This window comes from Daucus carota, chromosome 7, assembly GCF_001625215.2.
Source record: "Daucus carota subsp. sativus chromosome 7, DH1 v3.0, whole genome shotgun sequence".
In the NCBI taxonomy this organism is placed as follows: Eukaryota; Viridiplantae; Streptophyta; class Magnoliopsida; order Apiales; family Apiaceae; genus Daucus; species Daucus carota.
The window spans coordinates 24,748,271-24,812,222 of NC_030387.2; the positions used below are offsets into that span (position 1 = coordinate 24,748,271).

Here is a 63,952-nt window from a genome sequence, read left to right on the forward strand (position 1 = left end):
TATAGTATTATATACAAGTGTAGCGAGAATATTCGCATTATATACTCGACGACTCAACTGACCGTTTAAAATGAGGCAAGGCAAGGGAAATTATTGCATTTTTTTTTTTTTTTAATTTGGGAGACTATTTAAGGATTCTAAATGCATGGTTGGATGGGTTTTCTCAATCTCAGAGTTATTAAACCTTGAGATAAGTCGTAAGTGAGAACCAGTCTCGTACTCCCTCGCTTCCTTCTCATCATTGGAAATGAGAAATTGTCGCAACTAAACGGGTAACCCGTGCCTTATTGGTCCTGGAGGGGACAGTCTCGCCCGCTAATATGAGAGAAATGTGATAGTGATGGAGCTACTTATTTTTCCTCTTAAAATAGTGGGTGAGTATGGTATTAATCTATGATGATGTGGTTAATTTTCTTAAGAAAATGGTAAATGATATCATTGTAAATTTTTATTTTATGTTCTTTATATATTTACTTACAAAAAGTTTAATATTTAAATTTTAAATAAATTTTCCTGCAAAATTATTTAGCGTTTTAAAAAAACAAAAATGCATTTTTTGATATATATTCAAAGAGAAGGGAAAGAGAAGTTCGATATATATCATAATTTAAAATTTTGAAATGCCCAATAAAAACATCTTTTTCAGGTTATATGTAATCTACCATTAATGTTTTAACCGTTTTTTTGGAGTATTTAATTTAGAAATTTCTTTAAATATTCAAGTTAAGAAATCTATGCGAGGATTACAAACATATTTTCCATACTTTTTATACGGGCAAGTGAAAAATATATTTCATATTCATGCATATATCAAAAAAAAATACACTTGTAAAATTAAATTATAATTTTATAACTTATTTCTGAAATTTTATTTGTGCGTATAAAAATTCAAACAACAAATTTTATTTCAAAAAATGATCAAAAAATATTTTAATAAAATTATATTTTCCTAAGAGCACTGGAATGTTTGCCGCACTTTCCATGATAAATCAGAGGGATCATGTGGTTTTTGATTTGTAATTTAAAGGACCGGATATTGAGGTGAGGGATATTACCGTCAACAAAAATGTTGTACATTGGGATACTAAACATTAGTCGAATGATAGCGAGATAACGCACGATGTTGTTATTACAAGATGTACTAGTCATCCATAGTCAAATATTTAACGCTACAGCCAAATCATGAGATACATACATACTTTACGTTTCTCTCTCTAAAACCATCTTTCTCCTACTTCTCCGCTCACCAATAAATTTAATTTATTAGCCGGAGACTTTAGGTGCTATGTCGGACGCTCTAATCAACGGTCTCGCCGGAGCTGGTGGTGGAATCATCGCTCAGCTCCTCACCTATCCTCTCCAGACTGTATTCAGCTCAACTTGTTATGGATCACACTGTAATTTTGTTTATATCTATGTGTATCTTACCTTATATTTCTCGTACTTTTAAATAGGTGAATACTCGTCAACAAACGGACAGAGATCAAAAGAGAAAGGATCAACACTCTAGTACTCTTGACCAAATGTATCAGGTCTCTTTTTTTCTCTTTCTCAGTTGCATCTTGTTTATATTTATTTTAATTATTTAAGCTTTCACAAAATATAAATAAATTATTATTTTATGTGTAGACTTGTTAATTCTGAAGTGGGTTTATTGATTGAGTGAGTGTGAGATCATAAAGGAATGGTTCTCAGAGTTACTTTCTGATCAAGAAGATTTTAATTCTTTTAAATTTGATCTGTATATGTTTGTATTATGACAATCTTGTAGAAAATGCCTATCTATGGTGTTGAGATCGGTCACATTGCTTTTTTAGCTCTTTATTGAAAAATTGTGTTTACATATAAGTTTATACAGTATATAGGCTGTTTACTTTGGAGTTGTATATGTAGGTTGTGAAACAAGAGGGATGGACTCGTCTATATGGCGGCTTAACACCATCACTTGTTGGAACAGCTGCCTCTCAGGTGATCCCACCTGTCACTTTCCTGTTACGTTTTTTTCCTTTAAGTGCTCCAATTCTTCCTTTCCCCCCTATGTCACTTAAGAGCGCGTGGAAGGGTATTTCAACTTAAAATTCTGATGTATGGACTATGGAGTATGTGTTTGTGAGTGCTTCTTTAGCCTATATACCGCATAAAATTAGCCCAACTTCCAAAATTAATTTTTTGTAATAAACTTATAAATTAAATTCTAACTTATAAGTTAAATTATGAGAAATTGAAAATTCTCGCGTCTTTGTTGACTTATTTTAAATTTTGAAATTCGACTTTAAAAAATATATAATCACTCTAGAATTTAATTTGTGACTTTTTATTTTATATTACAAGTTCTATTTAATAAGTTGTAAATACTAATAAATTTATTCAAATAAATTGAAAGTTAATTTTTGCTAATATAAGTAACTTGTTACTCCCTCCTTCCTCTTTTACATGTCCATTTTAACTTTTGACCAGTCAATTTGATTATACTTTGATTGAATTTTTCATGTACCGTATAATTGGAAAAATAATAAAAAAGTGTATCATTAGAAAGTATATTTAGTCTACTTTAATATGCAGTTTTCAGATTTTAATATATTGAATAGATAATTTGTAATGTTTATTGAAAAATTGGTCAATTTGACTCCTAAAAAATCAAAATGAATATGTAAAAGTTGACGGAGGGGGTATTTATAAGCAATAATTAACGTCTTTTTTGCTAGCCAAACAGCCCCTATATTTGAAAGGCTTGTGTAATTTAGTGAAATTAATATATGTGTGTTGCACAAAAAAAGCTACAAGATTTTAACTGAAAAATATGAATTCTCTTTAATGATGCATTGTGCTTCCCCTCTTCATTATTGAGACACACGGAAGTTAATTCTTGAGGCTAGTTCCAGACATGGTTCAGTGTTACATGTAGTAAATTAATCTTACTATTACTGTCACTTTGTTATTATTAAGTGGTCACACAAGTTTGTATCTGTACTCAGGAAAACTACAAACTGATACATTCGTAACAGTAAGATAAACGTACACCTTTAAAATATGAGGTCATGAACAATACACACCTTAAACGTACTTTGGTTGGACTAGCTGCAGTGCTGGGCCTGGCTATGCTCAGCCCTTTTAGTCTCTTAACATCTATTGCATGATATTGTCTCATTTACTCCCTTTGGTATAAATGTGGAGTCTAGATGGATATTGCTTAAGATCCTGGATGGCTTTCTCGACAAGAATTGTTGTTTTTGGCACTTTTGCATCAGGATTAGTTCTTATGATTAATCTCTTATTTTCGTCTTGTTAAGCAAAATCAATTTTTATCTCAAAGTAGTCTTTTACCTAGATCTATAGATATGCTGGTTAGGATCAAGTCCAATGGTTGTGCTAAAATAGATGGAGCTATTGCTATATTTTAGCACTAAAAGTAGTTTTTGGTGCTAAAACAACATCATGTCTCCAAAGGATTGTTATAAACCTTGTGTCGAGTTTTACCAACTTCTAAATACTCCACACTTCTGTTTTGAATACAAATTTAACCAACTTCCAAGTACTTTATCTATTTTAGCACAATGTTTAGCATACCATTGAATGATGAATTTTATTTTTGGTGCTGTAATATAGATATAGCACCAAGTATAGCACACCATTGGACTTGCCCTAAGGCAGGTATTGTGATTGCCATACATACTTTGACCCAAATTTTGTTTGTTGAAGTGATTTTATGATTTTTTAATTTTATACACGAGATAAGAAATTACAGTACTACCTGATTTTCTTGTGAAATCACTTTGTCAGAATGAAATCTGCAGTTATTGTTTGTTTCTGTTTTTGCAACACCTAGCCAAAAAGCAAAATTAAAATAATTGTGTATTACATTATAAAGTTGCAGAAAGAAAGAAGGGAGGTTTTTATCATACACACCAGTATTCTATGTAGCATACTAAGTTCTATTCACATTTACTTGTGTCACAGGGTGTATACTATTATTTCTATCAAATATTTAGGAGCAAGGCTGAAATTACTGCACTTGAACGTCGAAAAAGAGGGCTTGGGGATGGTACAGTTGGGATGTTTTCATCTCTTATGGTGGCTGCTTTGTCTGGGTAACTTATCTATTCATAATTCAATTCTGTTAGTATATCTTATCTATTCTAGATGCAGGGTTGTAGCCATTTGTAGACGTGTTTTCAGATTCCAAATTAGTTGGTTACTTGTTACCATGACCATATCTGATATATATATATATATATTTATATATATATATATATATATATATATATATTTATCAATACATGTAAATGAATTTTAAATTTACCTTCATTACCTTACTTAAGAAGAATTAAGACACATGCTTATTTGCTCTTGTCCATTTTAGATTATATATTAGTTTTTTACTACTGACTGATGCTTAAGGTTGTATCTGCTGCTAAATTTTTATTCTGAAATCAGTTAAATTATGATAAGATTATAATGATCTGTACCTTTCTCCACCATTGCCTCTCTTTTCTACAACTGAACAAAATTGACTGTAATAAGACTGCATAATTGTTCTGCTATGTCTTAGTGAGTTGTTACCATCGTCATTCTATAGTCACACATTCACACTCACACATTAACTTTTCACTTCTTAATAAGCATGCATTTGTACATTTCTTCGGCAACAGGACACAAAACTTAACTGAGCTCCTGTTTCAGAGAGTTCATGTCTGACTTTTATTCTTTTCACAGGTGTGTGAATGTGCTGCTGACTAATCCTATTTGGGTTGTTGTTACACGCATGCAGGTATAGAATTTAGTCCTCTTGGTCTTTGTAGAGTTAGCCTTTTTCAGCTATATAATTGGGGTGATCTTAGCTTTAGACAAAATATTTTTGCATTAGTAATATGGTCAAGTTTTGTATTTCAGGTCAATCATTACTGGTATTCTATAATATGTTTCCCCTCTTTCTAATCTAGCTGCTACATTGTGTGTGTGTGTGTGTGTGTGTGTGTGTGTGTGTGTTTGTGTGTGTTTGAATCATAAGAATTACAGAATCAAGTAGGCATAACCCAAATCCTCTTTTATGAATATTTGGTGACATTTATTGAAATTTTAAGTTCTGCACATCTAATTCTGGTTAGTATTTCTCATCTTTTCTTTTCATATCCATCTGCTAGTTTTGTGAAGGCAAAAACGAACATGAATCTTTTTGACATTTTTTTGTGTTTACTTCTGTTCTAGGAAGCGACTCCTTCGACATTCGTTCTTTCTACTGCATAATTCTTTCTTTATTCTATATTGCATTATGTTGTAGAGTTACTCGAACAAGACTTGTCTAAACTATTCCACTGTTAATGAGCATATGCATGACACATATTTATCTTTTCCCTAAACAATATATATACAATTAAGAACAAAAGAATAGACATATAAAGGGACTTCTGTAAGTTTAATATTTGTTCTTAGGGATAATAGTAATTATCATCATGGTTTTGGGGATCTAACATAATTGCACATTCAATTGTGTGTGACCTTTCATAATTATAACTGCAGACTCACAGAAAGAAATCCCAACAAACTCATTCCATATCTTCAGATGATCAAGTTATTGTTGAGGTAGAAGCACCTCCATTTGGAACCAACCTTGCGGTATGTGCTTTTATGCTTTGAATTGATACTTGTGCTTGCATTTAATCTTTAGTACGTAGACTAACGAATCATTCAATTCATGACATATGGATTCTTTTAGAATCGATTTCAAACCATCTGCTATCATAACCTGCAGTCTCCAGAAGAATTTCTAGCAACATTTCTCTATACACAATTAATCCATTGCTACCTTATGTGCCACTTATCTAACCTAGATTCTGTTGCAAAGAAGGTAATACTTGTTAGACCATTGTTAAGGCCTTGATTGCATCTAGCCTATATTACTGTAGTGTCACTAATAATCATCCAATAATTATTTTCATATACTTTTGTATCAAACACGACCACTCTACAGTTGCCCAAATTTAATTGAAGGCATAATAGCTGCAATGTCAAGATATAGAGGGATGAGTACTGGGGTGAAGGTTTATGCTTCATTACTTATACCACATATCTGTACTCTCATTTTCGGAAGTGTCATTTCAGGAGAAGAGAAGCAGAATTGCCAGAATAGTTTGCTTAATCTCGTCTGATGCTTTCTACTACTTTTGTATGACATTAGTAGTACTCATTCACATTGGAAACCAAGTGTGGGCCCTATATAATTATCCCTGGGTGTGGTTGTTTTGTGGTGCAGAGGTTTTACATACCGGATAACTTATAGAGATATATAGGAGATTCCTAGGTTGAGAAAAAGTGTTCAGACAGAGCAGTAGCACTTTAGCAGTCATGTATTGAGTATTGACAAGAAAGAAACTTAAGGAGAGTCTTTAGGCACCCAAGTAAGGCTTAGAGTTAGAACAAGACAACTGCTGGGGTGTACAACATGACATGTATACTGGGGATATATGGTTTTAGAGATTATCACAGAAAAGACAAGGGCTCACTTTTTTAGGTGCCTAAAATCATTGAATATTTTAGTTTCGGTTTGGAGAAGTGCAAATGTAAGATATAGAGATCTGATATAGATTGTACAATATGCCTCAGTAGTGAGTACCTATGCATGATTTCTTTTTAGAGATATATTTCCATGTGCTGAAAGCACAAAAGAAAAGCCCATGTCATGTCCTAGTGATGTTTATGTCCAAGTGGAGTCTGACTGGATTGAGTGGTATCACTAAGACATAAAAGTTCATATCTTTAGGGCAACTTATGAGTGGTATCACTTAGGCAAGGCATATTGATTTATGCTTTAGGTTTTAAACTCATAGCACAGTGATCCTGATTCCCAATGTACTCAGCGTACTAAACAAAGTTTAAGCTCAGAAGTAGCTACTGGGGCCTGGGGAGTTTTGCATGTATCATTTGCATTGTAACGTTGTTAAGTCTTCATGCCTTGTACGTCCATCAAGGTTCGAATAGTATGTAAAAGCATCAGTCATTACTGCTTAAATCGAGTATGTCGATATGTTATATAAAGTCGAGCCATTAACTTAGGTCAGTGTTCAATACTATACAGTTTCATGCACATCTATAGGACTAAATAAAAGATGAAAAAATCACTTAGGCAAGGCATATTGATTTATGCTTTGGGTTTTAAACTCATAGCACAGTGATCCTGATTCCCAATGTACTCAGCGTACTAAACAAAGTTTAAGCTCAGAAGTAGCTACTGGGGCCTGGGGAGTTTTGCATGTATCATTTGCATTGTAACGTTGTTAAGTCTTCATGCCTTGTACGTCCATCAAGGTTAGAATAGTATGTAAAAGCATCAGTCATTACTGCTTAAATCGAGTATGTCGATATGTTATATAAAGTCGAGCCATTAACTTAGGTCAGTGTTCAATACTATACAGTTTCATGCACATCTATAGGACTAAATAAAAGATGAAAAAATGATGTGGCCGCTGATTTAGCTCCTCATTTATTTTGGTAAGTATGTCATCAGTAATAATAGTAGCCAGGGTTCTAAAGTGACAACCCCCCCCCCCCCCCCCCCCCCTACCAGAACAATTCGAATAGTAGTTACTGTGTTATACACAGATTGTCCTCTGGTAATCTGACTTATCTAGACGTTTTGTGATCTGTAGACCATAATTTTAACTAATTTTTTTTTATTTTCTACAGATTCAGGAACTTTATGAGGAATCTGGACTATGGGGATTCTGGAAAGGTGTTTTACCGACATTGATCATGGTAGGTAAAAAGTATAACTAATACATGATGCAGGGTGGTTGCTGATTGCTCTCACTGTTAATGCAGGTGAGCAATCCTTCCTTGCAGTTTATGCTTTACGAAACATTATTGAAGAAGCTAAAGCAAAAGCGTGCTTTGAGCAAAAATGCTAATAAAGGAGTAACTGCTTTGGAGGCAAGTATTGTCTCTGGTTGTTGAAGTTTTAGTACTAGCTTCTAGCTGATGAAATTCTTTGGGGACAATTTTATTATGTATTATGACCGTTTTATCATTCAAATGTACCCTAGTTAAACCAGTTTGTCCACTACATTGATTGACTGCAACTATAAACATACTACTTGCTATTGTGCTAGATTTTTTTGCTTGGAGCTCTGGCTAAACTTGGAGCTACAGTTGTCACATATCCTCTTCTGGTTGTGAAGGTTAGTGACACTAAGTTATTAGTATGGATGGTTATAATCTCCATAAAGCGAAAGCTGGCCAATTTGTTTTTTTCCCTTCTACATATAATAGGATTTACTTCCCTTTGAAATTGATCCAAGTTCTAAAAGATAATTACTGATATTGGCAGTATTTGTCAAAACTTATAATGGAAAATTATAGGTCATTTCTATGTACAAGTACTATTGCTGATAGTATATAAAAGTGACACACTTTTTGTAGAAAACATCTTTGTTGCCAATTCAAGTCAAATTCACATGGCAGAGCAAAGTTAATATTTTGTGTCCGTCAATTTTCTGCAAGTTTGATGCAAATTATGCACATATTTACTGTCCACACGACAGTCCTGTCATATTCAACATGTTTCAAATGTTTATGTACCATGTATTGGTGCGCATTGTCCTACATAGTGATTATTATTGCTAAATATCGTTTTAGTACATGCATCATGCATGTTCTACTGTATTTTTATTTAGTTTTATTGATTTGACCTACTTTAGGTGATTATATGTTAATTTTTCTTAAAACCAATAGTGATCATCACTTTTAGGGTCCCCCATTTATTGTTTCTTCCCTAGGCCTTCAAAGATCAGGACCAGCCCAAAATGAGCTCCTGAATGTTTGCTGGTTTCCTTCTATTTCTGTTGTTTGCCCAAGTTCCTCATTATTTGTTTCTTTGCAGGCAAGGCTACAAGCAAAGCAGGTTATCGACGGAGACAAGAAACGTCAGTATAAAGGTTTGTGAATTTGTTATACTAGCTTATAACCCGTGCAATGCACGGGCGGTTAATATATTTGTTATTTTATCGTATATATTATAAATTTAATTAATTTTATAATATGTTTTAGTTAAAAAATTAAATACTATATTACTCGATGTTATTGAGAATATTGAGTTTTTTTAGTTAGAAAATATAAAAAGATAATATTTTAGTTAAAAGGAACAATTGGTTATATAAATAGACCCGTATCTCGGCCCACATATCGACCGACTGACCAAACTTTTAATGTTTCGGTATTATTGTGAGGTCAATAGAGTATTTAAAAATATTTTAATTTTAGTTGAAAAATATTATCCATAATTTATTTATAATTATATATAATAATGTTATCTTTTTATATTATGTTGCCCGTATTATTTTAGAAGATTAGCGTTTTAGTTTGAAAACCTAAAAAGATGATGTGTTTTAGTTAAAAAATGTAATTGATATGTTGCTCGGTGTTAATTTAGAAGATTGAGTTGTTTTGGTTAGAACATATTGAAAAGATAATATGTTTCAGTTAAAAAGGATAATTGATTGTATAGATAATAAATACCAAATACCGACCCATCCTACTAACCTAAATTTAATGTTTCGGTTTAATAGATAATAAAAATATACTATAACATGTTATAAATTCAAGAGCTCCGTGAGTCGAATACCAACCGATTCACCAAACTCAACTAACTGACCTACCAAGTGAACTTTTTATTCTTGACTTTAATAGTGTAATAATATATAGTATATGATAGATTTGTAATATTTCTTTTAATGTAAGATCATTAGAGTATTTAAAAATAATCTTATTAATGTAGTTCGGTTGAATAATATCACATGTTATTTATTAATAATTATATTTAATGATATTATATTTTTATATATATGGCGCCCATGTTAATTGTAAAAACTCGGTTTTTTTAGTTAGAAAATCTAAAAAAAATAATGCGTTTTGGTTAAAAAGGCAATTACTATGTTGCCCGATATTATTTTAGAAGATCGAGTTTTTTTAGCTAAAAAATATATAAAAGATAATTTATTTTAGTTAAAAAGAATAATTGGTTATATATATAGAATTATAGATAGACCCGTAATTCGGCCCAAGTACCAACCGCCCGACCAATATAATAATACTCCTTCTATTTTTTATTATTTGACGTTTAGACTTTTGGCACACATCTTTACGTATAAATATGTCGCCCATGTACGTATTAATTGTAAAAGATTAATTTTTTAGTTGGAAAATTTATAAAAAGATAATATATTTTAGTTAAAAAAAGTAATTACCATGTTTCTCGTGTTATTTTAGAAGATTGAGTTTTTTAGTCAGAAATATAAAAAAAGTAATATATTTCAATTAAAAGGATTAATTGGTTATATAGATAGGTCCGTACTTTGGCCCAAATTAAAAAAAATAATTGGCTATATAGATAGGCTCAGAATAATTGGTTATATAGATAGGCTCGTATATTGGCCCAAGTACTGACCTACCAAACTTTTATAATATGTTATGAATTATAGAGGTTCGGGGGTCGAATACCAACCGGCTCGTCAAATTCGACCGACCGACCAACTGAACTTTTCCTATTTCGACTTTAGTGATATAATAATATAAGTATAGTATAGATTTATAATATTACTTTTAGAGTGAGTATTGTTAATGTATTTTAATTGAAAAATATCACCGGTTATTTATTAATAATCATATATAATAATATTATAATTTTATGTATGTGTCGCCCTTGTTAATTGTAGAAGATCTGTCTTTTTAAGTTAAAAAATCTAAAAAAGATAATGTGTTTTAGTTAGAAAGGTAATTACTATGTTTCTCTATGTTATTTTAGAAGATTAAGTTATTTTATCTAGAAAATATAAAAAAGATAATTTATATTAGTTAAAAAGAATAATTTGTTATATATTATAATCATAATTATTTAAAAACAAAAAAATAAACAGAAAAAGGTTGCCTCAATCCGAAAGAAACCGGAGGAAGTAGTTGCGCAGTAAAAACCAAACACAGCCTAAAAAGTGTAATTTACAGAGAGCAAAAGCGAAGCTATTTGCAAGGTCATGTATTTGTTTTATGTTTGGACTTCTTTGTATATTTGGACTTGTCTATATTTTAAAGCCCACTAATTATAAAAATTCGTGTAAAAGCCCGCGTACCGACCGACCAAACTTTTAATGTTTCGGCTTTAATAGTATAGTATAGATGCCATGAACCGAGTAAAACAGGAAAGTATACTCAAATCTGACATTAAGAAATAAAAAGCTTTATGCCACTATGTTGAAAATGGTACCGGTCTGCAACTCTGTAACTTTCTCCCACACCCTGTATGCAAGTAAAGTTGTGTGTCATATATGATATTATGCTACAACCATCACAGAGATCGATATGAAAAAGTAGCATAAATACTGGGGTTAGGTCTTAAAAGTGGTGTATCAGCTTAAAAGAAGTCTTGGCTGAGCATTGGTAGGTATTTTCAGAAAATTTACCCAATGAACAAAATTAATGTGAAAAGATAGCTGGGGAGGTTTTCAGATGTTATAGCACTCCAAGTGCTCATCTTGTATGAGACCTACGACTGGGGACGAGCGCAATGGCGTTTTGTGCAGTGCTAGCCTGCTAGGCTTTGACTTCATTACTTTAAATTTTTTTCCTTATGTTGTGATTAAAGTTTCCAGTTCCTGCTCTTGATGTACAGACTAATAAGTTATAAGTTCTTTTTCCCAATATAGGTACTGCAGATGCAATAATGAAGATGATTAGGTATGAAGGGATTACTGGTTGTTATAGAGGGATGAGCACAAAAATAGTACAAAGTGTTCTTGCCGCTGCAGTTTTATTCATGATCAAGGAAGAACTTGTTAATGGAGCTAGGTGGTTGCTAACAAAAGATGCTATGAATAGGGCGAGATCCAAGGCTTCATGATATTTCCTTTCATCGTGATAAAGTTCTAGTAGGGTGTTAGTTAACAGTTTGTAGTTCTCCACTTCTACCGGATTTAAAAATTATTTAAAGATTAAAATTGAGTCAAGGGTTGCAGTAGCTTGCCGAAGATGGTCCATGGACCCTGCTGGATCCCTTGTATCGTGCCTGTGGCTGTGCCAGAGATGGCAGCGGAGAAACTCAGAATATACAATATACGTTGCAGGAAGAAATGATAGGACTCTACAACTGTAAGTTGTAAGATTATGTTCTATTGGGAATGATTCTGTGTAAACCAGATGTCATGAACCCCATTGAAGTTCCTCTATTTTATTTTCTGTCTCATAGAAAGCTGGTGTGTGTTATGTATTAATAATAACTATTTCAAATAGTTTATGGAACAAAAAATAGAGCTTATTTATCATTTTATTAGCTTCTTGTATTTGCTTCTTACGGCTGGTGCTAATCGCCGAACAGTAGAAATGATAAGTATGGACCTGTATGACTGATTGCCTCGAAAGATGGGCCAATTTCTTCGTGACCGATTTATTAAATATTGCTAGAAACTCAAGTCCGAAAAATTTGAATCTAGTTATGCCAAACATTTTGGACTTGCATTTCCGGTGGATATTTAATAAATATACCATTATATATTAGTTAATTTGTTATATTAAAATTTATAATCATATAAATTTAGAAATTAAAACATTTTACACCCAAAATAGATATTCATGATTACATTGCAAATTAATGTTTCAATAAAAGAATTAGTCTCAAAATCATTGTTTCAATAAAAAAATTAGTCTCAAAATAGATATTATATCTTAGGAATATAATTAATACTCCATCCGTCTTAAAATACATGTCCATTTTAGAAAAAATTCAAAATACTTGTCCGCTTCAACGTCAATGTAAATTTATATTTTCAAAATCAACTCTTTCATTCACATATTACTAATTTTTATTTTCAAGATCAACCGCATACCACATTTTATGTTCAATTAATTGCTTAATACAACTCTTTTTTCTCAAAATTCACTTTTCTTAAACTATGTGATTTTTCGAAAGTTGACATATAACTTGAAACGGATGGAGTATAATTAATTCTGTTGAAGATACTTTTAAATGATAGTTTAGGTGATCCGTAAGTAACTAATCTGCTAAAGATGCTCTTACACGATAGTTATCCTATAGGAAGGGTGAAGAAATCAAAATTTTTTTTTTACTTAATATATTATAACCGTGATGAAATAGGAAAGCAAAGAAGAAGAAAGATCATGAAAAGAAATTGGCTAAAATTTCTCTGATATATTATTGTCGTGATGAAATAAGAAAGCAAAAGAGGAAAAAGAATAAAACGATAGAAGGAACGATGATGGTCCAGCACGGACAATGGAGTAAATAGAGTTAGAAAAGAACGGAAAATAGAAAAGCAAAGAAAAAGAAAGATCTTGAAATGAAATTGTCTGAAATTTCTTTTTTGCTTAATATATTATTGTCGTGATGAAATAGGAAGCCAAGAGGGAAAAAATGAAACGATAGAATGAACAGTGATGGTCCAGCAGGGGCAATGGAGTAAATAGAGCTAGAGCATGTCCAATAAGTTGGATATCTCAATGAACTTTAAACTGGTATTCATGTAACGTGTCAAAAAAATTATACTTCAATATCCTAATAATTATCTAAATCACTAACACATTCTCAAATATTTTAATAATTATTTATTTTTAGATAATTTTTGATCATTACCTATTTTATATTTATGAATAAAAAATTCATCTCCCTTCTTATTTTTTTATTTTTTCTCATTTTTATTTTTTAATTTATTATTAAAACAATAATTAATATTAGAATTCACACTAAAAATATATTACTTAAATTACGAAAACTCGATTCATCATTTTATATTATTAATAAGTAAGATAACGTACTTGCTCTTATAAAAGAAGGAAATCTATCTAATTGGCTCATCATCATCTCTTGTCTGTGTCCATGGCAGGGAAGACATGGGTGTTGGAGCTTAAAGCTTTGAAATGCTCCTCCCCCATGAGGTCAACAACACATTCTCCTGCCATGTTCACCACAACTACAACTAATATCAACATCTACAATGCCCATGTATGTTCTTTTTATCATCTTTTCTGTATGTATGTATGGTATGATATATATGATGACTAACCTGCTATGTTTGAATTGGATATGGAATGGAGGTAGCAAAGATTATGCCCATCACTCTCCATGAATGGATGTTCCAAGCAACAAGCAGCAGATTACAGTCCTCTGGGGACTATACAGACCCTCTCACTCCCACCTGTTTCAACTCCAGCTCTGGCTATGGACTCTCTCAGCTCCGCATTATTCAAACTTCAATCGAATCCACCTCCTTTTCACTCTGGTATTATTCGACTCCAGGTACTTACTTATCTGCCACGTGGTTGCTTCTCACCCTGCCATTCTGCAGCCTCCTCTGTTATCTTCTTCTTCTTATTTTGTGCCTTTGGTATTTTTTCCTCCGGTTCGGACACAGACAATTATTCCGCAATCCTAATATTGCATTTTACTTTTATGAATCATACTTAGAAATTGTGTTAACTAATTAGTTTCGAAAAATAAGATTAAGGGTCAATTAGCAAGTACAATGTAACAACACTAAGCTCTGGTCCTCTGGACACCGATACAGTGCAGATAATACACTTTCTCCAACTCTCCCAACTCTTTTTAGTTTTTTTCAACTATCTGACCTGTATTTTAAAACTGCTATAAAATATAGTTTCATAATTAATTTTTAAAATTTTATTTCTTTATAAAAATTTAAACATTAGACTACTATGCTGAAAAAAAAAGGTTTAAAATAATATATGAAACGAGCATTAAAATGTGTGTTTAGCACTCCTTCCCGGAGTAAAGTACCTAGGGGATGCAGGGAGTACTTTATATTTGTAGTGATGATTCTTTTTGGCTGTGATTTGCAAAAAACAATATGGTACGTAGGTGCCAATAGAGGAACAAATAGAGGCAATAGACTGGCTTCGCGCCCAAAAGCAAGAGGATGGGTTGCTCCCTCGATGTTTCTTCTCAGGACGAAGCCACAAAAATAACAACACTCCTCCTGATTTTCTCATCAACAATCATATTAATGGCAACGACCGCAGTAATCTTAACGGTAACCACTATGATTACCATCAACACTCAAGTGACGATGATGATGACCGTGATGATAGTGTTGTTAGTGTTGCTGGATTGGGATGTGCAGTATTCTTTCGACACGTTAGTCCTTTCTCCTTCCACCATTGGCGCTCCATTAAGAGGTACTTTCCTCTTTTGGTCTAATCACCTTACACATCCTATTGGTTTATTCATTTTATTTATTCGTTTAAGGGTGATTAATGAAAGAGAATGATGTTGGTGACCTTTAGTAACTAAGTACACACGAGTTATTGTAGTATGAAACTTATAAATTGTGTACAACTTAAGTTCAACTTAAATTAACTTAACATAATTTACAACATTGCAATTTTGAAATGTTATAAACTATGTTATGTCCTATGACTTTCACTATTGAGGGAGCCTATAACTGTTGACATGGTAATTTGATTATAAGGTTTCTTTCTAAGAAGTGCCCACTGATTCGTGCTTATGGGGCTATCCGCTTTGATGCAACGGCTCATATATCATCTGAATGGAAGGCTTTTGGTTCATTTTACTTCATGGTTCCACAGGTATAGTACTTTTTCCAGTCAGTTATTTTTTATTTGCCACATATGTGATATGACATGTCAATTGGTCAAAGTTCTTTAGAGTGTGCATAAATGATACATTGACTGGATTCTGGATAACAGGTTGAGTTTGATGAATTGGAAGGAAGCTCGATGCTTGCTACAACTATCGCTTGGGATAATGCACTGTTCTGGACATTTGGAATGGCTATATCCCAGCTTCAAGACACAATGCGACAGGTTCCTTGATCTTTGTTTTTAAAGTGAATCTTTTTGTCCTTGAGCAAAAATGAAAGTGGAATTCGCTCAACAGATTATAAATGAAATGGCCTGTTTGGGAACCAGGATTTCATTTCAAATTCTGGATTTGATCAAATAACTTGTTTGGGAATTTGGATTTGGATTTCATTTGAAATCCACACATTCAAATGTTAGTATAAATGTGAGAATTTGAAATCACAACTCAAATCCTGTCATTTGAAATCCATCATTTGAAATGAAATACATGTTTCCAAACGGCCCCTTATTGAATTTGTGCATGTGTGTAAAAATCTTTTGATTTTATGGAATGTTGCAGATTTCCTCTGCCATTGTGAGGTTAAGTAAAGAAGTTCCTAATACATTAATCGTCAGCAATAATCATGTTCCAAGTAAGAGTTATTGGGATCTTTCTGTTAATAGGGCTTTACAGATGATAAGCAGGAACAACTCATCACTCATTAAGGTAGTATGAGTATTGTTTATTCTACATCTTTCCAGTTCGTCATTTACCTCTTTATAGTTACCCTTCTAAAAGTCTGCCATGTAATTCCTCACACTTTTGCTAAAAATCAGGTCGTACTTGCACGTAGCAGCAGGGTGTTAACGAATCCTGATATCGACCCTTTAATATGGTTGGCTTGTTTACAGGTGTTGCTTGTTTGTTCTTAGACACATAACCTTTTATGTTGGATATGTTCCGTCACATGTGTTCTCACTCTTAATATACCTAGGTTGAAGGAGAGAATTCTTATCAGTTCTGTCTTCAGCCTCCTGATGCACCAGCATTTATTGGTAACACTGTAAGTGCAACTCAGCACGTGAAAACTTGATGAATGTAAAATGCCTGCACACTTGTCCATAATTATATGTAAGCTTCCATAACTGCACACACACCTTGTCCTGTATAAACACAATACTATTAATATACAATTTCAAGTTGTAAAATGTGTTCTTGTTTTTTTTGGATAGAAACAAAGGGGAAAATCAACAAATTAACTATAGCTTATATAAGCAATTTAAATCGCTCTTGATCACAATTAAATTTTAACTTACTCAGAGCATTTGCAGATTTGCTGTGACCTATATTCTGGCATAAGGGTAATAATCACTAAAGCTATGGTACATATTATATTTAGATAAACTTAAAAGCTCTTTTGTTTATACTGTTACTATTCTTATGCATATTTCTTGTTAACTCACATATTGAGATCCCACGACATCACACATGTATATATCATATTTGCATTTTGCTGTCCTTTAAGCACTTTTGACACTTGGTATTTCTTATACTGCATTGGTTTGTGTTCTTGTACTTGTAAGTATTCTGTTGTTTCTTGTTGCTCTGTTTTTTCTTGTTGCTGTTATTGATAGCTGTATTGTTAATCTCTTTTGTAACTTTGTATATAGCCAGAGCAATTGTTTCACCGAGACTCGCTCAGTATATGTAGTGAAGCTTTGGCTGGAACCCGAGCTAGAGGTGACTCGGAGGCCCTTGATCTTCAGATTGAATTTGATCTACTTTCCAGGTAAAATCGTAAATGGTTCTTTCTTAGTTAGTGGTGATCATAGCCATGTGTTTCACTGTGACCTTAAGTTTCAATAATTTTTTTACTAATTCAAATTTGCAGTCGCAAGGACCACCGCGAGTTTACTATAGTGCGCGAATGCATAAGAAGGAAACTAGAGGCAAGTGTAATGTTTGCACAGAACATGATTAGCAAGTCTATTTTGTTTTTTTGTTGATGCTTGCAGTTGTTGAAAGTTTTGACATTTATATTGCTATGTTATATGAACTAAGATCTATCTCACTCTCCCTCCCTCCTGACTCTCACTATCACTCTCTTCCTCCCTCCACACACACACAGGCAGTGGCCTCAATGTAGTGGTGGTGGTACCAGCTTCAGCCAACATTTGACTCGAGGGCTGTAAAAGAACTGAAAAAAAGAAGTTCAGTGGTTGATAGAGAGAAAGTATAGTAGTCCTCAGCACAAGTAAAAGATTTGAGTGCTCCTATGTGCCTTCTATGAAAACTTTGAAAAAAAGAAGTTAAGTGGTTGATGCTGTAGAAAGATTAAAAATCCTGAGCACATGTATTTTCTTTAGCAACTTTGATTAAATAACATTTCATTGTAAAATTTACTTGTCTTAAAAATTGGATAGAGATTTGTACTATTGAGCATATATATTTATGTTGACTTGATGCTTCAATGTATGCAAGTATGTTGTTAGCTTTACCTGCTCCAATTCATGTTATTGTTCTGCTTTGTAGGCGGTTTGTGAAAATGTATCGATTGAACCAAATAAAGCTATACGGAAACTTCGAAGAGTTCAACATCTCTATGCTCATTTGACTGGGAGACTAAGAAGTGAAGACGACGAGGTAAACTCTCAAGTGCTAGTAATTTCATGTTCCAATTTACTTACATTTCATTTGCTAGTAATTTATAATTATCAACCTAATAAACTTGTCCTTGATTAGTAATTTGGTCCTTTATCTTTTCTTCTTTGGTTGTTACTGGATAGTTGATAATACCATGGGAAACTTCAAATGTTACTATGTTAGTAGTAATTTACTTGTTTGATGCTTGTTTGAATTCTAATTGTTTTTTCTTTCCAGTATTATATTTTGTCTTCTCTTCATCCAAGTCCTGCAGTTTGCGGGTTCCCGACAGAAGAGGCCAGACTTTTAATAACAGAAACTGGTATGTGTTCTTTTCATCAGCTTGTAGTCTTCTACTTTTATAATCATTTAGGTCTAATTTAGTCCAGTTCAATTTCAATAATAATTATATCAGATATTATTCTTGGATGGTTCATTAAACATCTCTAAAGTAGAGAGCATACATACTTCAGATTTATTATTGACCAAATACGTAAAAGATGGTGACTTATTACAAATGCAGATGGTCTAGATGAATAGTATACTGGATGCACAACCTGTATAAAACAGAGGTAATATATATTAAGCTAAGAAGTCACCCTGTAACCAGTGTACTAGGCTTCTTCACCACAAGATGGATTCTGCAGCATAATAAGATTTCAGTTGCTCCTCCAAACTCTGCTCTGTTTTTTTATTTCTCATTTTTAGCTCCATATGTTTATGTCTGCAAGGCTGTTTGGTCAACCTTCTGCAAATGGGAATTTTAGTGGTGCAACAAATTGCTACTTGACTCCCTTTTGTCATTTTTTAGTTTTTTCACATAACATTTCATGTTGAAGACTTGTTTGTGGTGACTTCCCACAGGAGTTCACTCAAGTCCTATCATTATATATCCAGTATTCCTGCACCTTCATATGTATATTTTTTCATTACTCCATTCTAATCAGACATAATGTTGTATAGAAATGTTTGACCGAGGGATGTATGCGGGTCCTGTTGGTTGGTTTGGAGGAGGAGAGAGTGAGTTTGCAGTTGGTATAAGGTCAGCATTGGTAGAAAAGGTGAGCTAAGAAATGGCCCATTGTTTACCATGAACTTGCAATATCTCCTATAATTTTGTTGAATATGTGGTCATGCCAAATTGCCTATAAAACTTTGGTTTGTTGAGAATTGTTATCATAATCAGGGGCGCTGCTGGGGAGCGCAAGCGACTGCACAGGGGCCCCGAATTTTAATTCCATGCATATATACATATTGAAAGTGTTGTTGATGTGATACAAAATATGTAAGAAGAACATATCTTTTTAAATGCATGTTTGTGAGCATGCTTCTTGTTTACTATGTGTTTTGATAGTTCTATTTATCTAAGAAAAAAGATTTATATATATGTTGAAGTAAAAATTAGGGTCTCAATATTGAGATTTCACACTGTGCTCCCAATTATTTTACCGCGCCCCTATCATAATCTAGGAAACTGAGATGTTTTTTCTCTAATGTTTTATGGTTTTAGCAACTGGACTTGCTCAGCAATCTTGTTACTGAAAAAATACAAATATTATAGGGACATGGTGCATTATTTTATGCTGGGACTGGGATAGTGGAAGGAAGTAATTCATCCCAGGAGTGGGAAGAACTGGAGCTGAAGACATCTCAGGTTGGTCAATTATGTTCGAGCATGCATGTTTTCACTTGTTCTCTCTATAACTTGGAAGACAAGTGCAAACTTAAGCACTTGAATAAATATATTTCATTTTGATTTTCTCTTTCTTTTATTCTTCTTTGGATCCAAGAGCTCCTTCTTTACATTGTGCCTTGGCCTGCAGTTCACTAAGTTGATGAAACTAGAAGCTCTGTCACTTGATACAAAAAGAGGATGAAATGGAGAGTTTAAACTGGGAAGGTTTGTTATTATGGGCGTTATGACTGGAATAGAAAACTTTGAAAGCACCATAATCATCCTAAACTACGCTTTGTTAACTTCATTTTTTAGGAGTATTGTTGTATACATGTTCTAACCAAATGGATTCTGGCACACAGGTAATAGATTAATCAAGCTGCTATCTTGGTTCAATATTGTGGCCTTTTTCATTTTTGGTTCAGAAAACACGCGAGTGCTTAGAAAGCAGCTCTTTTTCACTCCAAGTAGCAGCTAAATTTGTATAGGGAACCAGGAGTTGATAGTTCAGCCTTGTTGTATAGGTGTTTCCAACAGAAGAACACGAACACTTAAAGAGCATATAAGAGCATATTAGTCGTTCATTTTGTTGTCTTCTTTGTCATACAACCAGACAGTAGTAGATCTCGACATTGTTTAGGCTATATTATCAAAATAAGTGAGTGATTGCGACCTTGAGCATGATTAAGCCTTCTTGGTCATCTTGATCTTGCACTGCCAGATAAAGAGGTCGGTTAAGAATTGAAAAAGTTGGCTTTTGGAATTCTGATAGAATTATAGTTGACAAGGGAGATGCACATTGCATATATCTCCAGGTTAAAATTGTACTAACCTTAATAACTGTTAAGTGTATAGATATTCCTTGTAGCTTTAGTGTGATGTTACCATAAAATATTCCTTGTAGCTCTTGTGATATTACTATGGCTTTTAAGTTTCAGCAATGCAAATACACAGTTCACTTGCTTGTTTTTACCTTCACATTTTAGCAACATGTTTATTTTGGATTGCCCTGTGTGTCTTACCTCATATTTTTTGTTAATTTCAATCATCAGTAGTTATAATAAAATATTGATGTTGAATTAAGACTATTACTTTAAAGTTTAAACACCACATATGAACATCAATTTATATTGGGTAAGATACTTTCACTTTTATATATGCCCTAACCTTTTAAATTTTTGTCATTTCAAAAGGGATCGAATCCAGTCTCATTCTCATCTGCTATTTGATCAATCAAACATTGCATGAAAAGGTAAAAATTAGAGGAATTAAGTTTACAAAAACAAGTGTGGAGATGCGGGGTATCGATCCCCGTACCTCTCGCATGCTAAGCGAGCGCTCTACCATCTGAGCTACATCCCCGATATGTTTAATATTTCCTCTTATTACTAGTACTACGTGTCTCAAATGTCATGTTTTGGAAGAGAAATGATGCACACTAGATAATTTTGCAAGAAGTTTACCGGTTTGGTTAAAAACTCATTTTTTATTTTTATTTTTAATATCAGGTGGTGTGTGGATCAGGTTTTAAAAGAATTCCCAAAAATATATAATCATAAAATAATTTTGAAAATAATATTTTGATAAAAAATGTATAGATCTCAACGATATCATGTCAGACCGTCTTAGATCCAACACATGACATGTAAATCGGACTCACTAAGCGATAAGATCGTATCGATAGTTGTGACATGTAAATTGGACACATCGAGGGACAAAATAATATTGATATTTGAAGTGGTGATTTTTAAAATCTAATATTACATGTGGTATAACACTACTAGAAATTTTGCATTAGACATCGCCTAAAAACCGATGTCCTGGTTTTTTTTAGGCGATGTCTTTGTCGGTGATGTCTATAGTACCCATTTTAGACATCGGCTAAAAGGCGATGTCTTAAACACAATAGACATCAAATTTAAATAAATAATCGATGTCTGAAACATCATAGAAATCAGTTTTTAATCTAAAGTCGATGTGTAAACCAAATTCAGACATCATCTCTGATAAAATTTATGATGTTAAAAACCCATAAGACATCATCTCATATTATATAGTCTATGCCAATAAGCTAGTTTCACATCATTTTTTTTCAATGTAGTGATGTTGAAAGGACTTTTAGACGTCTTCTAGTTTCTTATTAGGTGATGTTAAAGATATACTAGACATCATTTTATGGCGTTTTATCTGATGTAAAATATAGGTATAGACATCAATATATTTAGAGTATATGATGTGTAATATGCAGTTTAGACATAGTTTTTTGCCAAACCAAGAAGCTACCAGATCCAAATTACTGCATAATATCAATTATATACATATCCAGCCAACCAATATCCAAACATCAAAAAGTACAACATTTTCATCTAATCCAAACATCAATTACAAGAAATATTTTCATCAGCTTCAGATGCTTCTCCACCACCGTGCTGAAGTTTATGATTTGACTGAACTAATAGATAGAGTACAAGTAAACAGCTTCACCTGTGATTGAATTGACAATTGTCATCAGCCCCTCAACTAGGCAAAATCTGCCAATGTTCACATGCACATTTGAGAGAAAAATTAAATGATATGTAAATTGTCACTGAACACATAATACAAGATTAATTGGTCACTAATATTTCCATGCCTCTCACCAATCTTCTTAGACCATCTCCTGAATTTGGAACATAACTACATAGCAGATATAAAGAATCAAACTCTACCGTCACAAGACGCCCTTCACTATCTAATGCCTAATGCCTAGCTAAACAATAAACTGCTATAATTTTGTAAAGTCTCCTTTCCCAAGGTCCAAAAATTACAAAAAAGTTCCTGTTTTACCTGGCCATAAAATAAATAAAAAATATACAAAAGCTCCACTACTACCTTTGAACTAGTCAATAGACAAGAAAGTTAGATATGAACTATTATAACAAGTTAATCACAAGCTTCTCATAATATAATATGTTGCAGGCATCTTTTTAATTAGTCAAGAAGTCTGCATTTATAGTTTAACTTCTGTTTAAGCTACTTGGGGGTGGTACTTTATTTTGTTCTAAGAAACCCATACATATATAAAAATTATGTATTATTGTCATAGCCACAATTCAATAAGAACAGCAGAGCAGGTAGAAAAAAATAGCAAGCTATAGTACCCCTCGAATTCCTGGAAGCCTTGGCCAAGGATTTGTTCCATGAGTCTACACTGTCTCCGGCAGCTGAAAGAAATTTATTATTATAACATTCGAAAGATATCTCTTGTTTAACCCCGTCTAACTCACTCGAGGAAACATGCTTCTTCTGCTTTGACATTTTCCCATTGGCAATCTCTTTATTTTTTGGCTTCTTAGTAAGATCTTCGGCACATCTGCAGGTAGTTCTTCACATCCACGAGGAAATGGAACGATATGTTTGAACACCACAAAGACATCGTTATTATAAAACGTGATGTCATAAAATCTTTTAACATCGGTTGCATCAGGGAGCGATGTTAAAAGGGTGATGTCTATTACAGTTTTTCTAGTAGTGTAACGAGCAAAATACTGATAGACAATGTATACTTTACTGTTTTTTTGACAAACACTATACTATTAATAATATTGTATATATTGATACACACACAGAGATCTACCTTTATAATTAAAAAAAATTAAATGATGAGACCATTGTTTTAAAAATCATTAATTAAGCGTGATTAGTTGCCAATTAATTCATGTTTCATAGTTCACCGAACCGAATAATTTTTAAAATTAATTTTATGACATGTTTGGGAACTTGTATTTCATTTGAAATCTTGGATATGATCAAATGACATGTTTGGATACAAACAATAAATTAGATTTGAATTTCATTTGAAATTCAGGATATTCAAATAATAAAAACAAGTTCTTTGTAGATCACAAAAAACACCGAAATATTATAGGCCAACATCATAGCCATCCATCTAATTTAATCCAACAGCGATCGGTGTATCATTTCCTTAAAGAAAATTATAATATTATTATCCAAATACCCATATATACAATTAGGTTATACATTTTTAACGGAATGTTACATGCAAATCTAAAGTCACGCTCTTTAGTTATGGACGGTTTTTTGTTTATCATTCCGCAATATCTTTTTCTTCTGCACTTCACGTCATCACTTCGATTATCATTCATCAAGCATAAACATTTGTTGGCTGCTAAAGACAAATACACATATATATAGTTAGAAGTTGGAATGTATGTTGACAACATTTTCCTGGGGACAATTACACGAAGAACCGAACTTAGAGGTTTAGTGATGGACGTTGTTATATGTTTATCTTTTTGATATCTCGTTTGTTCAGTACTTGTGTTCATCAATTTATTTATCATTCTCCAAGCATTAGTTATTGTGCTGCGAAATCAAAGAATTTCTGCATTAAACCTCTAAGCATTGCTAGTTTCATCCCTACCGTAATAATAAAGTCTTGCAATCAACCATAAGGATATCATTGTGGTCGTTCTACAGTCATCTTTCGGTGGTTAATTGATACAAAATGAGCTACTAACTGCCAATTTTTTGAGAGGAAGCTGTGTGATATTATTTCTGTAGATTACGATTATGTCTTATGAAACTAAGGTGCTATAAAAATGTATATGAATTTTTATATTTTAATTTTTATTATAATATATTATGTCATAAAATACAGAAACTTATCACAGCCGTATAATCAAATTAGAATTCATAATAGATTAATTTCAAAAAAAAAAAGAATTCATAATAGATTTTTTGCTTAAAAGACTACGAAAATCGTTGTACAACACTGAACCTGACTCCAAAATACCAATATAAAATTAAAAATTTAAAATAACATATTAGATTATATCATTTAAAATTCAAAATTCGAAATAATATAAATATTTCTAAATACTCCCTCCGTCCCGATATACATGTCTCTTTTGAAAGAATTTTTTGTCCCATAATACTTGTCCACTTTTAGTTTCCAATGCAAATATATTGATATTATTCCAAAATTACTCTCCTTGAAAGCTGTATAACAATTAATAAGAGTTGAATAAGAATCCACATTAATGCATTTATTAAGAGTACAAGTGAAAAATTTTATTTAATTAATACTTTTTTAATATGCGTAATTTTTTTAAAAAAAGCCCAGGACGGAGGGATAATCTTAGATTAATTTACCCACCGGACAAAACAAAGGCCGGTTTTTCCTTTAGTTCGTTACACGAGATTCAAAGATCTAAAGCAGCCAATAGATTCCTGAAAATAAAAAAAGAAAAAAAGCAGCCAACAGATACAACAACATTACCTCCTCCAGTTACTGTTCGAAAGCACAAAACAACAACATTATTACATCTCCACTCCCCTCTCCCCAAGACCACAACATCTCCCATCTCCGCCGCACAACTCCCTCCACCACCCATGGACCACCGCACCACCCTCTCCGACACCGTCTTCGAGTGCGTCATCCCTTACATAACCGATCCCAAAGACCGCGAATCCATCTCCCTCGTCTGTCGCAAATGGTACGACCTCGACGCGCTCACGCGAAAGCACGTCACCATCGCCTTCTGTTACACCTCCACCCCTGCTCAGCTGCTGCGCAGATTCCGTCACATAGAGTCTATAAAGCTCAAGGGGAAGCCGCGGGCGGCTATGTTCAATTTGATTCCCGAGGATTGGGGTGGCTATGTCACGCCTTGGGTTGTTGAGTTCTCTCGGAGCTTTGTGGCGTTGAATTCTCTTCATTTTAGACGGATGATTGTGCGAGATGAGGATCTTGAGCTGATTGCGAAGTCGCGTGCTCGCACGCTCCAGGTGCTGCGACTGGACAAGTGCTCCGGCTTTTCTACTCTTGGCTTGCTGCATATTACTAGCTCTTGCAGGTATACTCATTAATTTTATGATATTTTTTTTTTTTATTAACTACTAGAAATATGTGTGAATGAAATCTGTTTGTACACCTAATTGCAAGTTGAGGAAGATTTTAAGTGATCAGAGCATCTCCAAGGGGCTCTCTAAATGAGCTCTTAACTTTAAATTTAAAGAGCAAAGCAAAAATTAGAGCTCCAATGGGCTCCTAGAAGCTCTTTAAAAATTTAAGAGCCCATCATCCCTCCTCTCTTTTAAAGAGCATGTAAGAGCTCTTAACTTTTTTTCATGAATATAATATTGATTTCCCTCCAACTTTACCTCCAACATTTCTCTCTTTTTACTTTTCTCTCTCATTTATATGAATAAAATATTAATAAGGAGCAAGTATAAAGAAGAGCATTGGAGTTGAAATCTTTTTCAATGTCTTAACTCACTAGGAGCCAAATATTATAATATATTTTAAAGAGCGATTTAAGAGCACCATTGGAGATGCTCTTACTATGTGGCCTTTTCTTTTAAGTTTGAGGGATTATTTAGAATAAGCTAATGTACATGACTTAAGATGGATGATAAGATTTTGGTCGAAAAAGTGTCGAATAATTTGATAAATTTGGGAAAAAGATATGTGGCCTAACCAGGAGGAAAGTTTTTGGAACTTTGTATGTTCATTGATAAGCTAGTGAAATGTGGTTCAAGGACATAAGGTTTCATGTACACTTTTTAGTAAATATTTTCGCAACCACTGACTTCCTGTTCTACAGTATATTTTTTATATAAAGAGTCGGCGGTGAGTGTTTTGGAATGCTTGGTTATGCCCAAGCACAGTCTGAGAATGATAATTCAGTGTCAAATGCTTATTATTAATTTAATTGTATGAGCTTTTACTAAAGCTTAATGTTATTTCTCTTATGACTTTTGATGTACTGCCATGTTTCTTGTTCATTATGTATGCACTTCAGAAATTTAAGAACCTTGTATCTGGAAGAGAGTACAATCATTGAAAATGGCGGGGAATGGCTACATCAGCTTGCTTTGCACAACAAAGTTCTTGAAACACTGAATTTCTATATGACTGAGCTAGCTGAAGTCAGCCACCACGACCTAGAACTTTTAGCCAAGAACTGTAGCTCTCTTGTCTCAGTCAAGATTAGTGATTGTGAAATTTTAAATCTTGCTGGTTTTTTTGAGGCTGCTTCTGCACTAGAAGAATTTGGTGGTGGTTCCTTCAATGATCAACCAGAGATGTATAAATACATGCCAATTCCCCCAAAAATTTGTATGCTGGGCCTAACTTACTTAGGGAAGCATGAATTGCCCCATGTATTTCCTTTTGCATCTCGAATAAAGAAAGTGGATCTTCTCTATGCTTTTCTTGACACTGAGGACCATTGTCTATTAATTCAAAGGTGTCCTAACTTGGAATTTCTTGAGGTAAACTCACACAAGATTTCTGTATCTGTATATTAAGAATCTGTATGTTCTTCGATAGATAGTGAAATCATTTTTATACAGTTTTGTACACCATAACAAATAGTCAAGGGAACTGGTGGGCTTCTTTTGTGTACTCCCGTATTTACATTGAATGGTATATAAAGTAATGACAATAAACCTGAGATCCTAGTTTCTTAAAGTAATCATTCTCACTTCAAGTTCTTGCTTGGCTAATTGTTAGATCTTAAATATGGTCTTTCTGTTATATTGAGATAGTTATGGAATGAAAAACTCATGTTAATTTTGTTTATTCGTTTTGCTTTCTTGTGTACAGACCAGGAATGTTATTGGTGATAGAGGATTGGGAGTCCTTGCAAATTTTTGCAAGAAATTGAGGCGGCTTAGGATTGAGCGAGGTGCTGATGAACAAGAGATGGAAGACGTTGAAGGCATTGTGTCTCATACAGGATTAATATCTTTGGCAGAAGGATGTCCCGAATTGGAATACCTGGCTGTGTATGTTACTGATATTACAAATGGATCTTTAGAATGCATGGGCAGACACTTGAAAAATCTTTGCGATTTCCGATTAGTGTTGCTTGAGCAACAAGAAAACATAGCAGATTTGCCGCTTGACAATGGAGTTCGGGCTCTATTACGAGGTTGCCATAAGCTTAAAAGGTTTGCTTTATATCTTCGGCCTGGGGGATTGACAGATAGGGGTCTTGGTTTTGTAGGGCAATACAGCCAAAATGTGAGATGGATGCTTCTAGGTTATGTAGGGGAATCGGATGCTGGAATTTTGGCATTATCTAAAGGCTGCCCTAACTTGCAGAGGCTAGAAATGAGGGGATGTTGCTTCAGTGAAAGTGCATTGGCTACTGCTGTGTTGCAGCTAGCTTCATTGAGGTACTTATGGGTGCAAGGATATAGAAGGTCCCAAACAGATAGTGGTCTTTTGGCCATGGCTCGCCCCTTCTGGAATATTGAATTGATACCTGCCAGACGTGACATTCATGCTGATGCCTATGGAGAGGCTGTAGAAACTGAACAACCGTCACATATACTTGCATATTACTCCTTGGCCGGACAAAGAACAGATTTTCCAGATTCAGTCATCCCTTTAAATCCAATTTCTTCAATCTGTTCATAGATCTGTATATATCCTTTTCCATATGTTGGGTTACCTGTTTAACTGCCTCGTTTGCATCCTGTTTATAGGTTTGTGTATCTTTCTATTTAATAAGAGAATTTTCTGCTCTTTTCCATGTTTGGAGTTATGGTTCGACATCAGATTGATTTCGGCATGTAAGTTTGACTGAATTGATTATTTAGGGTCCATTGTACTCTCTCATGTTGTAATAGTTTTCAGTTTTGATTTGCCATTTCGAGAAGTCCTCCATGAGCCATTTTACAAATGGGTTTGTCTAATGTATGCCCATGGGCACATGCTAAGCTCCAAATTCTATAAGTATGGTGGAGTTTGATTGGTGTGGTTGGTGAATTTGCAGAGGGGTCCACCATTATAAAGGAGTAGCAACCAATCAAAATCAATCAAACTTATAAATTTTGGTGCTTAGTGTGTGCCTATGGGCACACACTAGAAAAACCGTTTACAAATATATTAATCAAAATCCTAGGGTGGTCATCGATGTTCAGTGATCGATTGTAACTGTACCAGTTCTATGTTGTGGATTTTGCAGCTGGCTTTTAAAGTAAGGAATGGAAAAAGGAACTGGTTTAATGTTTCTTTCTAGTTTTACATATAGTAGTAATGCAAGAGAAGATCATACTAGTTTACACCATCTTTTGAAATTAGTTGAGGGGTCTTATCATTGTATTAGAAGAAATTTTGTGGGGTATAGCTATAATAGCAATTAGCAACAGAATGAAGGCTAAGCAGTTATTCTGATAATCTTTTCTAAGAAGTCTCTTCTTGAAGCTTTACATAAACTTTAGAATTTTCTTTTTTATTAAACTATATTATAGTCATAATATCTGTTCGATATCTAAATATTACATCCTTACATGTGACAATATTACATTTGAGCTACTCTCAACCCATTCTCAACCCATAAATAAATTTTAAAATTTATATTTAATTAATCTTAACATCCTTACATGTGACAATATTACAGCTTTTGTAACAACCGCAAAATTTCAAGTACGTGAGTAAATTAATTATTTAATTCTATGCGGTTAAAGTTATTATTTAAATAATTATGAATTTATATATATATATTTTTTAATAATAGAAATATTGGTACATAAAATATTTAAGCCTAGTGTAGTTTTAGATTTTATTTTAGTGGTTAGTAAATTTAAAATTTTGTCACGTACCATTAAAGTATAACATTCGTAAACATGAATTTTATATGATCCGATAGTTATCATTTCGGGTGAGTTAGATATTTCGTTAGAATTAATTTATAAATTTTGAACTATTTGGGAAAATATTAGAATAATTATTTAATTAATTATTCTAGTATTTTTTTTTTATATAATCTCGAGAGATGTATTTTTATTATTAAAATAGGAGTCGTTAAATGAGCTGAGACTGAAACATATTAAATAAAACGAGACAATAAGCAATAAATAATTAGAAGAAAAAAAAAAGGAGGGGGATTGAAAACCACTTAAGTGAAAACAGTGGCTGGTATATGCACCCTGGTAGTTTTAGCACCTTGTTTTTTTTGAGTAGCCTCCAAGTAAGATAGTTAATCAGGGTTAAGTGATATTAATCATGGTTAAGGAAACCTATAAAAACCCCTAAATTACTCCCAGATTTGGTTTTACAATCTCATAAAAGGAAAGAGGGGAAGCTGAGCAGAGTATCAGTGGCAGCAGAGGTTAATATACAAATTAGTTTAAACAAAGTAAGCACCTTTCCTTCCTTCAATAAATAATATGCTTAAATATATAAGCTTTGACCCCACATGTGTTTAATTATTTCTGCTTCTGGGAATCCATGGGACCATATATGCACCATAGCTCTTTTCCAAATCCCTTTCCAATTAAGGATACAATTCATTTGATTGGAATATTTATACTAACTAATATTTGGGTATTTATTGAATTATTTAGGTTGAACTTTTGAAGGAGGGAGAGGCTGAGAGTTGTCGATGGGGTACGGAGTGAGAGGCGGCTATGTACCGCCAACTGTGGCGGTGGGGTTTGGGGTGGTGATTTGTTATTGTGGGTTGTGATTAATTTGTTGATTGTGGTTGGTAACGGAGTATGGGCTGGTGAGGAGAGGAGATAGGACCGCTGTCCATGGCGGCAACGATGTAAGGGGGGGTCGGAGTCGTCAGGGGGCTTCCCTCGGCGACGACCTTCGGCGAGGTCGAGAGAGGCGGCGAGGCCGCCGTTTGTGGCTGACAGCAGACCGAGGGAGGAGGGAGGTTCGAAGGAGAGAAAGAGAGAGAGAGAGAGAGAGAGAGAGAGAGAGAGAGAGGGGGGGGGGGGGAGAGAAGAGGGATGGAGGTGAAAGGTGTGTTGGGGAAGACATGGGTATTATGGTAAAAAAAATCACAATCTGAAATTTTGTTCTTGAATTAACAATTTAAGGGTTATTATATTTTAGAGTAAAGACTAATTGAATTTGAAAATCCTAATTTTATCAGGTAAATGATGGTACATAAAAAGGGGTAATTGATGAAGAGGGAGACTAGATAAATAGGAAAATGAGTAGTAAGGTATAAGAATATAGATATTGAAATTGTGGAGCAATAGTATTTAATTTAATAAGTGAGGGTGGTAAATTAGTTATTAATTGATATTTTAAGGACTAAATAATTGAAATTTAGAAATAATGTCACACTTAAACCACCAAGAGGCATTTAGTATTAAAATAAACAAGTGACCACTGGAGCTATTAATCCAGTTAGATTAGAAGTTTGATATAGTAACGGCGGCAAGGTTTGGTTTATAATAAAGGAATGTTATAATCTAGTATTGTAGCTTAAAATATTGACTTGACTTAAAATGACCAAGTTGGGTAAAATATTAATAATTAAGCAATGTCTAATGATTTAAACTATCGAATAAAAGCACTTCAAATATTATCTAAACAAGAAACAAGAATGGTATTTATTAAACACTTTTGAATCTGGGCTCCTCTATAATAAGTTTACTGAATGATTATTTTGTGTGTGATTTAGAATATTTACATTTTGTCTGGGGCGTGGATTCTAGTATAACCAATATATTACAAGCCAAGGACCTAAGGCAAGTTCACTATTCCTTATCTTTATTTAAATTGTTTTAGTTACTTTAATTATTTGACCAAATAATGTTGTAAATATCTCGACTACGTCCTTTGCTTCAATATAAGACAATTAACATGAGCATCTAAGATTTTAATCAAGTGATCCAACCTTCCTTTTTGTCCGGGAATGGTTAAAAATTTGTTTTTGATAGAAGATGTATCATTCACATCTTCTAGTTAATAAAGATCGATTGGTTGGTTAAAGATTTGTTCCGATAGAAGATGTATTGTTCACATCTTCTAGTTAATGGCGATTGATTATCCGTCGGGAGAGTTGTTCGGAGGTTGTTCTTTCTATTCGGAGATTTCTTATTCGGCTGGTCAACACGAATTTATCAAATTCGTGGTAGAGATGAAATGTACTATCTGGTAAGGCAGATAGTAGGGTTCCAGTGTTAAACCCTGATGCTAGCAAAGAGAGTGTTGGTGTGTCTTTAGTGGTGACGATCAGACCACTAGGACTACACAGGAGACGATATTCACGAAATGGTATTTGATCGGACCATGTAGTGGTATCGAGAGGTTGGAAGACCAGCAATTCTTTGATTTAAAACTTGTTCTGGTATTTGATGCTTTGTTGATTTTAACTATTTTCTGTGCCCTAAATGCATAAATTGTTAAATGCTATCTACAATTATGTGAGCTTGCTGAGCATGTAAGTGCTCATTCTTGCATCTATGTTTTATCAACTAGCAGTAAAAAGCGAGTATGGCACGAATCAAGTTAACCGCTCGGAAGCGGGTGCGAGCTCGGATAAGGGAAAGGCACATCACCCCAGCTGAAGCTGCCAGACAACGAAGAATAGTAGGAACTCGAGCTGTAGTTGTTCTCTTTTGGTTTCAACCCTTTTCATATGTAATCATATTAGTAGTTTGGATGTAAGTTAGACGATCGACCCTGGACTTGTGGGGCGAGAGTCGGATATTGTATAATATTAATATCTATGCAAGTGTTGTTTTGATGTCAAATGCTAGTGATGAGCCAGATCTGCGGAAAGCGGATTTGGGGTCGTCACAGCTTTGGTAGAATATTTAATCAAGTTGGTGAATATTAGCATGACGATAAATTGTAATTTTCAGAAAAATACTACTGGATCTTGGCAAAAAAAAAAAAGAATAAAAATATATACTACTGGATAATATACTAACTTCAATAAATAAAATAATGAATTTGCTCTTGGATCAATTCAACTAACAAATTTCAGGCAGAACTAATTTTCGAGGCAGAACTAATTGTTATTATTATATTATATTTCTAGGTCGACGGCTAACTAAAATGCTAAAAAAACTTTAACCACTGGTCGTGGGCTCGTGGCTCATGCATGCAAGTGATGTATAAGTGGGAAATAGGGTTAATGCTCTTTTTCATCACTGTACTCGATTAAAATTTTCAGTTGGCCTACTGAGTAAAAAAAGCTTTCAGTCAACTAATTGTACTATTTAAAACTTTCAGAAAGGTCATTCCGTTAGTTTCCGTTAAAAACTTAACGTGTTAATACTCTATTTCATCATTGTTTTCAATCAAAATTTTCAGTTGCCCTATCGAATAAAGAACAAGTTTACAAGCAACCTCCCCCTCCACTTCTAATTTTTTTCTCCCCCTTTACTATGGTGTCAATACATTAGACATGATGCACTTGTCGTCAAGAGACTTATTTGACATGAAATGGGAATTCAAAGTCTTAAGAGGAACTTCGTAAGATGAACGTTGATGCACCAGTTGATGCAGTTCATGAGTTTGCTACCCTAAACATGCTTCTTAAGACACCTAAGCCCAGGCATGTGCCGAGGATATTACTATGAGTAAAGAAGTATTAAGTATATCTCACTTCGAGATCATGAATTCTCCTATTAAGCACAAGAAGTCCAGAATCACATAGAGGAGCAGCGGAGCACCAACTACTCTTTGCCAACAACTGATGAACTACTTTAGAGTTTGTTCTGGGTTATTACAGTGTTCTCCAGAAGTTGCATATAGGTGGAACAGAGTCTTGCATGCTTGCTGTAGGGGAATCTTTACCGCTGGGACACTCTAGCCCCAAATTAATCTTAAGAACCCTAATTTACACATGTAAATCTGAAAAATATATGCAATTCTGTTAAAATTAACGTTTTCCGTTAAAGTCAAATACATGGTTAACGGCGCTGAAATGTTTTTTAAGCTTAATTATGTGATTGTAAGTTTTTAGATACTTTATTATCTAAATGAAAATTTTTTTGACTCGGTAGGCCAACTGAAAGTTTTGGTGCAGTACAGTGACCAAATAGAGCATTAACCCGTGGGAAATAGCAAGCTTTTTGGGTTTTGGCGATGAGCAGCAAGAAGCGTAAAATAATAAAAGCAGCACATCAAGTGGAAAGCCAATTCTTATCCATTTGCATCAACGCTGTGTATCCACTCCATATATGTTGCTGGGACTCAGCCAAAGAGTGTGTGTCGGAGTATAGAATGAATAATAATGTGAATATTTTATAATTTTTTAATTTAAAATAAGTGTCGAAATGTCTATACACATGTTCACAATACATGACACGGTACTCAAAATAAATTGAAAAATCTTTCCACCAATTTTAAGCAATTAATTTAAATATAATACAAATTAATATCGTGGCTGAGTTGTACTCCCTTTGTCCCGGCACATATTTTGAGATTTTTATAAAGTATAGTTTCATAACCTTTTTAAAAAAAATAAAATAAATAAAAGTCTAAACGCCAAATTTTTCTTCAGGATTTTTTAAAAAAAAATACTAATTATAAAACTATACTTTATAGAATCTCAAAATATACGTCAAAAAGTAATATAAAAGACATGCGGGGACCGAGTAACAAGCTTCTCCGAGATACAGAACTCTTTTAGGACTTGAATCATTATTAATACTTGCCAATAATCTGTCAAATTAATTTGTACTTAAGAATATTAGTGGATGGACTAGTGTGAACTGTGAAAGACGTGCATAATTAGATGCTGGAGTTATTGCAATGCAGAGTCACCCTCAACATGAAAGGCAAAGGTAGCGAGTCAACTTGGCAAAGAAAAAGCGAGCGATGCCCATTCGATTTTGTGAATAAATATCTTGCATGATGAGGAATCCCATTTGGCGACAACACTTAGTGAACTGGCAGGTGCTGTGCTTTGTCATGACCACCTTTTGTTTTTTTGCATTTTTTCTTTCCCATCCTCTAAAGTGAACTCCACTAACAAAGATTATTGCCTTCTTCTCAATCATCTGGCATCTTCTTTGTCATTAGCCATTAATCATTACATTTAACTTAGCTTACCTTGTATCATTAAATTGGTCCGGAGTTTCAGATTCTATCAGATAGTTTACGAGGGCTCGACAAATATTTTAAAACTGTATGGAAATGAGTAGGACGAGGGGAGTGACCGTTAGATTCCCGGCTGGACCAACATAAAAAAATTTGTGAAAATTTAATATTATGCATTCCACATCAGTAGCTAAGATATGATTCATTTTCTCTGATATGTTCAGCAAACCAGATTATCACATCTCATTGCATAACCAATGACTTAACAAACTCATGCTTTTTGCATGCATCAAACAACCTAGCCAACTTATCAAGGGGGAATTTTCTCCTCTGTTACCAAATTTGATGTCTACCTGCTCGGAACTGAAATCCTGGATTCAGAGGGCTGAAACCAGCTCCAAGGTCACCAGTCTCATGCTTATACGCTGTTAAAGTATTGTTATGCATTGAGTTGAACATCATCAGTAATTCATCATCTGTCTTATTCCAGTCAAGAACTTTTTGTGGCATGCTGATGGGCTTCTCTGGCTGTGGAATGAAAGTAGACTTGTCGTCTGCAGGAAATTTGTAATCGTCGGATGGAGTAGTGTCTGTCAGATGCGTGGTGGTGATGTCGTGGATGCTAGGCCTCCTCTTTTCTTTCCCTTCTGAAAGTTGTCTCAAGTAGTATTTCTGAGCATGGCTTGCCACTTGAGTTGATGTCTTGGTGATGACAAAATTTCGTGCTATGTTCCTCCAGTCTCCTTTGCCATGCTTCTGAAGCCCCATTAGAAACCGCCTATCATGTTATCATTAAACAAATTTCACTTTACCATTAGAAAATGGAACTTGTGGATAATTGTTTACATGTACTAAGTTCTGCCTATTGAAGTGTTAGCAACTGAAACTAATTCTCTGATAAGCAAAAAACAAAGTTGTCATAAACTGATAAACTGATGTAAGAATACGCAGCATCAGTTCTCATCTTTGATGTACCTTAATGCAGTTTTGACAACAATAGTATAGTTACCTTCAAAAAAAAAACCATAAAAAAAAATCACCTGTGTTCATCTTCTGTCCAAGGTACACCTTTCTTTTTCTCCTGATCAGAAGATCTACAAGCCAAAGGCCTCTTTCTGAACTCGTTGAGTTCTGGAATTCCCGCCAATTCCATTGTGAAAGAAGAATCCTGTGGATCACCTGGTGGAAGTGGGAACAGACCAGCTTCAATATCACTGATATCAGCCACCAATTTCCTGTACTGCTCAATCACATCATAGACTGTTTTCCCAGGGATCATTAATGCCACCTTTATCCATCGATCAGGTGTCTCTTTGTCGTAAAGTGCTAGACAGCTCTCAAACTTCTTGTTGTCTTCAGTTGTCCAGTTGGTTCTTGTGCTTTGAAATTCTTGCATCGACCAGTTCGAATTGAAAGTGTGAGATGCAGGATACAAAGTCTCCATATCTGCAAAGTTCCAACTGCTTATCTTTATTCGAAACTTTCAAGATTTAGAACAGAAATCAAGTATGAAGATATCGACATACATCACTAAGACCCTAAATATATAATGATCATTCAGTAGGAATCAAAATAGTCTTTATTCCTAACAGCATAAATTGAAGATCCACCAAAAATAGAAAAAAGAAGAAAATCTTACCTTCTAAGAATCTTGAAAAATATAGGAACTGATCTTACTTGAACAAATATAAGCCTATATCTTGCCAACCAAACAATAAGCGAATCTTAATAATTATTCAAACCAGTCAACACTTGAAAGAAAATCAGAGAGATAAAGAAAAGATCAAATCAAATTCGGGAAAAGTGATTGTTTCTAAAGAATCCAGAGCAAGTTGAAGATGGTGCTTGATATAAGAAAATTAGGAGATAGAAGATCAGAATATCAGGAAGTAGTTGGAGTATAGTTCTGTGGTCTAGTCATGGATGAACCCAAATGATAAGAGATTTGGAATGAAAAAAGTAGAGATTAAAAAATCAGAAGGTGGCTAAATTTGATTGGGGTTTTGTAGTTTTTGCAGCACATGCATATTTATTAGCCTTTTCTCTTCTTATTGTAGGGTGGTGATGGAAGAAGGGTCTGGCTCCAATGTATAGTCTAAGAAAATCAATATACTTTTGTGTCAGCAAATAAAAGTTTCCCTTACTATTGGACAATCTTTTGGCAATAGCACTTTTAGAAGGTAGACAATAAACAAGCAAAAGCTAAGCAAATTGTATAACCATTCATCTTTCTTTATTTTGATTTCTTTGGCAGTTTTCCTATTCCTTTTCTCTAAATTCTCTTCATGATTGAAAAAATCTTAATATCCTAACAATAAATTAACTCAAATTTAAGTATTATGTATTTCAGCACTTGCAAATACACAATCCTATCAATACATTTTTTGAGTCGGCATTTCAAGAATCAATCAACATGAGCGTAGATAGAGACTAGGACTAATCTCTAAAGGTGTTGTTTATGCTGAGGGAAAATCAGTCAAGTTGTTCCAAAAAGGTATTAATAATTAAACAGTGGCTGCAGTGAAGGATGCAAATTGCAGTGGAAAAGAAGCTACTTCGAATTTATTCCCAAGTGCATGATGAATCAGCTAATAACATGATTTTCCAGCACAATGCAAGATATAAGTGATGAGCTGATAAGGCCACACCTCTAACTCAAGGGCTTCTTTTTGGCCCTTGTCTGAAAATGTGTATAAGCCATTTTTTGAGAGATCTGCACATTTCTTTCACCTAAATCACCATCTTCTTCTTTTGCTTGATAACAATGTTATATTGATAAATTATTCTAAGTAAGTTGCTCCAAGTATGATCATATACAGTTTATGTCACAAGTGTTCACACGAATCATTCAGGACGATTAGTTAATATCCATACAAAAGAAGCTTTTAGTTATATTTCTATGTGTTTAAGTTGAGAGGGTTGCACATGTATTTCATATCAGAGTTTATGGCTTAGATGTAAGTCAGATGCCGAAGTTTTTTGCTCAGAATTCGGCCATTGACAGATTTAACTCACAATTAATCTTGTTGATTCCCTCAGTTTCCCTCGTCGTCTAGTTTAATGGTATGTTCAATAATGTGGGGTCTCTACCAAGTTGCAAAAAGGAGATTTATGGGATCAAATCAATTCTTTTGGAATGTAATTGTGGACATGGAAGATGATATGTGGCACAAACAAGAAAAGGTTGAACCCATAATGAAATGCTTTTCGGAAAGAAGTCTTATTCTAAGAATCAGCTAAGCTTTGACAAAGCTTGCATTAGATTCTTTTGTCAAGGTCTTCATTCTTGATTTGCATACAGAACAATAAAAGGATTGTTCATCTATTTCCTTATCACACAAGAGCAAAGAGCAAGAGGCATACATATTTCTCAATCTTGCATTAGAAACTTAAAGCATGATGGCTCCAAAAAGCATGTAGGAAAACTTTGTGAATTATACATAATCCTGAAAAATAATACCAAGTAAATTGGAAAAAAAAAAGTAATACAAAATTAATCAAATAGCAGACAGGTAACAAGTTTAGGTGCTATTCTACCTCTTTATTAGCTGTCGATGAAAGTACACCTGGAATAATATTGTAATTTGTTGAACCAGCATATCTGTGATCAGCCGCTGCAGTGTCAGGAATGCAAGGTTCCATCTCTACTTCTGTAGAAAGCTTCCTTTCTTCTCTAGCTCACAACTTGAGTTGGTATCCTGGTAGAGTTGTATCACTTCAAGAAATGTTAAAGACTTCACTTCTATAGCAACATTTAGTTTACTAAAAACATCTCCAGAACTGCCACTAAACCAGCTTCAGTATTACTAAGATCTGTTAATGATATACAAGCAAATTCAGCAAGCATGTGCAAGGTGACAGTGACAGCTAACAACATGACAGCTAGCACAGCTCCACCTCAGCATACAGGCCACGATCTCATAGAATAGTTCGTTACTAGTTTGTTACAAAATGTGTAGATACATTCATGTATGTAAATAGTCTAGGAGTCTCTAGTAGGTTCTGTTCATCTGTATATATAAACAGAACCATGTGTACAGTTTTCTCAAGCTTGATATTCAATACAGTTTCTGATACACAGTAATACAAGCTCTCTTCTTAGTGTGTTCTTCAGTTTAGATTACATTTCTAATATGGTATCAGAGCCAGGTTACGCTCTAAACTGAAGATCCAGCACCTAGTTACAGTCTTTGATTGCGTGTGAATGTACTCATATGCTTCCGCAGTAATATCAAGAACTTCATCAATGGCGGCAAATCAAGTAATAGACATAAATCATCCATATTATCTCAGCTCATCAGATCATCCTGGATTAGCGCTTGTCACAGAGGTGTTAACAGAGCAAAACTATCAGCAATGGAGCAGATCTGTCAGAATTACTCTCTCGACCAAATTGAAGCTAGGCTTCATAGACGGAACAGTTCACAAACCTGCAACCACATCAAATCAGTATGCGTTGTGGAAACGAGGTGATGATTTGGTTGTTTCATGGATCCTGAACTCAGTCTCCACTGAAATTAGGAAAAGCATTGTGTATATGAATACATCACAACAGATCTGGGAAGATCTGTTCAAACGATACTCTCAGAGCAATGTTCCACAGCTGTTTAATCACAGGAAGGAACTTGCTTCTCTTACTCAAGGTACTAAATCAATCAATGCTTATTTTACATTTAGAGGATTGATTGATGAACTTGAGAATTTGGCACCAATTCCTAGATGTATGTGTCAAAACAGCAATTGTGCTTGTGGTTTAAGTGCAAGATTAGACAGTTATGAACAGCAGATTAGGTTAAGTCAATTTCTAATGGGACTGAATGATCAGTTCACAACGACTAGAGGTCAGATATTGTTGATGAATCCACTGCCAGATATCAGTAGAGCATATGCTATGCTCTTGCAAGAAGAAAGTCAAAGGAACAATGCAAATAGCATGACAACTGCTGTGACTAAAGGAGTAGCTATGAATGCTAGGTTTCAACAAAGTAATCAAGGATCTAAGCAGAAGTTTGGAAACAGAAAGGAGGAGAAGAAAGGAGGTGACTCCAGTGTGACCTGTGAGTACTGTAAACTTACAGGTCATAGCAAGGACAAATGCTTTGCTTTGCATGGATATCCGGAATGGCATAGACTGTATGGTCAGCCTAAGCCTAAAGTCAAGAACAAAATTGCTGCTAATATGATACACAGTTCCAATGCTAATGGAGCCTCTGGAAATGATAATGTTTCAACTCAGAATTCAACTCTCAACACAACTGGTACAGCTGGTACATCTGGTACTTCAGTGACAGATTCACTCTCTGAGTCTCAATGTCAACAAATAATCTCTATGTTGCAATCTAAACTCCAGCCTACTACATATGCTCCTTGGATAAACAACAGCACAAATCAGGTGTCAGGTATAAATTTCCAAACTAACTCTGTCATGTTTGCATCACCTGCTGTAATGACATCTGGTAAGGAAGTTTGGATACTGGACTCTGGAGCTACACATCATATTACTCCATACTTAGAACTTGTACACAAGCCTGTATCAGTTGCATCACAATTGCACTTACCTAATGGAGATCATTCTGCTGTTACACATATAGGCAGTGTATATCTGTCTAATGACATCATTCTGTGCAATGTGCTGGTAGTTCCAACCTTTCATTGTAACTTGTTGTCTATTCCACAACTAACATATAACACTGCATCCACTGTTATGTTTTCTTCTGCCAAATGTATTTTGCAGGACCCTGCCTTGATGATGGAGAAAGAGATTGGTGAACTGGTAGAAGGTCTATACAAGCTTAATACTCAAGCCTCCAAACCTTATTGTATCAACCCAAGCTTAAAAGTGTCAGCCAATAGTTGTTCTCAGTCCACATTACATAAGTGGCACTGGAGATTGGGTCATCCTTCTGTTAATGTGTTAACACATATCAAAAATCTGTCCATACCTACTACTAGTGTCATGACTGATTGTGAGATTTGTCATCTTGCAAAGCAAGTTAGATTACCTTTTCCAGTTAGGGAGTCAAGTAGTTCTGCACCTTTTGATATCATACAATGTGATGTATGGGGTCCATATAAGTACAGTACTCATGGAAATTGTACAAAATTTCTGACTATTGTTGATGATTTTTCCAAATGTACATGGATCTACTTGTGCTCTTCTAAGTCTCAAGTACCTCAGCTAATCAAAAATTTTGTTGCTTATGTATTCACTCATTTTCAAAAAATAGTAAAAATTCTAAGATCAGATAATGGAAGAGAATTTGACAATACTGATCTTACTCAACACTGTTCTGAACTTGGTATACTCCAACAATTTACTTGTGCTCATACCCCTCAACAGAATGGAACTGTTGAGAGGAAACATCAGCACCTTCTAAATGTTGCCAGGTCTCTTCGATTTCAGGCTAATCTTCCCATTTCTTTCTGGGGGTATTGTGTACTAACTGCTACACATTTGATCAATATCCTACCCACTCCTGTACTCAAATACAAATCCCCATTTGAAGTGCTTTTCAAGAAAAAGCCAGACTATTCCACTCTCAGAACTTTTGGTTGTTTATGTTACATTTCAGATCTATACTCTGCCTCAGACAAATTTGCACCAAAAACTATGAAGTGTGTGTTTTTAGGCTATCCGTTTAACAAAAAGGGATACAGGGTCATGAACTTGACCACCAGAAAATGCTATGTGTCTAGAGACATTAAATTTGTGGAGGATGTGTTTCCTTTTCAGAATAATCCTGCTAGTACTACTGTCCCAGCATCACCCATAATGTTTCCTGCTACACCTTTTCATGAGTTGTATATTCATGATTCTGACCAAATTGAACATACACACATTTCAACTGCTCATGACACCAGTCCTGATACTTCTCATGACAGTGACAATACTGTAGCTGACCCCCCTCCTGTTCAAAGACCTAGCAGACAGGAACAGATACCTGCTAAGTTCAAAGACTATACAGGTCTACCAGTCACCATCAGCTCTACTTCACATCATGCAGACTTGCAGGGTACTGCTCCTCCAACCTGTAAGTACCCTATTCAAAAGTATCTCTCTTATAATGCTTTTTCTCCAAAGTACACTCAGTTTCTCTGTGCCTCAGCTGCTATACCTATTCCCTTTACTTATAAGCAAGCTGCTACTGATAGCAATTGGCTACAAGCTATGAAATTAGAGCTGCATGCACTGGAGTCTAACCACACATGGGATTTAGTACCTAAACCTGCTAATACTCATATTGTTGACTGTAAATGGTTGTTCAAAGTCAAGTATCTTCCAGATGGTAGCATTGAAAGATATAAGGCTCGGTTGGTGGCCAAAGGATTCACCCAAACCTATGGTCTTGATTATTTTGAAACATTTGCTCCAGTTGCTAAGATGACTACAGTACGTCTTTTTGTTGCTGTGGCTGCTTCTCAAAAATGGCCAATTACACAGCTTGATGTCACCAATGCCTTCTTGCATGGTGACTTGCATGAAGATGTTTACATGAGAATACCACCTGGTTATGCTCAGTTGTCTTCCATTCCTGCTATCAATGAGATCACAGACTTGAGTAATTGGGTTTGCAAGCTTGTCAAGTCTATCTATGGGCTCCGTCAAGCGCCCAGATGTTGGTTCACTAAGTTCTTTAACACTCTCAAGCAATATGGCTTTACTCAATGTCATTCTGACAACAGCTTGTTCACGTTTCATCAAGATTCTCACTTTGTTGCTGTGCTTGTCTATGTGGACGACATCCTAATTACTGGGACTGACAAATCTCTTATTGAGCATGTCATTCAGTTTATGGCAAAAGCATTTAAGGTAAAAGATCTGGGTGCCCTCAGATACTTTCTTGGCATTGAAGCTGCCAGGTCAGCTACTGGTGTTTACTTGCATCAACGGAAATACACCCTTGATATTCTGCAAGATACTGGGCTAATGGCTGCTCGTCCTTCAAAAATACCTATGGAGCAGAATCATAACTTGCACAGCAACACTAGTGAATTTCTATCTGACACAGATACTTTCTTGTTCCGGCGTCTGGTTGGGCGTCTAATTTACCTGACTGTTACGCGTCCTGATCTATCCTACTCTGTTCAGGTCTTATCACAGTTTATCTCTAAGCCACGTTGTGATCATTTGACAGCAGCTTACAAGGTGGTTCGCTACTTAAAACAATCTCCAGGACAAGGGTTGTTCTTTGCTCGAAATGCGAAGCCTTCTCTGCATGCTTTCTGTGATTCTGATTGGGGAGGTTGTCGTCAAACTCGACAATCCTTGACTGGAAACTATGTTTTGTTTGGCAATACTATCATTTCTTGGAAGTGCAAGAAACAGCACACCGTCTCCAGGTCTTCAGCTGAAGCTGAATATCGCTGTATGACAGACACGTGTTGTGAAATTAAGTGGTTACTAGCTCTGTTCAAGACATTTGGCTATAACAAACTTACACCAGTTGCTCTAGCCTGTGATAGTCGCTCTGCTCTCTATATTGCCTCCAACCCTGTCTATCATGAGCGAACAAAGCATATAGACATCGATTGTCATCTGGTGCGTGAGCTTCTGCAGTTAGGTGTTGTTACTACTACACATGTTCAGACATCTGAGCAACCTGCTGACATATTCACCAAAGCTTTACCTTCTCATCAGCTTACCTATCTCATTTCCAAGTTGGGTGTTTGCAACATGTTTGCCACTCCCAACTTGAGGGGGGATGTTAATGATATACAAGCAAATTCAGCAAGCATGTGCAAGGTGACAGTGACAGCTAACAACATGACAGCTAGCACAGCTCCACCTCAGCATACAGGCCACGATCTCATAGAATAGTTCGTTACTAGTTTGTTACAAAATGTGTAGATACATTCATGTATGTAAATAGTCTAGGAGTCTCTAGTAGGTTTTGTTCATCTGTATATATAAACAGAACCATGTGCACAGTTTTCTCAAGCTTGATATTCAATACAGTTTCTGATACACAGTAATACAAGCTCTCTTCTTAGTGTGTTCTTCAGTTTAGATTACATTTCTAATAAGATCTACTCCTAGATGTTTTCACCGGTGCGCGACAATATTGGGAGTTTGAGTTAATTTAAAAAGATACTCCGCTTAATAGAAATCTAAAACAGATCAACGCCTAGCACTTGGAGTCACCTCTTCGAACTCTAAAAACATCCTATTCTATGGGAGCTTGTAAGACTATAATTTCTGTTACCAATGTAAAGAGGGTTGGATATTATTATATTTTCCCCCATTTTTCAGATGTGGAAATTTCAACTAACCACCAATTAAACAAGATACAGAACCTAACCAAGAGGACATGATTCCAACTGATTAGGATATACATTTAACAAGTGTAGAACCCTAAATTAAACAAGCATGCAAAAAGTCGAAATGATGACTAATTTGAGACGGTGGAAATATGCCAGAAACTTTAATCTTCATTAGTGTTATGTAAACTTTTTGTTCAAAGAGCACAAATTTATTATTTTACATAGCACCCAAAAATATAAGGATGGGGTTTTGCCATGAACACGAAATTAGTTATTATGTACAGACAACGGTACTAGTATATTATTGCCGAGACCCGTTAAATAACACAATGGTTCCTTATTTATGGATATCCACATGTCAGGATATAACAAAATTTTAATATATACAAGCGGTTAAAAACCGTCGTATGAAGAATAATTTCGTCCGGCGCTTTTTAAGTGTTGGACAAGTTCTTGTACAATGATTAAAAAGCACTGTACGTATTAAAACTTTCTTATAATTATAACTGCCGGATATTTATCCAACAATTAGGAACCAATATGATATTTAGCAAATCCCCGGCAATTATATGTCAGGGATGGTTATATCGAGAAAGTCCTGTTTATTAGTATTAATTTCTTGGGAAGAAAAGCAGATATGTTTTAGTCACTATAACTCGACAAAAATAAAATAGAGTTGGAGCCCGTTTGACAATATTTAAAATTATGAGTATTTACTTAATGTAATCTATCTACTTTTATATATAATAGCCCAATACGTTCGTGTCAAGCCTCCCTCCTGAGCAAATAAATTACCTAGCTCCGAACCTGAGCCTAACTCCGAACCTAACTCCTCCTCATACATATAAAAAAATGTTATTAATGGGACTCGAACCCAAACCCTTTTCATTACAATCACAGCACTCAAACCACTTGAGCTACAAAGGCAATTAATTTTTTTATTCAAAAGCATTAAACTCATACATTAAAACTGTTGTATTTATATTCTTTTCAATATCTTATTTATTTGAGATAAGTTATTATTTCAGGTAAGTCTCATATGTTTTTTACATGATAGATTAATATCTATAAATTAATTACTTATGTAATAAATTTAAATTTGATAAAGAATTTGAACAATTGGGCTCGAGCCATGTTTCAGACTTTAAAAAATGGATATAATTCATATTTGAATAAATTGAACGAATTCAAATCTAACTTAATACTTTAAACGAGTACCGATACAATATTAGAGAAATTTAATTCATGAATGTGAGAAATAAGCACAAAAACTAAGATTTCGGTGAGCATCTTTGAAAGGAAAAATTGATGGACTTTCAACATGAACTATGTCATATTTTTTTTATTTATAAAAGGTGACTTATAGAGAGATTACAATATTTTTAAGAAAATGAAATAAGATAACTGAAAGAATATTTTTGTTTAAAATATTTTTTATTTTAAACTTATAAATTCAGAATTCGACGTGTAACCAAATCTTTTCAAAAAATTTTTTATAGATATAAGAATAGTGACAAAGACATCAAATTTGGTGTTAGAAAATATGTCTAAATGATGTGATTTTGGTGATATATGAATTTGAAATATTATAACTTGTGATACAAAGGTGAATTTAGGGAAATTTAATGTTGTTAATCAAAAGTCAACCAAATAATAATAAAACGTGTTTATGAGACCTACTAAAAAGAATTGAGTTATAAATTTTACTTGCTTAAAATAAAATAACACAGAGAAATAAGTTATATATATATATATATATATAGGCCAATATTCCAGGGAGAGACTTCTTATATGAAGTTACATAGTGCGCCACTATAAATAATCAATTTTATTATAATTTCTCTTATAGAATGCATATAAAACGTGATTCTAATATAGAATACTATAAAATAAATCTATTTTAAGTAATTTAACACTTAAAATTTGATTAAAAAAAGTATATTTTCGAAACTGATTCTACAACAGAATAATTCTGGATGATTATTATTCTGTTGTAGAATCATATTGAGCTATTGCATAATTTTAGATGATCTTTGGAAAAAAATAATTGTATAACTTCGTTTTCGGTTTAATAATCAAAATTTGCAATTATATTTCATAAAAAATATAATAGAATATATATTATGTATATATTTATAATGGTGTGCTACGTAACTCCATATAAGAGGTATGCTATGGAGTGCTACCCATATATATATATATATATATATATATATATATATATATATATATATATATATATATATATATATATATATATATATATATATATATATATATATATATATATTAAAGTCTTAAAACTATAATTTTAATATGCCATCCATCAATGTATAACATACGAGTTAAATAAAATGATTCAAACTATAATTAAATTAATTAATCATTTACAAATTATACTAATAAAATATAATTAATTCTGAAATGGATAATCCGACGCGATAAGGTGAAAACTAATATCTGATTAAACGGTAATAGAACAAGAATAGTTTTCCATAATTCAGAATATCGAACACCTGATTTGATCTTTAATAACTGAACATGATATACTACATTGCTCACCCCTAAAAAATAAGAGTATCAAAATATTTAAAAATGTGAGTTTGCACAAAACTAAAAAAGTAACTATAGGACTAATTAAACTAAAAATTTCTTATTTTTATGAACTTCATGGTGCCTAACTGACATCTACTCTATTTTTGCTATTTGAGATCTGGTTTATAACAATTACATGAAAAATCATGAAAAGTCTTAATTAACAAGCTTAGAAAACTAATGATAAAAAATTAATATTTTATAACAAGACAATATTATAACACGCGGTATCAAAGTAATAATCATCTAATATTTTAAATTAATAAAAAAAAATATAAGACATTGAAATACTATATAATTGATATGAAAATTAAAAGGGTAAGCCACATCAAACGTGTCGGAATTTTTCGGGTACAATTATAAGGTTATTAGTTCAATTGATGCTTTTATAATAAAGTAAGGTAGGGTCTTTTACATACAATATATGTTTCAATTATTATTTATACAAGGTGTGTGCAACATATGATAAAAAAGAATGTGTTGATGGTCTGTCCATCATATATCACATAACTATTACACAAACGTACGCTCAAAAAAAGAGAAATAAATATAAAACAACGCGGACTACACATCTTCATCTAATCATGATTTAGGATATTGTAATTCACATATCAAGAACAAGTTTTCATATTGGATGAAATAATTTAATAATTTTCAACAATAAATAACAGATCTTTTTAATGAGGTATAATATATTTAAATTCTAAAAATTTCAGTATTAATTTCCAATATAATTTTGAACATGTAGATAATATGGTAGTGGCCTCTATATCCTAACGAATTTGAATATAGAAAAATCAGTTCAAATGTTGTTTTTGATCCATAATTTTTTTTAAAATATAGTATATATTATTACTATCAATGCTATTAGATTGCAAATGTTACATTTCATATTTACATATTCTGTTTTAAAAAAAGACGTAATAATTATGCTCGAAATAATATGATGACACGTTGAATATTATTTAAAACACAACAAAACTATAGTCCCGTGCCTCGCACGGGTTTTTATGCTAGTCAATATACTTATATAAAGGAGAAGCGAGGGGCGTGTAGGTGGCGCCTCTCAGATAGCTCCGTTCTATTTTTCTAATTTTCTGGAATTTTTGAGTGAAAGATATAAAAAAAATTGTTTCAGATTCATTGATATGGTATATATCTTGGCATAAATTAATCTGATTCTGTTTCAGATTATTTATGGAATATAATAAATTGAAAGTATTAGTCTGATTTTATTTCAGATTATTTATGGAATGGTATATATCTTGGCATAAATTAATCTGATTCTGTTTCAGATTATTTATGGAATATAATAAATTGAAAGTATTAGTCTGATTTTATTTCAAATTATTTATGGAATATAGTAACTTGCAAGTTTTTTAATCTGATTCTATTTCAGATTATTTAATTATGGAAAAGAGTAGTGCACAAGTTTCTCGGCACCTATAAATACCCTTATAGGTTGTAGGGTTTTGGATCATCTAAAACACAACCTACACTGTCTCTCAATATCACAGTTAAGGGTGTGCATTCGGTTCGGTTAACCGAAAATTGAACCGAATAACCAAAATAATTTCGGTTCGGTTAATCGAAATTTATATTTCGGTTCGGTTTTCGGTAGCCAATTTTTCATTTTTCGGTTATCCGGTTTTTTAACCGCGGTTTCATAGAATTTCAGTTTCGGTTAACCGAAATAAATTTCGGTTTCGGTTAACCGAAATAAATTTCGGTTTCGGTTAACCGAATGCACACCCCTAATGACAATGATATATTTTTGTTGGTGATTCTTTTATAATATTTGTTTTGGTCGTCGGACGTATTTGTTGTTGTTTGCAAGCTTACGGTCTGTTTTATTGATGTCATCAGTCAGTATAGTCGTATGCTTTTTATATGCAGGTAGTGGTGTATGTGTCTAAGAAGTAGTGTTTGGAAAAGTTAATGACAATGTTAGTCAGGAACATGATTACTTTTCAAAAAGAAAAACACAATTAAAATTAAGATTCGTCGTGCTTTAAATCGTTAATTACATGTAGAAACTTATTATCATTTTTTCACATATGAATTATAATCCAATTTTGCAATTTTAAAAATTAATATTGGTATTGCATCGAGATGTTTATAATATAAAATTTATTTTATTTTATAAATATTAATTTTGAATCATTAATATAATTTTTATAAGTCGCCGCAAATTGATTTTATTCTATAAATATTAATTTTGAATCATTAATGTAATTTTTATAGGCCGCCGCAACGCGCGGATTCTCAACTAGTTATATATATAATGCTGCAACATGGGTTTTGCTGAGCCAAAAAAATCAGTGTGCAATTGCAAAGTTACCCTTTATTCAACGGGACTAAAGTACTTCTTAAACCCTCTCTAAGCTGCGTCCTTCTAGCTTCCTTTCTATACTGCAGTCTGTATCCTCCACATTTTCGATTACTTGTCTGGGAACTTCCTGCAGACGCCCAGTAGCCTTCTACAACAACGGCCTCCACCTGTCTCTCAAGCTCTACAATGCCTGAGCCCTCGTCAAACGTCGAATCATCTATGTGCCCCGGTGAGTAGTCTCAAAAAGATTGATCGAACATGAATTCACACTACTTGTTTGATAATAGGTTTTAATGAATTCATTTCTTTTATCTCTTTGGTTCTCATTAAATTTTGTTTGATGATATATTTTGATGGATTCATTCTTTCATCTCTTTGGTTCTCATGAAATTCTGTGCACAGGCTCCATTCTTATGCTGCTAAAATAGTAGTCTTCCTGGGGTTTAAAGCTTTGATAATATGTAAAGATTCACGTTCTGTCCGAATGAAGCGCTTACGAGTTCATTTTCGCGGATTTCCTTTGCCTTTTGTTTATATCATTTTACGGTCTTCTGTTACATGTGTGTTGGTTTTCAGTTTGCTGGTTGTTTTACTGACATCTTGCATTTTTTTTTAATTTTTTTAACTTCTTTGGAGAGTTACAATTAGGAAACAATTCTTTGTTGCAAATTTCCAGTGCCCCTCCAAGGACTAGAATGTCTGGAGCCGCTGTTGTGCCTGAAATCGACTTCATTGTGGGGACTGGGGAGGAATGACAGGATTCCACTATAGATGCAAGCAACAAAACATTAGATCTCAATAACAACTACTTCATGCAATTCTCAATTTTCTACTTGCATATTAATAATCTTTTACCTCCAATCATAGAGGTTATCGTATCTATAACTTGTATTATTGTATTTAAAATATATATAATTTTAATATTTCGGTTAGTTCGGTTAAACCAAAATTCTAATTTTGAAAACCGAACCGAACCGAAGTTTTATTCGGTTAAAACCAAAAACCGAAATAACCGGATTTTTAAAAAAATTCAAAACCGAACCGAACCGAAATTGTACGGTCCAGTTCGGTTATTTCGGTCCGGTTCGGATTTGCTCACCCCTAAAGGTGGATACCAAATGCTAATATTATTTGTCGTTTAATATAGGATGTGGACGAGGATGCCTTCTTTACTGATTATGCATAATCTCTCATGAAACTCTTTGAACTAGGGCAATTTATTCATAACTTCTGGCATGATTTGTTTTATCAGTATAAGCATTGTTTACTTTACATTGAGTCAGCTGAGTCGAGTCTTTATATCTGTAAGCTTATGACATTAGTATTCGTGTTTCTCACAACTTTGTGGAAGCCTAGTGCTATTGGTCGACAAAACTGCTGCGAAAGAAAACAGAATACTTGGTGCTTATTAATTTCATATTATGTAATAGGCCTGAAGAAGCTTGAAAGTGAACTTAGTTATTGTATCACGAACTTGGAGAAAGAAATTGCGAGACAATAAAGGAAAAAAGTGGTACAAGGTCCTTCCCTTGATGCTATAATTTTTTTATATATTCAGAACAACCTCTTTTATTTTTAAAGAATATAATGGATGCACCTTTTGACTATTGCCCTTTATTAATTTCAGAACACTTCCTGTATTTGAATGTAGTATGGTTCAGGAACCATTTCAATTTATTAAGCAATGTACTTTAATTAAGATTTTAAGACTTATAAGTGACTCTTTCCTTCTCTTTAAATTTTCTTGTAAAATATAAACCGACTAGCCCAAAAAATATACATTCACTGCCTGTTAAAATCTTCACCACTGGTGCATGCCAGATTTGTCATTTTTTATTTATTCTTATTTACTTGAACTGAAATGCATGAATATAGTTTATATGAAAGCAGATGCTGCCACTTAGCCAATGATATTATCTGAGTGGAACCCTGGGCAATATTGTGTCTCACTGAGTATAGCTAATGCTCAAGTTTATGTTTACATGTCTTTAGGTACCACCTGTACCACAATCCTAAGTCCTGACGTGTGCAATTTACTCGGAAGGGAGCAAATCTGTGGCACCTGGAATGAAGGCAATGACTCTCAGGCATGGAATCAATATGGTTGTTGATGATGTTGTCACAAACTTGAAGAGCAGAGCATGGATGATCAGCACATATGAGGAAATAGCTCAGGTTGATTCTTTTTAGCTCCAAGAAGTATTTGTATTTTCTTTCCCTTCAACCCTTTTCTGGTTAATATATGATAGTTTTTAGCATATCAACTGCAGGGTCTTTCATTTCCAGGATTGTGATCCCATTGTTCATCCTAAAGTAAGAATCTATAATGTGCTCGGCATCGCTATATATGTTACCGTTCGTAGGTGTTTGTTTATACCGAATACAAGCGAAATTGGAACCATTTTTGTTCAACCCTGCTACATTGTCCCTGCTCAGGAGGTGTTCATAAAATTTCTTTAAAATAGTTGATAAATGTATTAAAAAAATTAAGGATCATTGACTTGGCGCTGAATATCAATCGAGAATGATCTCTAATTTCCGCCTTATAATTATTTACAATTTGCTATAGGTGGTTTGATTATGTATATGAGAAATCTGTTATTTTTTGGTTAATATTTTACTATAGATTTGAACTTTGAAGGATTGCACTGATCCTATGGGAAGGGCTACTACTACAACAGGGGGTTTCTTGGAGCCAATTAAATAGGTTGAAAATACTTATTTGCCCATAACTAATCCTGGCTGAATTACCTGCTTATCCCTTACTGCTACGCCTGTAGGCTGTCCCCTGGTTTTGAGGTTTTTTACGGAGAATTACTAAGGTCGTGTATTATTGTGACAGAGGACGTAGATGAGGCGAGGCGCGGCGCCTGGCTAAATAACTACGTAATGCTAGGCGTGCCTGAGGTGAGCACGTACAATCACCGTTACTATCCTTGTTGCCTTTTCATTCATAATATGTTTTACATACCTTGGTGTTGTTGCAGGGATAGCTTTTGGCTTTAAAATCTTTTAAAACTTTTATGCCTGCCTGATATGTTTTACGTATTTTAATATTTTTTGTTGTAAGTCAAATCCTAGGTGCATTTCTTGTTCCAAATCCCTAATTTTAAGCTGCCTAAACAGGGTATTTTATCTTTTTAAGATAAAATACCCAATTTTTACTAATGACAAGTGAGGATGGAGTAAAAGAGTTGCAACGCAAGAGGCGCTCAATGACAACCGGTATTTCATATATAGAAAGAACCAGGAAAGCTGCAAAATTAAGATGAAAGTGGTACAGAAAGTGAAAGTAATTTTCTTAAACATAATTTTGACATGACGTGCTTTCTGAATTCTTCTATTTCTTCTTGGTTTATCTTTATTAAGTTTGACTTTATATTTTAATTTACTATGAGATCTGCAGACTATTTGGTTCTTACTTTCTAATGTTTTACCTTTTATCTTATTACAAGATTTTATCATTTGAAGTTTATTTCATTATGTGAAGAAGGAATGGTTTTATTCCTTTTTACAATATTTATTACTTTAGACATAATGGTCCGGTTAAAGTCTTCACCCACAATTTTACAGGGATGTAGGTGATGACTTGTAAAGCTTTTTTATTTATTGAGATATATGTTATTAGTCTAGGTAAGCTAACTTGAAGTGATTGTGATTTTATCTTTTCTCTGATTTGCTCTGCTCCCTTATGATATTACTGCTATATTGTTTTTGTGATGGTGCTGATTCCCTAGAATGCTAGATGTTATTACTATTTTATTATATATCAATGTATTGTATGTATATATATAATGCTCACTTTTATCGAATCGTTGCAGCTTTGGTTTTGGTGTCCAAATGAGTGGTCATAGAGTATCATTTGCTGAGAATTAAAGGGTGCTGATATGCACAAAGAACTCTTAGATTAGTTCTGAGTTTTATTTTGTCATAATGTGTGAAAACTCCCATAATTTAATGTTTCATTTTGATTATCTTTTCCGGAAGCCTCTTAACTAGATTTGTTCTTTATATTTATTAACTGGATGAACAATCTATATGACCATCTCAAATCCTATCTGGAAATATTGTAAAAGTATACACCGTCGCAGTTACTAAACCTCCGACTAGCATCTCACTCTTGGTCTTTTCTTTGTATTAAGCCATTTGATGTTATATTAGTATTCGTTTTAGAATTTTAGATAGCCTAAGAAACATGTAGATGCATTTTGCATCCTAAACTCAGTTGGAAGAAAAACTCCCCTATAAATAATTATTACGTGCTCATGTAATAAATATTATAAGGCCCTTGTCGAGAATTATTTGAGCAAAACATTTATGAGCTATACTGGGTTGTAGTTCCTTAATAAGCAACAAAAATTGACACGCTTTGAGAAGTTGTGTTTACTATCTTATACTCCCTCCTTCCCATTTTAATTGTCCACTTTGCACAACTCACACAAATTAAGAAGTATTAAATGTGATATGTTGTTATCATTGCCATGCATTGGTTATACAAATATACTACTAAGTTTTCATTCATTTTGGTTAAAAGTCAACATAGTTTGCATTGTAAATAATGAAAATTGTGTGAACTAGTAAATGTTAACATTGAAACTTGTTATAATTTGTATTGGACAAAGAAAATGGACAAATAATATGGGAAATTTTTTCTTGACAAAGTGGACTATTAATATGGGAAGGAGGGAGTAGTAATTCATAATATGTTGTATAAGTTGGTGACAAACGTTGGACTTGCGCTATTTATTAAGTATTGTTGGCATGTAAAGTGATTTTTCATTGTCAACTGCAGGATATGGAATCCAAGTGATTACATTTTGCACAGCAGAGGCCAAGGGCTCTCCGTATCCTGTCTGCATATGACACAGTCTCTTCTGTGACACTACGTCAGCTTGGATCTTCTCTCGACTCCGGGACGCTTAAGGTCAGATTGTAGGACTACATGTTCTGTTATTCTTCAATATAATAATAATAAATTATATTCTTTATTAGCTGAAAAATAAATAGTCGACCTTTATCATTATGTTCAACTTTTTCCAAAGCCTGCAATAGTTATTCATGGACTTAAGCCTGGCTAATACCCCCCTTCTCTTGGTAATATGAGATTAAGCCCTCAAGGCTCAATGAGTTGTGGGATTGTCAGTATTTAAGTATCTGATAATGGTCATTCAAAAAATATAAAATAATTGATATCTTTAAAAAGCTTTTTCAACTTCATGTCTCTTGGATTTATAAAGATAGGTTGTGGATAAATGCAACAATTCTGTATCTAGCTACTCTTGTCATTTTTATGTCTGGTACCCTGGTGTAATACTTCAGTTGTCTTTAAAACAATGGGTTTTCTCCGTTATTCATATTGTTTGGTGTGACGTGTCAACTGTCTTTATAACCGCGGTTGTAATTTATCCTTCATACGTATATTATGTGTCAAATTCCAATTAGATGCATGCATGATTAATTATTGCATCTATATTTGTATTTTCTAACTTGGTGATCAACGCTTAAAGTAGAAATATATGCATGTATAGTTCAGAGCCGGAAGGTAATTCAGATCGAGTCAGAATTGAGTATTATCCCTCTGGTAGTCCAGGCTTAATATTATAGAGCAGTAAACAAGTGTCTTCTAAATAATAAGGATCTATCAGAATTTTTAAACCATAGTTGTGATCCTGAAAGTTGAAATGATGAGTGTTCTTTTTCATTTTATTTTCTTCCTTAGATCGTTACTCATGTGATAAGTGATTGCATGATGAATATATCATTGAACTTATTATTAGGTCCTTTTACTTCCATAGAGCCATTTCCCGATATTATGTTTTTCAGGATCGTACTTGCTCTCTCAAGAAGGTGGCCCCACAATCGGACTGGTGGTTTAGGTATATCGATCCACAATCCCGAAGGGCACATGTTAGAAGGTGCAGTTGGACGAATGTTTATTATGGCGAGCACCGTTCAGGTTTTCACCCAAAACTTGTCATCATCCTCGTCCTCCTTTCAATCATCTCTATATATATGCCTGTGGTGTGTTTTCATAAATTTTAAAAATTTTAAGCTTGAAACAGTACATGATGATGTATAATCACTTGTTCGTCATTGCAACTTTATATATGATGACAGGAAGGCAAAGAATAGTTCGGATGCAGAAACCAAAGCCGGCAATAATTCTGTTGTTCAACCCACGGAAAAATCATCTGCTGCAGTGCAGGGCTTGCAGGCCTTGTTGTTATAGTGTCCCCATTCGGAAACGTCTATAGGACTGTCCTTAAACAAGAATTGATTTAAACTTAGTTCTCCAACGTAATATTTCGCAAATAGTTTCTATTACAGATTAATTCTAGATATGATATCCACGGTCTTATTATTAAATTATTGTATTGAATAATGTGTACTCTCTTTTATGAGGTCAAATAATTCTTTTGTTCAGCAAGTTTATGTTTAATTTTATTTCTCGATAATTTTTTCTGAAAGTAAATAAAGTGACTATGTTTTTGAACTTGGTGCAACATATATCATATATGTCATTTTCCAAAATAGCATATAAATCTACAAGAAATGAAATTAGAGCATGCCCTTGCCTTGCACGGGCTTTAAAGCTAGTTTAATATGATAGCTTAAAATGTATCTTTGGATAATTTTGACTATTAATGACTTGCGGGTTATTAAAAATTTAATAATAAAAATAAAAATGAGTTACGGGTAATTTATCACTTATGAACAATTTTTATTAAAAAAAATTAAATTGTTGAAAAAATATCACAAACTAATTTGTGAGTTTAATTCAGTTTATACCGAAATCTGACACAAATAGACATTTTTCAATTTAAAAGTGAAAATGGGTTTAAATCCGACAAAGAGTGTATTGGTCATTGTAGTGTAATAGAAAACGACGGGTTAGACAGCAAGCAAAGGGGTCCAGAAGCAGATAGCCCTGACATTCATTGTACGTAGATTAATGGCCCTGAATCAATGAAGCCTGTATATTAGTACTACTATCTGCTTATTATTCCTTTGGCAATGATTGTTCATCAGCTGAATATGCAGTTGCACCTCAGGTAAACTCTTCTTCTTTGTGGGTGTCCCTTCTCAACATGCATGTTCTTAACTTGTGGACTACATGAATTCCGATGAAATGAATCATGCAGTGTCTTAATGAACTCTAATATACTATGTTATCAATCTTGTTAGCATCATCTTAATCTCATCTTAAATAAGGTCGAATTAACTTTGACGCAATGTCAAAACATGCTGATGCTCTTTCAACATTGATAATTTAGCCTCGTCTAGAGTTACTAAATTACTTGTTATTTGATCTAGTATTTCAAAATGTTAAGAAAATAATTAATGAATGATCGGAAGGTTAATAATTATATTGCCTATTGAAGTTTGTAGGCTTTGTGAAAAGGAGGGGTCGACAGGGTGTGCTCAAATCTAGCTGTAATTCCTAGGCATCAGTTTTGTGGCTTAATTAATTGATTTTTCGCGTTTTAGTTAGGGATGGCAACGGGTCGGATCGGGTCGGGTTTCTTGAGATCCAGACCCGATCCATTTTATTTCGGGTCGGGTCGGGTTCGGGTCCGGGTCCGAAAAATGAAGATCCAGATCCGATCCGTCGGGTTTTTTCGGGTTTCGGTTCGGGTTCGGGTCTAATTCGGGTATTTAAAAAAATAAAATTAAATACAAATTAAAAATTATATATCTATAAAAAATGTGATTATGGATTTTTTTTTTAACTTTAGAAACATAAAAAAGAGAATTACAGGCTTCATTTATTACAATAAACACGTGAAACATGTTAACTCAATTGTATACAATCATTCAACTTATCATTTATATTTTATTATTTCTATTGTATTTAGATTTTTTAATACACAATAATTGAGAAAAATAAATTATTGATGAAATAAATATAAATTCTATATTGCAAATATAAAATTAAGTAAAATGTTAATATTCATACCTAATAATTCATAATATTTCAATATATACACTTTACATTTAACATATATTTGTGTGTGTATATATATATATATATATATATATATATATATATAATATTTTGTATCGGGTTTTTATCGGGTTTCGGGTTCGGATCGGGTTTAAATCGGGTCTCGGGTTTCGGGTCGGGTCTCGGTTCGGAATACCTAAGATCCAGATCCAGATCCAAACCTTTTCGGGTCCAAAAATAAGATCCAGATCCGGATCCAGATCCAAAAAAATCGGGTTCGGGTAGACCCAATCGGGTCGGAACGGGTCGGGTATCCATCGGGTCGGGTAAAACTGCCATCCCTAGTTTTAGTTCAGTTAGTTCCTTGGTAGCCCACTATCTTACTAACATGAGCTTGACGAGCCTCTCGCCAACCACTTTCCTATGGTTAATTACAAATTCGAAACTCCAGAGGAGACTATTTAGCATTTCAAGAATTCTTTTTCTGGGTTATTTTTTGCAAGTCGAGTTCAAGAAATTGCTTAACAGCATTGCACATTGCAAAGATGGGGAATTCTCATGTCTTGAATCTAAAAAACCTACTATTGATTTTTCTAAGAAAAGTACATGTTTTGGTATTTTCTTGATTTCACATCCCTTTCTTGCAACTGCAACCCAAAACTTTTACCTGTCTTTAAACACTGTGGCAACTTCCACTAATTCGTTTTTGATTTTTTGATGCTTTCCTCTTACATTTGCACTTTTAGAATAAGTTCATATTGGGCCTCTAAAGTGTCAATGATCCAAAGAAACCAAGAGAAGTCAACAAAGATTTAATGTTACCGAGAGAAATAGGCGAACGTTTGGGGTTTGAGCATGCCCTGGCAAGTTTTTTGGCACTTGCGAACACAAAATTTAGCTCTATAAAATGTGTCTTTCCTCTCACAGCTTCAATTATACAGCATTTCCTCATCTCCAAATCCTCAATCTTTAATTCTTCAATGTAACTTGATTCAGTTTTACCTCTATTGTACCTGATTCATGTGATTGTTTTTATCTTTCTAAATGATTTATGGGTTAAGTGGATGTACATGTCTAGATCTGCAGATGGTTTACCCATGAATATTCAGGCTAGACCATACCAAGGGTTAAAAATTTAAAAATGTATCCTCAACCTGACTTACGTTTCAGTTCATATCTAGAAAGCAGAGATATTATTGCTCATATATTCTTAAAAAGACGTTGAAGTTCAACCAACTATGTAAGATGCAAGTTTTTTGGTGATGCCACTTACGTGTCCACCAATGCGTCAAGATTGACAATGTTAAATGAAAGCTGTCTTTCCTTGTTTCCAGGTGGCATTCGAGTACCTGCAACTTACCTAAAACTGTTTATATGGCGTATATCTCACCATATTGCTGAGTAGGCTTATTTGAGTTGCTACTTTCGGTCATCAAATGGAGCGAGAAATCTCTTCTCCAAGTCTCACGAGTAGAGGAGGCTCAGGTACATACTTCATCTGCTATCTTTGGTTATGGTTTACAATTATGCCATGAATTGTAGTTACCAATTGATAATAACTTTATTGGTAGACCATGATATTTGCTGATTGTATTTTTTTTATGACAGAGATATTTGCTAATTGTTGTGTGTAACAAAATAAAATATTTCAGAATATACTGCAATGTGACATAACCAATTAATTGTTAGTCTCCCACCGCATCATATTGTCTGGTTTCGTTAAAAAGGGCTCAAGAGGAATAGACTTTCACATGACTTCAATTTGTTCCTCTGTTCTTAACATCAAGGTAATGCATAGTGGAACTCTTGTCTTGGTGTCTATGCACTGACAACAGGGTTCATAATTGGATCGATTAATTACTACTTCTTTTGTCCCACTCATTTTTATTTTTTTTTTGCATTATATGGTACACATTTTAATGATTCTACAAAATATTTCATAACTAATTTTTATAAATTTTTGGTTCTGAATAAAATTTAAACATTAAATTTTTATTCAGAAAAAGAATTTTAAAATGATCTATAGAACTATATGTTATAAGAGGCCTAAAATGTGTATCGAACTCTCTATCCCAAACGTATACAATTGGTCGGGATAGAGGGAGTATTCAGTAATTTGCTAGATAACAGACCAATGCTTTTGTACTTTTTGCGGTTAAAGCTACATAGCACATATATCTAGAGCTCATGGATATGATCCCTTGATAATTTGAAATGATATTTTTCCTGCAGAACTTGGAAGCCTCTATACTAGTGAGACAGGAATTTATATGTCATCATTGGCTGCTGCAATCTTTGTGGCATCTCTTGTAACGGCTGGGGTTTTACTGACTACCATTTTAGTTGCCTTGACCATAATGTTACAAGACTGTCAAAGTAAGAGTGCTGGCATTGTTGAATTATGGAAACATAGCGATGACTACATTCAGTGTCAGATGTCTGCTCTTCATGCGGAGCTCAACAGCCTTGGGGCAGAATCTGTTCCTCACAATTGTAAACATGTTGCTGTTCATTATATCAAGACGGGCCAATACATGAGAGATTTAAATTTTACGGCAGCTTTGGTTGAGGATTACCTGAACTGTGCAAAACCAGTTATTAGTGGTCTTGATGTGGTATTGATGGATGCAGATGATATCATTCAATTATATTCTCGCCAAGACAATTTGTCACAGCCCCGGTAATTTCCTTTGAACATCATAATGCATAACTTTACCATCCTAAACTTTATTGAATTTTGATGGTCGGAATAGTTTTAAAATTATGAGTCATGAGCAACGGAAGTCCAGAGTTTGGGAAATTTACTCACGGACTGACCACCCTGCAAAAACAACCTTTCTTGATATCATGTTTGTTGACCAGCTCCTCCACTTATTAATGTTGTTCATAAGTTTCTTTTTGGCTTTCCTGTATTAACTCATGCTCTATTCAATAAATCATAGCTATAGCTTCCACTTAATAATGTTGTTCATAAGTTTTTTCAGGCTTTTTAGCATTAAAACATGGTCTATTCACTAAATCATAGTTATAGCTTTTTCACATTACTGAGGACTCATTATTATTTGAACGGAACAGGAAATCTATATGGAGTGATCCGATTGAAGAGGCAAAATTTCTTAAACAAGTGTTTTCTCGACAACTGTACATGAAACTGCATGTGGGTGGCTGGCCTTTAATTTTGTTCTCAAGGAAGTCCGAAAAGCTAAGGAAGATCACCGAGGAGCGCCTCATTTCAGCTGGATATGTTAATTGGTCTTCATTAATTATGAGGTACACCATGATGTAGAATGTAGTTGCTTTGCTTTTTTATTGAAATCTTCTGGTGACATGATATGCTTACAGTTTTTTTGTTGTATATTAGATCATATGTAGTGTTTTGTTTTTAATGTGTTAGAGCATATGTAGTAAGGTTGACTACAAAGATATAAACTAATAATTGGCTAAAATTCGCTGAAACGGTAAGATATTGTGCTTCAATGCAGTTGACCCTAACGGTTGGATGTAAGTGTGTCATTGGATTGTTGCAATTTATGTGCTGTTTTTTTCAAGGTTTTAGAATGGTTTAATTTCTGATGCAGACTAGATGAGGAAATGCCAATGAGTAATAGCGAATATATCTCCGGACGAAGGAATCAATTGGAAAGACAGTGCTTTCGAATCAAGGCTGTGATTAGCAGCCGGATGGATGCTTTAACGGACCCTTCTATGAGATCCCGTGCTTTCAAGATCCCGACACCATTCTATTTTAACACACTGCAGCATATCGAAGTCTTATAAACGTTACCGTCATTACCAAGGATGTTTGGGGAGGTCATTTGTTTGTCCACCACCATCTATATGTACCTCATTGCTGGTGGCATATACTTCTTCGAAGATAGCTGTACCATCTTGAATTACTATATTTGTGCATAAAAGTTTGATCATTTTGTTAAGGGCTTGCTTGCCCTGAGCTCACCCGCAGGCGGTTACCTAAGGCTAAAAGAAATTTTGGTACAATTGCAGGGCGATTTTTGTGAATATGGGGGCTGGTTATTTATTACAAAAATGTCGTTCAGATTTTGAACACAGATCTCAAAAGAGTTTCAACTAGCTTGAACTTGAACTTAAAATTGCTTGTTTACTCTAATGAAGAATGTTTGCGGTGAATACCATAGCTAATGTGGCCTCCGACAGCTAAATGTAAGTTAAATAGAAGCAGAACAGAGTCGTCAGTAGCAAAGATGGCCACAAACATAACATGGACGGAAGCCCATTTGAAGTTATTTCACACTTTTTAGGTTGTGTTTATCGAGTTAAAAATTAAACAGAAGATGCCCACCAAATGGCAGAAACAAGACAAACAAGTTTGGTCAGTTAACCACAATGAGGCACTCGAGGGAAACATACTCAGAGATTGCGAATTATGGGGTCTTTTTCATGGGAGGTCAAGCTTCAGGAACTGCAGCTGCAGGGCGCCTCATTGATGCAGACTTAAGCACATGGTTGTAGCTGCCCTTCTCCTTGAAAAGCTGAGAAAAATGATGTTTACAGTACAAAGTGCCTTCGAGGGCTGCATAAGTTGATGGAGTTATGTGGCATCCACCATGAGAGCACTTAAAACATGTTTTGTGATATGCTTGGTTCTCCACTGTCACCTGTCATTTTAACAAACAGAAACAAATCAACAAGAAATACTTGGACATTCATTTCAGTTTTTGAATATGCCCTTTTCTGAGTTAAATACTCTTTATTCATAACAATTAGAATGAGATCCTGAACTTTGGTTAGTAAAGCTTATAATAAAGGGCCTCAAGATACAAATATTACCGTCTTGTCAAAGCTTTGCTATAACTCTTAGAAAGTAATCCTAACAATGCAAGAGAGATATGAAAGGTCATGTTCAATATATTGGTTTTTTATGCATTCTATGTACTAGTAAAAAGATGCAGAGGCACATGCAACAGTGAAAGATGGTGCCCTCTCAATTCAGTGTATGAGAAGGCCGATAACTAATAAGGGATTCGTGTATTCTGGGAAGCATATTCTGATGACGTCCTGACACTTCGTTACAAAACAAACGTGCTCAAGTTTATCTGTTGTCAATCATTAGGACAGGCTGCTTGTAATTCTTATATCTTATTCAAATTATTTTTCCACAAGGATTGATTAAGTAATAGGAGTCGATTAATCTATCCTGAGAAGCATTCTTTGCTGGCATCATTAGGCTTTTCAACAATGCTGTGTAGATTTACTAATTAAACTAATGCATCAGCCATATCAGCTGCTAATCCTATTTTAGTTGAAGGTATTGCTTCATGCTGCTTGTAATTGTTAGATCTTTATCAAATTATAGAGTGTGTGATGGATTGAGTTCGTAACTGTTTTGGGCCTAATCAAATACTACACTTGAATAAAACTGAAAGTACCTTCCGAGCAAAAGGTGATATTTATTGATCAAAGGAGCCAGAATATTGCTACTTTAATTATATTCATGCCCTTTATATAGTTGAGCTGAATACCTTCTCAAGTGGATATGCTGTTTTGCCACAAGTTGCACATTTTTCTTGTGTCCCAGAAAACATGCCAGCAGCTTTGCTTGGTGACCTTGTCTGCAAATTCATAGGGAATAAGAGGTTGCGTAAATCAAAAAAGACCAGATGTATGGTTGTTGGAGTACAGATATCTGAAGAGGAAAATTTACCAGTTCCGGGGTTGTCTTATCAGCCGACTTTGCAGCTGAAAGAAACATTATGCATTGCAAAGTGAACATGTAATTCAGATTTAAAAAAATATACTTGCATTATATGGATAAGAAGGCATACCTGACTGAAAGTTCTTGTTGTAATTCCCCGACTCTTTGAAGAGTTGTTCAAAGTGGGGCTTACAGTACAGAACACCTTCCATCGAGGAGAAATTACCCAGCTGCAGGAAAGGGGAAAAATATTTATTTGCTCACAAAGCATCATGGACAAGGTAATTGTTTCTAGAAATTATTAAGTAGTCAGATATAAAAAAATGAGATCTTGAACAAAAAAATATCTGGGGATATGAGGATTTTAGTATCTCCATATAACTATCAACTTGGTTACTTCCTCAATTACTTATGATAAAGAAAGTTTTGAAATCTCATACTAACAAAAATGCAAGTACAGAGGCAGTAACAAGTAACTTCTTTCTAATTCTTTATAGAGCACGTTTTGGCTAATGCACCAAGAGCAACTCTATCATGTACTCATTCAGTATTGCTTTCTGCTAAAGTTCTAGTTCTAAAACACAAAGTCTTTGTCCTGAGTCCAATTCTGCCGAGGTAGCACACTAGCAGCACTTGTTGTTCTAATGGAACAACTTTCATTGCTCCTGTCACAAATATAGAGCAAAAAAATCTGCATAGTCACCAGTTTCATTACTGCTTTCGGCAGACCCCTAACTATCAAATCTTATAACAAATACCAACGCCATACAGACCATATTATTGGACCATCACAAACAAAATCAAATTTTAGCAACATTGAAAACAAAGAAAAAAATATATGTTTTGACTTCATCACGTCAACTGATAACAGTATCCTAAAAAACACGGTCTTTGGCTTCCCGTATATAGTAATTACTTCAACAGAGCAAAATCATAGTATGTGTCAATGGTAAGTACACAGATAGTACCATTTTCCAACAGCAAAAAAGTTACAGAAAAAAAATACCCAACTTTGTTTTCAGAGATGCATAATTTCATGCGAGTTCCTATCGAAAAAATCAGCCACAAAAACTTTCCAGGCCAACAAACATAAAAATCAATGGAAAAAAAAAATGAAGCAAAGAGTAAGATAGTAGTATAATTGCCTTTAGGGTGCCTTTGCAATGAGTGCACCTGAAGCAAGCTTTATGAAAATCAACTCCATCAGCAGACAATAACTCCATTGGATAAACAGTCTTCTCACAGACCTTGCATTTCTGTTGGGTACCCATAAAAGACATCTTTTTAGCTAGATCTGATCTTGGCCTTGTTAAATTTCCTGCCTTTAGCAACAACCAAATCAATTTAGTTTAGCTTATCTTTTGCCTTTGTTTTAGCTCAAACTCAACTCCAACACTTAACAACCTTAAGCAGTTCTACAAGAAGA

The 63,952-nt window shown here is 34.1% G+C and overlaps 6 protein-coding genes, 2 long non-coding RNA genes and 1 other non-coding gene across 27 annotated transcripts in view; 6 read left to right on the forward strand and 3 right to left on the reverse strand.

The window, feature by feature from the left end:
- Positions 1 to 1,117: 1,117 nt before the first annotated feature.
- LOC108192330 (peroxisomal nicotinamide adenine dinucleotide carrier) lies at positions 1,118 to 12,307 on the forward strand. Its single transcript, XM_017373205.2, has 11 exons — positions 1,118 to 1,366; positions 1,455 to 1,532; positions 1,894 to 1,968; positions 3,958 to 4,088; positions 4,714 to 4,768; positions 5,518 to 5,613; positions 7,681 to 7,749; positions 7,816 to 7,923; positions 8,103 to 8,171; positions 8,873 to 8,927; positions 11,688 to 12,307. The coding sequence occupies exons 1-11, from the start codon at positions 1,286 to 1,288 to the stop codon at positions 11,879 to 11,881; spliced, it is 1,011 nt and encodes a 336-aa protein (XP_017228694.1). The 5' UTR covers positions 1,118 to 1,285; the 3' UTR covers positions 11,882 to 12,307.
- A 1,518-nt stretch (positions 12,308 to 13,825) lies between these two features.
- On the forward strand, positions 13,826 to 20,888 carry LOC108192339 (isochorismate synthase, chloroplastic). Of its 2 annotated transcripts, none has more exons than XM_017373218.2 (16): positions 13,826 to 13,996; positions 14,093 to 14,290; positions 14,870 to 15,186; positions 15,480 to 15,597; positions 15,718 to 15,834; positions 16,172 to 16,318; positions 16,429 to 16,503; positions 16,587 to 16,655; positions 17,263 to 17,381; positions 17,484 to 17,541; positions 18,125 to 18,235; positions 18,473 to 18,557; positions 19,199 to 19,296; positions 19,797 to 19,889; positions 20,059 to 20,135; positions 20,273 to 20,888. In XM_017373218.2, exons 1-15 carry the CDS (start codon positions 13,871 to 13,873, stop codon positions 20,110 to 20,112), a joined length of 1,785 nt encoding a protein of 594 aa, XP_017228707.1. In that variant the 5' UTR covers positions 13,826 to 13,870; the 3' UTR covers positions 20,113 to 20,135; positions 20,273 to 20,888. The 2 variants fall into 2 exon arrangements, with proteins under 2 accessions (XP_017228707.1, XP_063937884.1); XM_064081814.1 differs by having other exon boundaries at positions 13,861 to 13,996; positions 14,089 to 14,290; positions 20,273 to 20,500.
- Positions 20,889 to 21,199: 311 nt separating this feature from the next.
- Positions 21,200 to 21,272, reverse strand: TRNAA-AGC (transfer RNA alanine (anticodon AGC)). Its single transcript has one exon. It is a non-coding gene; the product is annotated as a tRNA-Ala (tRNA).
- A 3,897-nt stretch (positions 21,273 to 25,169) lies between these two features.
- LOC108192397 (coronatine-insensitive protein 1) lies at positions 25,170 to 28,573 on the forward strand. The gene is made up of 3 exons (XM_017373216.2): positions 25,170 to 25,768; positions 26,717 to 27,188; positions 27,523 to 28,573. The coding sequence occupies exons 1-3, from the start codon at positions 25,305 to 25,307 to the stop codon at positions 28,339 to 28,341; spliced, it is 1,755 nt and encodes a 584-aa protein (XP_017228705.1). The 5' UTR covers positions 25,170 to 25,304; the 3' UTR covers positions 28,342 to 28,573.
- A 1,392-nt stretch (positions 28,574 to 29,965) lies between these two features.
- LOC108203985 (uncharacterized) lies at positions 29,966 to 32,423 on the forward strand. Its single transcript, XR_001803590.2, has 3 exons — positions 29,966 to 30,064; positions 31,349 to 31,415; positions 32,152 to 32,423. It is a non-coding gene; the product is annotated as an uncharacterized LOC108203985 (long non-coding RNA).
- A 2,443-nt stretch (positions 32,424 to 34,866) lies between these two features.
- Positions 34,867 to 36,810, reverse strand: LOC108192597 (transcription factor DIVARICATA). Of its 2 annotated transcripts, none has more exons than XM_017373206.2 (3): positions 36,362 to 36,810; positions 35,763 to 36,168; positions 34,867 to 35,500 (listed from the first exon to the last, which is right to left on the reverse strand). In XM_017373206.2, the coding sequence occupies exons 2-3, from the start codon at positions 36,164 to 36,166 to the stop codon at positions 35,056 to 35,058; spliced, it is 849 nt and encodes a 282-aa protein (XP_017228695.1). In that variant the 5' UTR covers positions 36,167 to 36,168; positions 36,362 to 36,810; the 3' UTR covers positions 34,867 to 35,055. The 2 variants fall into 2 exon arrangements, with proteins under 2 accessions (XP_017228695.1, XP_017228697.1); XM_017373208.2 differs by having other exon boundaries at positions 35,763 to 36,182; positions 36,362 to 36,697.
- Positions 36,811 to 48,913: 12,103 nt separating this feature from the next.
- On the forward strand, positions 48,914 to 55,503 carry LOC108195776 (uncharacterized). 15 transcript variants are annotated; one of them, XR_010285455.1, is made up of 8 exons: positions 48,914 to 49,139; positions 50,341 to 50,430; positions 50,903 to 51,085; positions 51,167 to 51,817; positions 52,037 to 52,202; positions 53,703 to 53,834; positions 54,734 to 54,866; positions 55,028 to 55,503. It is a non-coding gene; the product is annotated as an uncharacterized LOC108195776 (long non-coding RNA). The 15 variants fall into 15 exon arrangements; XR_010285453.1 differs by having other exon boundaries at positions 50,341 to 50,423; XR_010285463.1 differs by lacking the exon at positions 48,914 to 49,139 and having other exon boundaries at positions 49,982 to 51,085; positions 51,167 to 51,223; positions 51,552 to 51,617; positions 51,753 to 51,817.
- A 319-nt stretch (positions 55,504 to 55,822) lies between these two features.
- LOC108196481 (uncharacterized protein At2g39920) lies at positions 55,823 to 60,872 on the forward strand. The gene is made up of 5 exons (XM_017363780.2): positions 55,823 to 55,962; positions 58,190 to 58,340; positions 59,088 to 59,535; positions 59,931 to 60,125; positions 60,434 to 60,872. Exons 2-5 carry the CDS (start codon positions 58,292 to 58,294, stop codon positions 60,630 to 60,632), a joined length of 891 nt encoding a protein of 296 aa, XP_017219269.1. The 5' UTR covers positions 55,823 to 55,962; positions 58,190 to 58,291; the 3' UTR covers positions 60,633 to 60,872.
- Positions 60,873 to 61,063: 191 nt separating this feature from the next.
- The window catches only part of LOC108196482 (LIM domain-containing protein WLIM2b-like), a 3,223-nt gene continuing 334 nt past the window's right edge, over positions 61,064 to 63,952 (reverse strand). Inside the window, exons 2-6 of one of the 3 annotated variants that reach the window (XM_017363781.2) lie at positions 63,672 to 63,848; positions 62,657 to 62,756; positions 62,536 to 62,570; positions 62,354 to 62,443; positions 61,064 to 61,489 (exon numbers count right to left, since the gene is read on the reverse strand). In XM_017363781.2, coding sequence (XP_017219270.1) covers positions 61,280 to 61,489; positions 62,354 to 62,443; positions 62,536 to 62,570; positions 62,657 to 62,756; positions 63,672 to 63,806 — 570 coding nt within the window. In that variant the 5' untranslated portion in view covers positions 63,807 to 63,848 and the 3' untranslated portion in view covers positions 61,064 to 61,279. Of the gene's footprint in view, positions 61,490 to 62,353; positions 62,444 to 62,535; positions 62,571 to 62,656; positions 62,757 to 63,671; positions 63,942 to 63,952 lie in introns of all 3 variants that reach the window. The other 2 variants (XM_017363782.2, XM_017363783.2) reach the window with 2 other exon arrangements.

Coding starts and splice junctions, on each gene's coding strand:
- LOC108192397 (XM_017373216.2), top strand. CDS start 25,305: ATGGACCACCGCACCACCCTCTCCGACACCGTCTTCGAGTGCGTCATC. Junction 25,769..26,716: donor CATATTACTAGCTCTTGCAG/GTATACTCATTA, acceptor TATGCACTTCAG/AAATTTAAGAACCTTGTATC. Junction 27,189..27,522: donor CTAACTTGGAATTTCTTGAG/GTAAACTCACAC, acceptor TCTTGTGTACAG/ACCAGGAATGTTATTGGTGA.
- LOC108192339 (XM_017373218.2), top strand. CDS start 13,871: ATGGCAGGGAAGACATGGGTGTTGGAGCTTAAAGCTTTGAAATGCTCC. Junction 15,187..15,479: donor CATTGGCGCTCCATTAAGAG/GTACTTTCCTCT, acceptor TTTGATTATAAG/GTTTCTTTCTAAGAAGTGCC. Junction 17,542..18,124: donor GCATAAGAAGGAAACTAGAG/GCAAGTGTAATG, acceptor TCTGCTTTGTAG/GCGGTTTGTGAAAATGTATC.
- LOC108192597 (XM_017373206.2), bottom strand. CDS start 36,166: ATGGAGACTTTGTATCCTGCATCTCACACTTTCAATTCGAACTGGTCG. Junction 35,501..35,762: donor TGGACAGAAGATGAACACAG/GTGATTTTTTTT, acceptor ATAACATGATAG/GCGGTTTCTAATGGGGCTTC.
- LOC108192330 (XM_017373205.2), top strand. CDS start 1,286: ATGTCGGACGCTCTAATCAACGGTCTCGCCGGAGCTGGTGGTGGAATC. Junction 1,367..1,454: donor TCACCTATCCTCTCCAGACT/GTATTCAGCTCA, acceptor ACTTTTAAATAG/GTGAATACTCGTCAACAAAC. Junction 4,769..5,517: donor TTGTTGTTACACGCATGCAG/GTATAGAATTTA, acceptor TTATAACTGCAG/ACTCACAGAAAGAAATCCCA.
- LOC108196481 (XM_017363780.2), top strand. CDS start 58,292: ATGGAGCGAGAAATCTCTTCTCCAAGTCTCACGAGTAGAGGAGGCTCA. Junction 59,536..59,930: donor GACAATTTGTCACAGCCCCG/GTAATTTCCTTT, acceptor TGAACGGAACAG/GAAATCTATATGGAGTGATC. Junction 60,126..60,433: donor TGGTCTTCATTAATTATGAG/GTACACCATGAT, acceptor TTTCTGATGCAG/ACTAGATGAGGAAATGCCAA.